The sequence below is a fragment of the Carya illinoinensis genome, chromosome 9 (assembly GCF_018687715.1).
Source record: "Carya illinoinensis cultivar Pawnee chromosome 9, C.illinoinensisPawnee_v1, whole genome shotgun sequence".
In the NCBI taxonomy this organism is placed as follows: domain Eukaryota; kingdom Viridiplantae; phylum Streptophyta; class Magnoliopsida; order Fagales; family Juglandaceae; genus Carya; species Carya illinoinensis.
The window spans coordinates 3,134,188-3,205,206 of record NC_056760.1 but is presented as its reverse complement, the minus strand read 5'-3'; the positions used below and the strand labels follow the sequence as shown (position 1 = coordinate 3,205,206).

General features: G+C 34.8%; 7 protein-coding genes and 1 long non-coding RNA gene across 21 annotated transcripts in view; 2 read left to right on the top strand and 6 right to left on the bottom strand.

Annotated features, from left to right (window-relative positions):
- Positions 1 to 592, bottom strand: part of LOC122275720 — a 2,220-nt gene extending 1,628 nt beyond the window's left edge. For 2 of the 4 annotated variants that reach the window (XM_043084922.1, XM_043084921.1), the window contains exons 1-2: positions 191 to 591; positions 1 to 39 (exon numbers count right to left, since the gene is read on the bottom strand). The exon at positions 1 to 39 is cut by the window's left edge and continues 57 nt beyond it. The gene's annotated coding sequence lies outside the window, so the exon portion shown is untranslated. Of the gene's footprint in view, positions 40 to 190 lie in introns of all 4 variants that reach the window. The other 2 variants (XM_043084923.1, XM_043084920.1) reach the window with 2 other exon arrangements.
- Positions 593 to 5,070: 4,478 nt separating this feature from the next.
- Positions 5,071 to 8,719, bottom strand: LOC122275464 (protein PHR1-LIKE 1-like). Of its 3 annotated transcripts, none has more exons than XM_043084533.1 (7): positions 7,740 to 8,714; positions 7,524 to 7,635; positions 7,358 to 7,434; positions 7,199 to 7,238; positions 6,201 to 6,255; positions 5,912 to 5,984; positions 5,071 to 5,692 (listed from the first exon to the last, which is right to left on the bottom strand). In XM_043084533.1, exons 1-7 carry the CDS (start codon positions 8,307 to 8,309, stop codon positions 5,492 to 5,494), a joined length of 1,128 nt encoding a protein of 375 aa, XP_042940467.1. In that variant the 5' UTR covers positions 8,310 to 8,714; the 3' UTR covers positions 5,071 to 5,491. The 3 variants fall into 3 exon arrangements, with proteins under 3 accessions (XP_042940467.1, XP_042940468.1, XP_042940469.1); XM_043084534.1 differs by having other exon boundaries at positions 5,912 to 5,981; XM_043084535.1 differs by having other exon boundaries at positions 5,553 to 5,692; positions 5,792 to 5,984; positions 7,740 to 8,719.
- Positions 8,720 to 10,300: 1,581 nt separating this feature from the next.
- On the bottom strand, positions 10,301 to 13,954 carry LOC122275024 (myb family transcription factor PHL5-like). Of its 3 annotated transcripts, XM_043083931.1 has the most exons (8): positions 13,840 to 13,954; positions 12,953 to 13,622; positions 12,611 to 12,827; positions 12,446 to 12,522; positions 12,304 to 12,349; positions 11,405 to 11,459; positions 11,220 to 11,289; positions 10,301 to 11,001 (listed from the first exon to the last, which is right to left on the bottom strand). In XM_043083931.1, exons 2-8 carry the CDS (start codon positions 13,544 to 13,546, stop codon positions 10,807 to 10,809), a joined length of 1,254 nt encoding a protein of 417 aa, XP_042939865.1. In that variant the 5' UTR covers positions 13,547 to 13,622; positions 13,840 to 13,954; the 3' UTR covers positions 10,301 to 10,806. The 3 variants fall into 3 exon arrangements, with proteins under 3 accessions (XP_042939865.1, XP_042939862.1, XP_042939864.1); XM_043083928.1 differs by lacking the exon at positions 13,840 to 13,954 and having other exon boundaries at positions 12,953 to 13,802; XM_043083930.1 differs by lacking the exon at positions 13,840 to 13,954 and having other exon boundaries at positions 12,310 to 12,349; positions 12,953 to 13,800.
- Positions 13,955 to 28,094: 14,140 nt separating this feature from the next.
- On the top strand, positions 28,095 to 29,162 carry LOC122276595. The gene has a single exon (XM_043086436.1). It carries the CDS (start codon positions 28,145 to 28,147, stop codon positions 28,709 to 28,711), a length of 567 nt encoding a protein of 188 aa, XP_042942370.1. The 5' UTR covers positions 28,095 to 28,144; the 3' UTR covers positions 28,712 to 29,162.
- A 4,333-nt stretch (positions 29,163 to 33,495) lies between these two features.
- On the bottom strand, positions 33,496 to 34,187 carry LOC122275927 (RING-H2 finger protein ATL33-like). The gene is made up of 2 exons (XM_043085272.1): positions 33,946 to 34,187; positions 33,496 to 33,829 (listed from the first exon to the last, which is right to left on the bottom strand). Exons 1-2 carry the CDS (start codon positions 34,185 to 34,187, stop codon positions 33,496 to 33,498), a joined length of 576 nt encoding a protein of 191 aa, XP_042941206.1.
- A 17,250-nt stretch (positions 34,188 to 51,437) lies between these two features.
- LOC122276015 (protein EMSY-LIKE 1-like) lies at positions 51,438 to 57,095 on the top strand. 4 transcript variants are annotated; one of them, XM_043085427.1, is made up of 10 exons: positions 51,441 to 51,774; positions 52,765 to 52,932; positions 53,021 to 53,130; positions 53,225 to 53,345; positions 53,536 to 53,763; positions 55,151 to 55,219; positions 55,546 to 55,791; positions 55,870 to 55,938; positions 56,039 to 56,102; positions 56,679 to 57,095. In XM_043085427.1, exons 2-10 carry the CDS (start codon positions 52,846 to 52,848, stop codon positions 56,720 to 56,722), a joined length of 1,038 nt encoding a protein of 345 aa, XP_042941361.1. In that variant the 5' UTR covers positions 51,441 to 51,774; positions 52,765 to 52,845; the 3' UTR covers positions 56,723 to 57,095. The 4 variants fall into 4 exon arrangements, with proteins under 4 accessions (XP_042941360.1, XP_042941361.1, XP_042941358.1 ...); XM_043085424.1 differs by having other exon boundaries at positions 52,730 to 52,932; XM_043085425.1 differs by having other exon boundaries at positions 51,443 to 51,774; positions 52,730 to 52,932; positions 56,682 to 57,095.
- Positions 57,084 to 60,825, bottom strand: LOC122276016. 4 transcript variants are annotated; one of them, XR_006228743.1, is made up of 5 exons: positions 59,671 to 60,815; positions 58,208 to 58,281; positions 57,941 to 58,057; positions 57,335 to 57,664; positions 57,084 to 57,200 (listed from the first exon to the last, which is right to left on the bottom strand). It is a non-coding gene; the product is annotated as an uncharacterized LOC122276016 (long non-coding RNA). The 4 variants fall into 4 exon arrangements; XR_006228742.1 differs by lacking the exon at positions 57,084 to 57,200 and having other exon boundaries at positions 57,256 to 57,664; positions 57,801 to 58,057; positions 59,671 to 60,825; XR_006228741.1 differs by lacking the exon at positions 57,084 to 57,200 and having other exon boundaries at positions 57,256 to 57,664; positions 57,932 to 58,057; positions 59,671 to 60,825.
- Positions 60,826 to 60,943: 118 nt separating this feature from the next.
- Positions 60,944 to 62,603, bottom strand: LOC122277293. Its single transcript, XM_043087244.1, has one exon. It carries the CDS (start codon positions 62,284 to 62,286, stop codon positions 61,270 to 61,272), a length of 1,017 nt encoding a protein of 338 aa, XP_042943178.1. The 5' UTR covers positions 62,287 to 62,603; the 3' UTR covers positions 60,944 to 61,269.
- Positions 62,604 to 71,019: the final 8,416 nt, after the last annotated feature.

Sequence of the window (71,019 nt, the reverse complement as noted above, 5' to 3'; positions counted from 1 at the left end):
AGAGTTCTTCAATTTCTCAGTTCTCAAAAAACGAGATATCTATGAAGAAAGAATAATAATTTATTTCCTTTTTCTACGAATTCTCGGCGGACCACACAAGGAATTTATCTTCTCAGAAAGCAGAAACTTGAGATAGAACATATGTTACTGGCTAGCAGAGAGAGAGAGAGAGAACAAAAATGAAGCTAACCTCATAAACACACATCGATGTTACGCGTGTAAAAAGAAAACCCCATTTCTCAGAATCTGTTTATGGTATAATCAGGAAGCCATTAAAATCGCGAGAAACAAACGGGTTTGTTCCTATGAACGGTTTCAGAGTGAAGTAACTGAGGCCAAAAAGCGGTGGAAGGCTGGAAGCTGTTGTCTGCACCAAAACTGTCAAAGACCCAGATCAGCAAAAGATGTGATTTTGGAAAAATGTTCGCGCAAAAGATTGAGGCTTGGAGAGGATGCTCATCTCCATACAAGGTTTGAAGAGGATGCTCATATCCATAATACAGGGTTTGAGAGCAGTAAGAAGAGAGGAAGGAAAATGGTCGACAAGTTAAAAACTTGAAAAAAGATTATTATTTCTATTTTTCTCGTTTCAAGGGTCGGGGTCCTTTGGGAAATTAGTAAAAATGGTGGCCGTCGTCGCGTGGAAATAAAGAGCAAGCGTATCTTTTTGCTCTCCAATTTTTATTTTACTTTTGTTTGAATACTCGAAATAAATTATAATTAAAATATTACGTCGTAAATTTCTTATGTTTTTATATTATAAATTTCTGCTACTGCTTAATATAACAGTTATATAATATTACTGGCGTATCATATATTAATTATAAAATAATATTAACTTAATTACTTATCGTATTAATCATAATTGTACAACTCTTGAAATTTTAAATGATTTGTAAATAAACATGTCAGGTGCTATTTGCAAGGGTAGATCATGGAGGGATGTCGCCTAGGTTTATTTATTTATTTATTAATTCCATATATATATATATATATTTATATGGTTTTTCTACTATTTATTTATTTAAAGAATGTCGTGCTAAAGGAACAGTGGTTGTCTGTTATCAATGGTCGGTGGCATACATTACATACATAAACTCTACATGAAAATATGCCCAAAAACCAAAAAAAAAAAGAAAAAGAAAAGGAAAAAGACAATTCCTGACTTGAAAGCTGTCTAAAGACTTTTGAAAGCAAATGAGGAGGAGGAACTTACGTGGAACTTTCACGAGGGGGAATCTTCTTTTAAAAGAGGAGTTTTGAAGGCAAATACACAATTACCCGTTAAGTTTAGCTGCTCATTATTTGTCGGTTTGGATTGGGAGGCTGTCAATCAAAATTTTTATATAAAATATAATAAATAATTTAATAATTTTTTAAAATAATAATTTTAAAAATAATATTTTATTTAATTCTTAACTTTTATTCCAACTTATTCCATTTTGACTCGCAATTCAAATATGATAGATATAACTCATATCTTTTTTATTTTCTTTTTATTCTGTAATCAGATATATTCTTATTAAAAATCTTATTTGGCCGACCCACATGCGTAAAATCAGATTTAAAATGGAAACACGAATCAGAAAATGTCCAGATATAAGTTTGCTTCTTATTACATTTTTTCTGTATATTATTAATCGATTGCGTTGAATTAGTCTTTAATTTAATTGAAAAGACTTCGATATTACGTTTATTTTGTGTAAGCATTGCTATGCAAATGATAATTACGGATAACTCAACCCATTTTTTCTTTATCTATAAGGATCTAAAACTACTTAACTAAACTTGAGTAACTTTTAAAAAAATATATAGATGAAATAGACCTTAGGGTATTTACTGAATTTATTACTACTCAAGAAATTCATACAAATAATCATAAATATTGTACCATCAATTTCATATATTTATCTTGCTTTCACTCGAAACATTTATTTAAATAAGAATTTGAGTGAAATATTTTCTTATCATCTGTGGCACGTCAAGACATTATTTTTAGAAAATAAAAATAGTTATTTTCATTTTTTTCTTTTCTTTTCAATCAAAAAAAAAAATCTTGATATCTCTTTATTTAACTTTACAAAATCACATCTTCGAGTTTTAAGGATAAAGTGTAGTTTAGATAGTGAGATGATATAAGATAATTTTAAATAAAAATTAAAAGTTGAAAAAAATATTATTATAATATTATTTTTTTAATAATAATATTATTATTTTAAAATTTAAAAAAATATAATTATTTATTATATTTCTAATTTTGGACATATCATGCAGTACAGCTTGCAGTTTAAATTCAAGATCTTAATTCCACCGAGTTTATTGGCTAATTGCTGTTCACTCAGTCCTTGAATCTTAGATCTAAATTCATGACTACAGCCATGTACCTCGTTGAAAGACGGATTAAATTCACACATGCAGCTTGACTTTAGACGTTCTCCATTCATAGATTCAGGAAAATGGTTTTTAGGATCAGTGTGCCACACCGGATCTTAGGCAGACCATTCACCGCTGTCATCCTTTTAACTTTCCTCATACGTCATAGTGATGATTTCTTATTTTCGTGCGACAAATTTACAGTAAATAGTCCAAGTTTTTCATTTTATATTAAAAATATTATTTTTCATCTTATATTTTATTTTTATTCATACTGATTTATGCGTAGTATCTTACATAATTTTAGAACTTAACTGTTTAAAAAAAAAAATTCTAAAAGTATGACATATCAATTAGATACGTTTAGTCTTTAGATGTTAAGAATATCTTAAATTATTTATAAATAACAATAAATAGTAATTGACTGTTTATAAATAGTAATAAAATATCTAAATTCTCAAACATATCCTTAATATGACGGTTGATAATATGGAAGTATTTATCTTTTTCATCAGATATATGACATGAAATCCCGACCCTCGCGATCCCCGCAACTTCGTGGGCAAAAGTATATATACCCGATTAACATGTTGCTTCCACTCACGTGGTTATTCATCCAACAGGTCCATTTTATCAAGCCTATTTGTAGGAGTAAGCTTGTCCATAGGCACTTCCTGAGATACCAGTGATATATGGAAACAAGCCCTCAATCATCTTGATTAATTCGTTTGATTACACTGATTAGATGAAATAAAATAAAATATTATTTTTATTTTAATATTTGAAAAAATTCAATTATTTATTATATTTTATATGAGATTTTGAGAAAATTATAATGATGGAATGATTTATATAACCAAACTGCCTAAATCATGAGTTGTATGTAGGGGTGAAGTAATTTCGGTCCAGATCGAAAAAATTGATAAGACCAGCTAGTTTAGTTTGGACTAGACCAAAACTGCAAGTGGTTGGTTTTGATCCGGTCTTAGAGTTTGTGATTTTTGGACAAATTGGATTACAACTAATTGAATTATATTTATTTATTTTTTAAATATTTATATATATATATAATATATTATTTTATATAATAATTATATTATTTAATTATGTAATTTTCATATAATTTATTATCATTGATCATATAAAATGTTAAATATATATGCTATCAATTAATAATATATCATAAATCATATGATAGTTTATATCATTATATAAATTACATTAATACATACTTTACTATTTACATTTAATTAAAGTAATACTAATTAAGTTTTTTTTAAATACTTAAGTTGTAAGTAAGCAATAATTAATAATTTATGTATAATAAAGTTATTTGATATTCATTAATCAAATATAAAATGTAGAACATTATTAATAATTATGCATACTAAAAAGTAAAATATAAGTTATTAAGTGTAATTATCAACATCATAAATATAATTATAGTGAAATATTTTTTTAATAAATTAGTTACATGTTATGTATTAATAATTTACTTAATTTTAATTTTAATAATTTTCTTTATTAGTTTATTTGCAAAAAAAAGAAAAATCGTAAAACGATTGAGCCGATACCGATCCGGTCCGTTAGGAGCTTAGGAGTGATCAGTCCAATCCAAAAAAAAAAATGATAGACCGAAAATTATTTCCCAGACCGGACCGATTTACATCCCTTTGGCCACAATAGATTTGGAAGTAGATCTATGCGAGGCCAGTCCGATGCTTCTGCAAGTCAGATCATTTGTTCTTTGAAAAAATATAATTATAAGTATAATTTTGTATTAATTTATACATTAATATGATGTGATTGGTAAAAAAATAAATTTTATTAAAAATAGTATTAATTTAAATTTTAAATATGAATGAATCAATATTAATATACAGATTAGTAAGTAACTATATTTGTATATAGCAAAACTCTTCTTCTTCTCTCACGTGGCTCGATTGGCATAACCTTCCGCCCCAAAATGAAAGTTAAGAGTTCAATACCCCCTCCCCCAAATGTATCCAAAAAAAAAACAAGAACTAATGTGCCGAACGCTAAGCTACGCAGCCCTTTTACCCCCCGAGGAAAAAAACAAGGAGCAGAAGAAGAGGAACGAGGAACGTGAACAAGAGAAAGCTTCTTACAAAAGAGCAAGCAGGCAATTGAGACATGGTTGTGTTTGGTCACTTGAAGTTTTCATCTTAAACTCAAAATTCTCATCTCATCATTACAACTTTTTCAAATTTCAATATAAAATATAATAAATAATTTAACTTTTTTTTAACTTTTTCAAATTCCAAAATAATAATAATATTAAAATATAATATTTTAATATTTTATCTTAAAATTTAAAATTTTCATCTGAAAATTCTTAGTGGCCAAGCAGAACCATATTATTCGAAGAAGATCTCCGCTTGTTGCTTGACCCTCTCCCTAAGCCCTATTATATGTTTCTTTTATCCATATCCTAATCCCAATCACCCCTCCCCCTCTATTTTACGCTTTCCCTGATAATTCCTGTAGTTTTTGTATTTCGGGTTTGTTTTCTAGTCCTGAAAAATGTAAAAGAAGATCGATTTCATGGTTCGGATTATTTGAATGATTCCATTGTGAAAGCAAGGTTGCATCCCCCCCTTCTTCTTTTCCTTCTTTTATTTTCTTGTTGCAAACTTTGCTTTCACAATTGTAGAATTTCAAATAATTGGAGAATTGTTGCCTTACCTTAAACGCAGGTATAGGCATATATTTATAATGATGAAAAATATATTCTGTTACAATTTGAATCATGGAATGATTAAAACAGAGGAATACATTTGAATTTAAAATAATCACATATCTAAACAAACGTATCAACAATCCAGGGAAATATTTGAACTGGTCTTCATGTAACTGCTTTGTGATCCGGTTGTTGCAGTGGATAAGGAGCTGCTGGTTGTTGCTGTGGATAAGTCTCTAACAACAATGGAACCATTCACAGCTTTATTCAATCACACAAAATAAGATGAAAGCATTGCAAGATAAATCATTGTGATTTGCATGTTTGGTACAAAACAATGATTAATCATCCGAGGTCTATGTCGCATTTCATCGAGGGCTACTTGGCTGCATGGGGCGGGGGGGCGCTCTGCACTATCTAGGAAGTGAAGTGAGTATCGCCAGAAACTTCTCCAATACTAAACTGAGCATCTTCAGGACTTGTATGTTGGCCATTTGGGGACAAAACTTGAGAGTTCCGAGTCTTGAACGGGCTCTTGTATCCTTTCTGGTGCTGGTCAAACATCATCTTGAGCTGCCTACTTTCTTCTTCAATCAGCGACTGTAAATTTTGCTGAAGCTGATCCGGAGAAGTAAACGACGGTAGATATATCATTTTAATGAGGAATGTTAAAGCCGGCTTAAAATCAAGAGGTTAATTAGGAAGTTAATTGGCTACTTTTATTAAAAGCAGAAGTTAAAATCTCGATTCAATTCATTGGAATTTGAACTTCGGAAACAAATTGATCATGAGAACCATCGAGGTGTAGAAACAATCATAAGGACGTGCTAGCTGCACCTCTAATTGTTCATGAAGATGCCTCTCAACATCAAGTTGCAGTTGTAATGCCTCCTTCATTTGCATGCTGCTGCTGGACACAGTGAAGTTCTTGAGTCAGAGATTAGTGCAGATAAACTAATTGAACTAAAGAGATAATAGGTGAATGCAGATATTTAACAAGACCAACTTCTTTGATGACATTAACATATCAAAATAATGATGGCTAGTGCAGTCTTGATTATCTATAGCAAGTTTGAATCTTATCTGGACTCTTGAGTATGGTTAACAAGTGCTTCAGGAACTTTACATTTGCATGGGGATATCAGGTATGCCCTTTGCACTGCTTTTTCTCTCAGATTTTTCTGGAATAGAAACAGATAGCTATAACAAAGCTTTCTGGTTAATTAGCTAAAACCAATTACTTCAAATATAAGGCATGCAACAAGTGTAGATGATAAATTTGAGAGAGAGAGAGAGAGAGAGAGAGAGAGAGAGAGAGAGAGAGAGAGCCGGCATGGTATAGCGCAAAGCTGAAGAACAGTTCTGGTGGTCACCTAAGAGAAATCTCATACTGAGTAGGAACTATTTAATTAACAATGTATATATGTTGTTTCATAGTCTGACATTCGTACCATGCAGGTCCGCTATGGTTTCTGTCGAAAACATATAAACCATGGAATCATTAAAGAGTTCTTTGGACAAACAACTACTACCAATGAAGTGCTTTAGTGGCTTTGTTCTTCTTTCAATTGCGCTCGGATTTCTAAAAATCTAGGCCTAATATTATTCAGCTTCGTCGGAATTAAAATTAAAACAAGCTACGTATGAATAGAATAAGTTTTGCATTCATTTGTCATGATCGGGATGAAAAATGAAAGCCTTTGGCTTCTGGCATAGATTGAAGTAAACCGGAAAATAGATGTCAAGACGAAAGTAATTATGATCCCGTTTCTCCCTTTGATACTTGCTGTCATGGTGGTGGCTTGACAGTCTTTCGCTTATTATCGTCCTAGGAAAATCTGTTTGTTCATCACAATCTTCCTTTCCTACTGAGTTAAAAGAAGGGAGTATAATGCATAAGTAGCATGTATTTTAGGCGAATTGAAACAGAGATGCAAGAAGCAATGACCGCTGGACCAGTGAAGTGTGATCGAATTGGGATATTAACACTCTGTAAACTTCCATGAAGACCTCATGATACGATTTTCTTAGGAAAACTGAAAATTATTCGTCCGGTAAGAATGAAACTTACAGACCATCGTTTCCCAAAAAAAAAAAATAAATAAATAAAGGAACAAGATATACCCTGTGAAGATTCCGGGATGTACTTTGCAGTTCGATAGTTCTGTAATACAAAAATGAAAGAGGTGGAAAAGAACAAATGATCAGATATAAGACTTGCAGAAGCATATCACGAACATAGATTCAAAATGATAGCAGACGTTCTCAAGGAAGAAGTTATACCTGTAAATGACTTTTCACTTGTAATATGGTTAATAGATTTGTGTCCATCAGCTTCAGTATTGCTTTAGGTGTTGCCTCTATAATTTTTGATTAATGAATGAATGAATAGTCAATAAATAACAGGTATATTTTCTAAATCGCGACAGGTGATATCAAAATTACTTACTCTCAGCGCCACCAAGGAGATTCACGCTCTGGACGAACTTCTCGTGAAGATCTTGAGTCCATCTGACTCGCTGTTTTTTTGAGGGAGATGGCGTGTATGAACTGTGACAAACCTGTTTGTAAATGAAAGTCAAAATCCAAACAATTCTCAGAACATAGACATGTAGTTATGCATATTAGGAAAGAAAAGAAAAAGGAATGAAAGGTAAGAGATCACATTAAGAGCCTGATTTGAATCAGAAGGAACCGGAAGTTCTCTCCTGACTAAGGTAATATTCTGATCAGCCAGCAGCATGTTCTTGTCATGGGAGGAAAGCTTGCTCATATTGTTGCATGGAATTTCATTTGATTTCTCTGAAGAAGAATTGGATTGATCTATGCCCAACTGAGATTTCCCAAGCGATTGCAAGGTGTCCCTGAAGTCAAAGTAGGAGCCAGCTCGCTCGGCAGTAAAAAAGTTATACCCGGAAGATTTACATAATACGATATGTAAATCAGAAGCGGGAAATTGTGAGCACGAAGCTGGAGAATTTCCGACTCGATGCTCATTTTGATCAAAACCCATGTAACTTTCGGTTGCATGAAGGGCTGATGGTGGTGATTCCGGAGGATGAGTAGAAATGATGCCAGATAATATAGCAGGCTCAAATTTATGCTGTTCTGATGATCTTCCCATCATGGCTGGAGGGCAGATTCCCAGGTTCAATGGAGATTCAGTGCAAAATAGTTGGGAAAAATCGTCATCCATGGTATTGTTGAGTTCGTAGTTGGAAACTACCATGTTCATTTATAGAACTAACAAAACATTACTTTTATAGTTACCCGCAGGAATGGGCAGCCAGGCCTCTAGCTGCTTTATCTTGGTTCAAGTAACACCTATATACTGTTTCTGAATATTGTCGCCACTCTTTTTAAATTCTTTAAGCGATGTTGTTTCAGCAATTACGAGAAAAAGACTCAAATTTTAATGAAAGGTAACTTTTTTTAAAAACAAAAAAAGTAAGTTTTCGTTGACATCTTCCTTGTCTAAAGAAAAGCAGAATCTATCAGGAGGCCCAAAAACAGTATAGTCATTGTGTTATCATAGTAAGTGTGGCAAAGAATACCATTAAAAGCACAGGGCCACTACCAGCTTGTTCTCTCTTGAGAATGTCTGTTTATTTAAGTGCCTTGATTTTTTTGTCCCTAAAATCAAGAGAGAAATAACTCAAATGCCATCACCTTGAAGATTTCTATATTCCGTATGCTGATAATATTGCCTTTTTTTAGTCCCTTGTACATTCATCATGGCACATTCACTGCATAAGTTGTACAACATGAATCGACAGTACAGTTTGTACTGTCGCTTTATGGTAGTACATGACACGACCAGAACAAGAAAATACTACTCCTAGTACAAGTTGACACCTAAAGCTGTACTGACATGATTAAGGAAAATGAAGTTTCAGACACTTGTAGCATGAAAAAAGTCAAAACCAAGTTGTAGGCTGCAAGACGATAACCATGAAAGAGAGAATAAGAGGGGAAAATGTCTAGCAATCTACAAGGTGAGATCTTCCCGAGTTTCTCTCTTTTAGGATATTACCCCCATTGAAACGAATGCATCATGGCTAGTCATTAGAAAGAAACTTGCAAGAGGATTTCGTGGTCTGTTGGTTTTGTTTTTCTTATGTATGATATGAGTGGTTGTTTCAGATGGGGAGGGTTTGTTTCTGGTTTTGGGGAATTAACCAAGGTTTTTGCATATTATTTTAGGGGGCAAGGTGGGTTTTCTCTGATTTCATGGATCCTCTGCCCCCCTCCCTCCATCCTTGATAAAAACCCACCTTTATGGGTCTTGAATATATTTTTTTTCCAATCAAGATCCCAATGTGTTGGTCAATTTTGCTTCCTTTTTTTCTTTTTTCTTTTTTGTTTGTTTTTTTTAATGTTTTTTGTGGTGCAGCTTTTCTTCTTCGGCCGGACATAATTAGAATTATAAAAGTTTTCACTGGTACAGTTAATATAAGAAAGATGAAAGGAGTTGATTGGAAACTTATTACTCATGGAATAAATCGAAAACAGGTTAAAGAATAAGATAGGTCAGAATCTCAGATACCTCCGCAAGCCTTCCTTACACTCTCAAACCCCTCTCTTTGATCCCAATACAATTTACATTCATATTAAAAGTGCTTTTCAGTAATGGTTTTGTTCCTTTGTTGTATATCTTTTCCTTTTTCCTCCAATGAATGATAATTTTACGGAACCAAACACTTCTATCGAGTGTTCTTAGAAAAACAATTAATAAATTTATGGCGACGAATGACGACATTCGTACTAATAATGAAAATGTGTAGGAATGACGACACTCTGAAGCAATAAAGAATGATAATATGATTGCATGTTTCTTGGTGTGCATGGTTTGGCTATTTCAAAAAAAGAAAAGAAGAAGAAGAAGAAGAAGACGACTAGTATGAGGGTTGTCTTTTTCTAGCCTTTTTCAAACAAAACTTTCTTGTTTGTTTACATAATCTTGATGAGGCCTGTAAAACATTGTCTTAAATTCACTTTAAAACCTCCAGAATAACTACATTCACTAGCTAGTTTACAGAGGTTTGATGATCGTATAGATTGGTACCCAAGGGATAAAAATTTATTCAAGAAGGAGTTGATCTAATCTTTCGTTATCCCAAAAATATGTTGGAACTTTTATAATTAAAAACATAGATCCATTTGTTCTTAATTTTACCATTAATCAGTACTGTTAGGAACAAAAAAGAAGGGGGAGGCAGGGCCAACTGTTACAAAAGAAAACTTGCTACATAATGAGCTCAAAGGAATTACATAGTTTTTAGATCCAATTCCAAATGGGTTCCCTCTACTAACTTTCGACCAACATAAAAGTACATTAACAGACATGTTACAAGACAACATTATTCGTTCCCTAACACAAAAGCTCTAAATGAGCATTACAAGAAGAAAGCTTTTCACCCAGTATATGCCCAAGTGATGCATGATGTATACAGAGCATTGCTTTTCTGAAGGGCATTATGCATGAGTAGACTCAGTTGTATGCACGTTGTGTTAAGTATTCGCTGAGTTCACTTTGTAGGATAACGCAAACACACTGCTCTTCTTGATTAGGCTGCTGCATCTATTGTAGGAAACAAGCTTTGCAGGAACCTCATGACTGCCTAGTTGATGATTTTCAACATGCAAAAGATCAAACCTTTCTAAGGACCCCACGGACTGCTTAAGACCTGAACTGTGTATGTGCAGAAGATCGTATGGTTTGCTTTGAGGAGCTAACTTATCTTCGATGGGAAGTGGGAATTTAAAGAACTTTCAGAAATCGAAACCTGAACATCGGATGATTGAGCAAAGGAAGTATCAGAGTTGTGAATCTGGAAGAGGCTACTATTTGTTTTCTGTTGCTGATCAAACATCATTCTAAGCTGCCTCCCTTGTTCTTCAATTCGTAGCTGTAAATGTCGCTGAACCTGGCACAGAAAAGTGAGCAAGTGAAGTCTAATAGCTCGGTAATTAAATATACCTGCAAACCCCATGATAAATGGGTTGCAAACCCGAGTGTCAAATGCAAGTGCTTCATGTAAGGTACAGACTTGCAGTGCATCTCCTAGTATTTTTATCATTGAAATTTTCTAATTAACTGGCACAATCATCATTCTTGAAGATTGTTAAGAGCCCATGAACGCACCTCTAATTGTTCATGAAGACGCCTCTGGACATCTAACTGCAAGTGCAGTGCTTCTCTGATCTGCAAGTCTCTGCCAGTAAAAAGTTCACATGCTGCGTCAGACTTAAGAGTTCTATATACACGGCAATAAAGAAGAAGAGGTAAATAGAATGCCCATAAGATATCAATAAATTCATGAACTTTACGTTTTATCATCAAGCCGGGGTACATTGCCCATACTATTTCTTTTCTCCGACTTTCCTGCAACAGGAAAGGGCTAACTCCGATCAGATTTATCACTTAAGGCCTTGTTTGTTTAGCCAAAACCAAAAATCTCATCTCATCTCATCTCAACTCATCATTACACCTTTTTCAAATCCCAATACAAAATATAATAAACAATCTAACTTTTTCAAATCCCAATACAAAATTAATATTCAAAAATTATATTATAACAATATTTTATCTATTACTATTTAAAACATCTCATCTCATCTCATCTCATCTGTGTAACCAAACGGGGCCTTAAACCGGCTAAAATGTTCAATGTAACTTTATTGAGAGAAGGCACAGCAGATTGATGGAAGTCAGCAGAGCCAAACAAACATAAGTTGGTGGATTCTAAATGTGTTTTCAGTTTGCTTGAATGATGTTGGTCTGTTCTTTTGAGGGAATTGGCCATGCTAACATGAAACTTGTGAAGCCGAATCATCCTTATTTTATGATGGCTAGTGCAACGCTAATTGTTGTGAAGAAAAAAAGAGGGGGAAGAACTACCACTAGAAGGGTATATCATTATAACTATAAGAGTTGCTCTCTAAGGTGATTTTTTTTCTCTCTCTCTAAGGTGATTTGAATAAAAAGAATGACTAGAAATACCATGGTGGTTGTGATCTAATAACAGATATCATCATAGCTAAAAAGAAAGTAATCTCCATATAGAAATTAGAATTCATGACAGAGTAAAGTGAGACTCTTTCCTTTGCTTTTGAACTCTCACACAAAACGCAAAGATATATTATACAGGGTCCAGCCGGCGATGAGCAAAGGAATCAAGCGTAATAAATCACTTGAGAAAAGAAGAAAAAAATAGAATTGTAACAACCATTACCTCCTGTCGACTCTGGCATGTATTTTGCATTTCGGTACTTCTACAGGGGATAAAGAAAAATAATGAGTCTTTTTCGGGAAGTACATTAAAACAAGATTACGAGCTTCCACAGCACTTTTAAGGAAAGTTTTAATACCTGCAGATGACTTTTCACGTGAAAAATGGTCAATCCATCTGAGCCCATCAGATTCAGTATTGCCTTTGGGGTTGCCCCTATTGTCAATCATTAGAGAACTCGTTAGAATCATGAAATTTTTTCCCTTATTTTAATGATGCTTTTCTCAATTATCAGACTACTTACTTTCAGCACCACCCAGGTAATTAACACACCCAACGAACTTCTCGTGAAGATCTTGAGTCCACCTTATTCTTGTTTTATTTGAGAGTACTACGCCGGGTGAGGCAGTGTTGCCAGAAGTAACAGAGATATTTTCGGGGGAGTGTCTTGGAGACTGCTTCTCTTGCTGGGAGGAGAAGCTCAGCTGTGGGAACAAGCAATTATAGGAATTATAATTACCCTGCAAAATTATATAGCCATAATTAGGATGATTTCTATACATTAGGAAAGATGCCAAACTTGAAATATTGCGTCTACACGTAAAAGAATTGCAAGTGTATGAGTTCGAAATTGGGAAGTACGTACCATATGGTCCCGATTTCGTTTCAAAGGAAGCAAGAGGTTCTTCCCACCGCAGGTGGTGTCATCACCAAGAAACTTTTTTTGTTCATGTGGAAGAAGCTTACATCCTGGCGAATTGATGCTTGAGGATCCATTGTATTGATTACCAGAAAACTGAGATTTCACCATTGCCTGCAAGGTGTTTCTCATATCAAAGTTGGAATCAGCTTGACATGCTGAATCAATGGAGAAGTCTTCCCCAGAAGATGGAAAAGAAGGGAACTGTGAATCATAAGTCCTTGGAAATCGGGAGCACAGAGAGGGATCACCAACTTGACGATCATACTGTGGAAATCCCATGCAGCGTTCGGTTGCATAAAAAGCAGAAGCTGGGGATTCAAAACGGCTCATAATGGTGCTGGATGATCTAGCAGGCCTAATATATTGCTGTTGGGATCCTCCCCCCATGGTCTGTGGCTGAGCACAAGTTCCCAAGTGCCAAGGCTGCTTGAATCCAAATAGTTGGGAAGAAAGACTAGCAAATTCAGAGTTACAATCGGTGATTACTCCGGAGTTCTGACTAATTGGTTCTTGGCAATCTATTTTATTTGCGTTCATCTGCAGAAGACCAACACTGCACAACCCAGTTATCCCAACAAGAATAGCAAGCAGGGCTGATTTCTGCCTAGATATCCTGGCTACCATCCAAAACTAATCAGTTTTCATTCTTTTTATATAAAGCAAAAGCCACACGCAAAATATACGCAAAATGGAAAAAAAGAAGATGCAGATGAGATGGATAAACAACAACGGTGTTGAATTCGGATGTACAGCATGAAATTCTGTCTTATATTCTGAAAAACTTGAGGTATAAGATATGAATATGATTTGTATAAAAGCAGTAGCAAGACCTTTATTTATTCCCATAATGGATAGGAATGATCATCAACAACGATCAACTGACATACACAAAGCCCCAAAAGTTATAAAGATACAAATGATCTCCAAGACAAACAAATAAGCCAACAGAAGTTTGTCCTTACATATATATATTCGATTAGAATGTTAACTGTGTCTCAATCGCCAAAGGAAAAAGAAGACATAAATGACATATCTAAAAATATTAAAAGGCTTTATATAATAATATATGGGTCTCGAAAAGTTAAAATATGCTGTTGATAATTTATCATCAAAATTTTTGGAGAATATTTTTATGAGCATCTGTAGCTTAATAATTTAATGGCATAAATTCGCTATACATATACATATATATATATATATATGCCATTGTTCCCATATATATTGGATACGGATGAAGTCAAATTAGCCACCGAAGAAGACGGTACGAAACAAAAGAACCATCAGATTGTATTTGCATATTAAAGTTGGTAATAAATCTATAACTATTTTACAACTCTACATGAAATAGGGGATAGTTTTGTAATATTAAAATTTATTTTTAATAGAATGACATGATTTCATTAGTTGTTTGAGGATGAGTTGTAAAAGAATTGTAGATATATCATTACTTTACTAATAATGTACCAGTAAATACATTCGACTTATAAATAAGATTTTTCTTTGCTAGCAAATATTAAGGTTGAGATCACTTCATTATTTTTTAATATTTTATCATTACTTTTTATCCACTTTTTACCATTATTCTTTTTTTTATTACTATTATTCATTATTATTTAATATTTTATTATTAAATTTTCATAATTTTTTAATATTATTTATAAATCGTCTGAGATCATCTCACTGCTTAAATGTAGTCTAAATGATTGCCAACATTTGAGTTCATTTACTCGATCCATTAAACTTGGAAACTCTGTATTTGAAATTTCCAAGCTGTCACTTCTTCCTTAATCAGCTTCTCCAATTTTGTCCTCCAAGTCCTATATTGAGTTACTCGAAATTAATTACTAATATGAATATCAAAACAAAATTACATTTCCTTTTCAATTAATCGAATCGTTTTTTTTTATCCAAATTAAATCAAATCCTGAATAATTAATGCAAACAAAAAACAGCCAAGACAAAACAGATAAGACCCAAAAAAAAAAAAAAAAAAAGCCAACAACAACAAGAACAACAACAACAAATAGACTAAAAAAGAAAGCTACAATAGAATAAAAGGTTGCCCGGCATTTGCTGTCATTTGAGGTTGCGAACAAATTATTAGCATTTGGTAAAAAGCCTCCACCAAGGAGAGGAGCCTCCTCAAGGAGAGGGAGAAGGAGGAGGGTCTCTTTGTTCTTCCTCTCATTCACAACTCATTTCTCCATTTATCCACTCTATCTATTAAGATAGTTCTCTCTCTCTCTCTCTCTCTCTCTCTCTCTCTCTCTCTCTCTCTCTCTCAAGTTAAAAAAGATAGATCATAGAGTTTTCAATCAACTCTTAAGAGATACGTACAACACAAGAAGGCTCCCAGGTTGCAAATAATTTGAAGGATAGTAAGAGTTTTACAAAAATCACAGCACATAGTTCTCACACGCTCCTCACAACTACGCGTGGTCCTCATGTGCCCTTCTGACAACTTTTCTCACCACACGTGCCACTATCAAATCTTTTAAATCTGACTTTTATAATTGAAAAGAGACAATTGCGGTCCAAATTATAATTCATAATTTTTCACATCTATTTTACTACTTGTTTCTTAGAAGTTTATCTGTATAGAATATCAACAGAAGTAAAGATTAGATCAGTTGCAAAAATAAATAGTATATTGGTGGAGCTCCAAATGCATTAATTGGTTTATGATATAATGATTGATATGGTAATATATTTGCATATATCCAGATATAGATGTAAGCTTTTTTTTTAAATAAATGATGATAATTTTCTTTTAAAAAAATAATTAACATTTGATAGGGTAATAAGAAAAGATATTTATTTACATGGAATCTTTGAACGGCCCGTACGTACTTACTCTTCTAGGCCGTGAGATTAATACTATCAAATCATCAACGGTAACATAAAAATCCATAAAAGTATTATGGGTATTTATTACTAATTTACATTTTGATCTTTGTCGTATTATTATTTTTATTATTATTATAATATATATTCTTGTGCTTGCCTAAATCATATCTGTCAGATCGAGTAGTACTGCGTACTGCTTAAAAAAATAAAAAAGTTAGTACTACGTACTACTCCTCGAATCTTTTTTCCAGCCCAATCTTTATTTTTTAATCTCGGCCGAAGGAATGCTGTGGCTTAGTGTTTTAGGCGGAAGGCTTGATTCCTCGGTTTGTTGGAAACTCTCCGATTGAAAATTGTACGTAAATATGTAACCTCCTACTCATCAAGAGAAGCTGTTCAAATGGCTACATTAGTCTCTCAATAGTCAATGATAACTACTGAAAATTTCCACAAGTTTGTCTACAAATATGGCTATGTTAAGTAGACTTTTCCTATAAAATTAGATATTTTACAATAATGTAAACTATCTTCAATGAGGTAAGTGATCAAGGTAGAGGGCTATGGACAAACATAGAGAGAGTGGACATGAGAAGATTTTAAGTATTTGTAATCTTATACAAACATATTGAATTTTAGCTCCAATAAACGTAGACAAATTGTTAAACTATTTAAATATCGTTTTGTATGTTTTTTGATAGTTTTGAGGGGTAGCAATCGGTATCAAAACTTTTGTTATTCCTCACGTCAAGATGAATCCATTGCCGCAAACCGAATCGAAAACGGAGATTGGAAGAGCCCACATGTGCCCCGAGAAGACAGAGTGTGAATCCACGTGCCTCACTCGCATTTGGAGGTTGATGAAGAGTGAAAGACACGCTCTCACGCACCTCCACGCACCCTAGGAAACCTCTGCGCATGTACTACTCGCTCCTCACGTGCCCCCCACACGCCCTGCCTCAGCTCATGTATCCCACATGCCAGACAATCAGGATTATCCGTTGTCAAACTCATTGGTTTTGGGCTTGGTGTCAGCCAGTTGGAATCTAATGTCGCCAGACTCAATTCTTTTGGACTTGATTTAAGCCAATTGGGATCGTGAAGTTTGACGAGCAAACCTCATATCATTGGACGATACTCGTTAACTTGTTATATCGGCAGGTTTTGGGAGTCATACAACTTACGGAGCACACTGTTATCAAGAGTAGAACCGTAACGATTTCATTGTGGCTTTCTTTGAAAAGTCAGTTGTAAATAACAAAGTATTGATGAAAAAATTGTTCAACTTCAAAAAAAGTAGAATGTACTTTTGTTACCCAATAATATTTGGTATTATAGTCAAAAAGTTGGAAGGTCATGAGAATGACTATGAGTAATTCTGTAAAGAAGTCGAAATTGAGGTTTCATAATATAAGAGATCTTATCCTAATATGAGCTCAATGATAATAGAAATCTCGTGTGGAACAAAAGGGTAAAAGCTCGTTTGATTTGAATTTCCAATAGCTATCCTTAATTATTAAGAGGCTGCTATAGTCATTTAGGACTAGTGGGAAGCTTCTCTTGGTGAGTGGGAGGTTGCATGTTCACATGCAATTTACACTTAGGGGGTTTGCAACAATCACCTCCTCTGCCCAAGTGTGCCAAATTAGGATGCTACAAACTGTTGCATCTTTCAAATGATTTCTCCCCTTTATTGGAATGCTTGTTAGCCATTAGAGATTTTAGATGGTGCATGTGCATAGCCACCTTTTTAATTCTGTATTCACACTTAAGTGGCTTTTAATGAAAGTAGCCAATTAACTTTCTAATTTGTTGAAAAAACCACCTAAGTGTGAATGCAGAAATTAAAAATGCTGCTATGCACATGCACCGTCTAAAATCTCTTATGACTAACAATCATTCTAATAAAGAGGTGAAATCATTTGAAGGATGCAACAGTTTGTAGCATCTTAATTTGGCGCACTTGAGTGGAGGAGGTGATTCTTGGAAACCCTCAAGTGTGAATTGCATGTGAATATGCAACCTCACACTCACCAAGAAAAGCTTCTCATTAGTCATAGATGGCTGCAACAACACTTCAATAGTTAAGGATAGCTATTGGAAATTCTCACAAGTTTGTCAACAAAGGTAGCTATGTTAGATAGTATTTTTCTAATAAATAATATATTTTACAATAGTGTAAACTATACTCACTAAGGTGAGCGATCAAAGTAGAAGGCTGTGGGCAAAAATAAAGAGAGTGGATGTGAGAAAACTTTGAGTGTTTGTAATCTCATACAAACATTTTAAATTTTGACTCTAGTAAACATAGGTAAATTATTGAACTATTTAAATATCGTCTTATATATTTTTGGACAATTTCAAGGACAAACGCGGTTAATGGTTAATTTTCAGCCCATTGTTTTAACGGTTTGTTCATCATGAATTCAAATTAATTGTTCGTATGTGGGTGGCGTTAATTATGTAAAAGAACGTCCACCATTTACAATTTATTTAAAAAAAATCCTCCTAACACTCCACACTCCACATTTTTTTTTAATTTTTATTATTTTATCTTTTATCAAATATTTAATATATAAATAATGAATAAAAGAATTAAATTAATTTAAAAAGAATAAATTCAAAAAAAATATTAAAAAAATTGAAAAAAATTGGAATGTGAAGTGTTGGGAGGTTGTGTAGCATTCCTTTTTATTTATTATTTGTTTTTTCTCAGGGAAAATTAATGCATCATGCATGCAGTACTATGCTATGATGCCGATCGATGATCTCTTATTAGCTTTAATTATATTTCGTAATTAATCTGATCTAAACCTGGCTTAAACTCTATTTTAGCTTCTACGGTACGTACGTGTACCAATTGAAAAAGTTCGAAGAATTTGTTAGCTTGAAATCAGTACTACGTAAGAAGTCGTACTCAAATACATGACAGTTTAGTCCATATAAAAGAAGACAAATTAATGACAGTTTGCAATTCATTCCTTTGGTTGGTGTTTAGCCTAAAGGTTGCTGCGCGCATGGTTGTCGAGATCATGCCTTGACAAGGACAATGCCTTGCTAGCTCTAGAGTGGAAAATAATTGACCCCACATGCATTTTAGAGTAATTTTTTTTTCCCTTTTCGGCCTAATTACCCTATTTCATTTGAGATTATTATAAGTAATTAGTATTCATAGAGAACCCTATTCTATGTCCCAATCAGCTGAGTTTTCAAAGGTACGGATGAGTTGTTCCTAATTTCCCACTTGTAATTGCGCCTTTTAATTTTTCTCCTATAGATGTACATAACTTAATTTATCAGGCTTTCACATAAATGCAATTCAAAGGGAATTCAATGCTTTGTATAGCGAATGTTAGAAGTTCTCTCATACATGAAGTGTGACTTTTTATAATGAAAAATTCTACATAAAAGTCTTACACTATACACATCACTTAATTAACATGTAATTTGTCATTTTTTTCATTCTATCGTAATGTTTAAATACATGTATATTTAGATAAAATAATAAAAATAACAAATCACATATTAATTAGATAGAAGAGTGTGTAGTATAAGAATTCTTTGGAGCAATATTTCTCTAGACATCTTGATCTACAACATGATGAACTTAATATTATCCATGTAAGCCCTATACAATAATTTAATGTTTATATCTATCTCTCTTTATATAATTAAATATAAGATCACCATCTAATTTCATTAAAAAAAAAAAAATGGAGAGGATCTCATTGTAATTTTATGGTGGACCTAGCTAGCTAGCTAGCTATTTGAAGGGGTTTATTACTAGAGAGGATGGTTTGTCATATTCCATATGGTGCACTTCGTGCAAAACCCCAAATTGGGTTTGCTGGATTTGTCGACATATCATCATACGTACGTACGCGGCTTAGCTTAGCTAGTTTGTATGTAGGCAGTTGAATTTATTGTAGCTGGTAAGGTTGGAATTAATTATAAGTAGCTAGTATTGGCCTAATCAAAAACCACCATCGATATATATCAAGTGAGGGATGATCTGTTTCGACAAAAGCAATAAATAAAAATCTCAAAAACAAAACAAAACGATTAGACAGTACGGCCTCATCATTGGCACAAACAACCATGCTTTGTAAATTTCCCTTTCCCGGCCTAACCCTCTGGTTATTGGTGGATCTTTCTTTCGGCTGGAATGAATTAAGGTCATTTTGGTTTTTCAGTAGATATATATATATATATATATATATATACACGGATATGAAAAATATAAAAGTTACGATTTTTTTTTATAAATTAAGAGTACTAGTAAAGAAAGAATATACATACATATATATATGGGCAAAAAAAAACTAGAAATAAAGATTAACTACCAATTGTATGTATGTATATGTATGTATGGAGGAATTTAATTTGCTCTTTTTCGATATTCTTTTTTTTTTAAGGAAAATCATCATTATTCATTCATTAGAAAAACTTATATCCATAATCTGATATATTCTTATATGTTTCTATATCAAACATGACATCATAAACTAAAATAATGCATTTCAAATTTCATCAATATACTATTTCTTTTTGTAACTAGTCTAATCTTCACTATTGCTCATACTCCCTACAGATAAACATTGAAGAGACAAACATACATAAGTACATTATTTACCTAAATCAAGACTCAACCTCACTCTTAATATAAAGAAATGACTTAATCTCTACAGACAAAAGTCAGATAGACAAACTTTTTTATTTTAATAAATAATAAGGAAACAAAAAATGAAAGTAGTAAGATAGATACAAAAAAAGATGAATTACAGTTTGGACTAACTTCGGTAGACTTTAGAATCTATGATGACTCATGAAGGCAACACACTTGTCTTTTTTTAGCCACAAATGTCACATCTAAAGATCTCGTTGTGGCAAATTAGGTGATCTGGAGTGTGTGTCAAAAAGAGTTGTTCGAAGGGGTGGCGCATGAGGACTATGCGTAGATGTGGGTGGGGCGTCAGAATTACGAGCGTTATTTTTGCAAAACCACCACTTTCTTTGGAACGATTTCCGATCTGTGAATCTACTTATGCCGTATATATCTCTAGGGAGTTGAAAGCTGTAGATCTATCTTTTTCAACCTTGAAGAAAGCAAGATAAAACTAAGTAAAAGAAACTTTTGATACACAAGGTGGTTAAATGGAGGAATGAGGGAAGGAAAAGCAGGGGGAGGAAGCCTTCCTCCTGCAGCGAAAATCAAATCTAAAATTCTTGATTTTTTACTAGCGAGGGTGGGGGAGGGGGAAGGAGGCGCCTAGCGTTTCTAAATTCACAATATTTCAATATTCTAAGCTTGAGGAAGATAATGAAACGGAAAGAATTAAATAAAGCAAGAAACCAAAGGGGAGAGGAAGAATAAAAAATAATGCTATTCATTATTCATTTTATTATAATCATCTCATCATTCTATTATATTATATTAAATAATTGTAAATTATTTATTATATTTGACTTGTGAATTTATTATTTAATGTTATATTAAGAGATATTGAAAGGGTGATGATAGAAATGATGACAAATAAATTTTTCCAAACCAAAAAGCATGTGGCTGTCCTAATCCAAATTAATTAAATTTGTTAGAGCAATTTCCTCAGTCGTCGCTATATGCATCAATCATTAAGTGACTGTACCCATTGTCTATCCCCACAAGCAGTACCTCAGATTATTCCTACCATATATATTATATATTCTCCATATATAGCATTATTTCATCAATATTGGCATTTCTGATCGAGCTAACTCATATGGACATCATGAACAGAACAATTCTCCTAAAAAGAAGAGGCTTCAGGGTAATCCCAATCACTTTTTTATGTCCTCTACTTGATGGTTGATGGGAGTCTTGTGTGTTCATAAGACTAAACATTCCAAGCATGTGCCATTTATATATGACTACGTAAGGAATAATTCCAAAGTACATATGATGGGACTATTGCTTGGCTGCCATATTCACAGCTGGAAAAATATAGTTGCAAGCATAATTGTACACTAATCTGTACACCAATGTGATGTGATTGGTCAAAAAAATAAATTTTATTAAAAACAGTGTTAATTTAAATTTTAAGTATGGATGAATCAGTATTGGTACACAGATTAGTACTCGACTGTGCTTATATATAGCAAAACTCTTCACAACCCTATCTTGATGTGCTTTATCCATTTAAAAGTTACATGAGTAGTTATTTTTGTATTTTTTTTTTTTTGTGTATTTTATGATGTGATTAATTATGTGTTAAAAAAATTAATACAACCAATTATATTAATAGAATGTATAAAAAAATATGTAGAAATGATTGTAAGTAGTATTACTCTTATTTATTATTGAGTCATCCAGCGAGTCAAACTGGATTTAGAGAATATTGATATGCGGTTTCTACATTCCAAAACGTGGGTTTAAATTGGTACTTATTCTCAATATTCCTTTATATTTCAGTACTTAAATATGCACCTTAATTTACATATATATTAATGGTCATGTACGCAATTCATGTCTATGTCAAAGGGCTCGACATTGTAAATTTTGTTTTGTTTTTAACAAACGATATAAGTGTACTAGTCTCTTTCATGCATCCCATATTCGTTATGGGTCAATAAATTTTTAAATTCATAAGAAAGAAACTTTTCTCTACATTTTCTTGCGACATTTTTTTGACTTGGAAAAATCTCCTTTATTCACACTTTGCATGCATCTAAAGCCCCATCCAGTGAGGTTTTGCTCGATTAGTTGGAGGCAATAACAAACCCAGTCCAAAACATAAAAAACAGTTCACAATGCTCATATATGAAAAATGGGCCTTAAAAAGCCCAAATTCTGATTCATGGACTATTGACTCAATCATTGAGTTAGGCCTATTTTAATTATACAAATCATCTTATCTCATCATTATAATTTTTTTAAATTTACATATAAAATATAATAAATAATTTAATTTTTTTAAATCTAAAAAAAAATTATATTAAAAAAAGTATATTCTAATAATTTTTAAAAATTTTTATTTACAAAAACATAAACGGTAAGAGAAATGCATGAAGATTGAACGATATGTACATTTAATATGCAATAAACTTCAATGAAGATTTTCTTTATGAGAATTACATCATTTGAAAATTCTACAAGGACAACATGAACGCTGTAAATTAAGATCAAGATAATATGTCTATCTAGCTCTGAATAAATTAATTCAATAACTTGTGTTGAATAAATTGAATTAGTTGCTAGCTATATATTTCCATGGATGAGAGAGAGTTAATTACAGGCTGTATCTGGTAATTGAAGCTTTTTTATTTGGTCAGGTATTAGCTAAGCTAGTACTATATATATATATAGTTGACTTAGTGACGACGGAGCTAGCGGATTAGTTGATCAGGATGAGCAATTTGTTCGAAATTACTCTATCATGATTATTATTCATTTTTCTAATTAATCAATCATTGACTACACACACACACACACATATATATATATATATATATAAATATTTGGTATATATTGGGAACATAACTTGTCATGAGTAGAACCATCATACCTGCTTTGTTTACAATTAAGTCAAGGCCGCAGCTAGCTAGCTGCAAATACTTGGTAATTTCCTATATATAATTTTTCATATATATAATCTCTCTTATTTTTCCTCCGTTATATATGTATATATATATATATATATATATATATAATTTCCTTTTTTGTTTTGGTCTTTGGCATGAAGTGCGTGTGACCATCATGCAGTACTGTCATCTGCTCATCTTTCAATATATATATCGACAGCACATGATTTTTAACATTGTTTTCCCTGCATGAATGCAAAATACAGGCAGAGACCATAGCAAGCAGTACTAGTACTAATCCTGACGAGGACAATATATATATATATGGGCACTTAATTATTAATTTAGGCATATATCTATATATATATGGATGGAATTCTAACATATATATATATATATATATATATAGCTAATTGGGAACCTCCATATATAATTTAAGCAGCCTCCTGATTTTCACAAACTACGGCCATGTGCTTTCAACTGATGCATGGTTTCATTTGAAGAATCATTACATGTACAGTATTTTTATATGAAAAATTTCAACTGATGCATGGTTTCATTTGAAGAATCATTACATGTACAGTATTTTTATATGAAAAATTTTATACACCATACTATTATTCTACTAAGTAAGATGTGACATATTTAGCATAATTAAATAATCATTTATTGCATACTTATTTATCATGAAATTGTGATAAATGCACCACATCGTATATAGTAAGATGCAAGTGAGATGGTGATGTGGAGTATAGCATTATTTATTTTTGCTTCTTTGGCCAGAATGGTGTCAAGAGATCATCAAGTTTTCATTTGAAATTTTGAAGTTGGCCATATATGTACACGTAATTAGAGTGTTCGGACTAGAAAGTTTTCTAAGACCAAGTCTACTGATCATGTCGTAATGCCCCTGACAATGGGAATTTTCTAAACTGCAAATTGTTTGTCATCCTTTACGTTTGACTTAATTTCATTAATACCCAAAAAAGATATTTTGTTTATAGGCATAAAAAAAACTTAATTTCTTTAAGCTTGGGGGAATGACTTCATCGGGACAGCATAATTAATAAAACCACAACTTCCTTAGTCTGAGAAATGAGAACATTTCTTCAAGAGAGAGAGAGATCAGAGAGAGAGGTGAGAACATGTTTTTGGGTAGTCTGTACGCGCGTAATATATATTATCTGGGTACCCATCTAATGATAATATTTTAATTTGCTGTTCTAAATTAATTAATGCTGTTGGCTTGCTGGCTCACCAAATATACCCTCATATATGCTGATACAACGGAAATGATCATCACTCCAACCACATGTATTTTATTTATATGCATAAGATCGACTACGTACACGTACCGAATCCCGCAGATGAAAATGATGTCCGATTTGGATTGTGTCATGCATGATTTCTTCTTTCACTTTCCCATGTGAAATTGGTATATATTGATGATTATGGTGATCTTTTTCTATCTCAAGTAAAATTTTCCGGAACACATAAAAAGGGTGAACATGAAATCATGAGTAGTACTCCATATATATCTTGCATTGCAATGAATTAGAAAAAGCTTGCATCTTCAATGTACGTATCATGACTCACTAGCAGAACTAGAAAAAGTTTTGGCCTTGTTTGGCTGTCCGATCGATCGAGCTGTACATATTGTAACCAATTCCTTTGAGTGCACGTATGATGATCATGTGTTAATGGTCGTAATTAATTCTTTACTAAAAAGGCTTAATAAATTCCAAAAAAAAAAAAAATACATGCTTTTGGGTGAATTAATTCGGGTGGAACAAAAAATATATATAGATCCCGATAATATTCCAGCATTTGAGCTCAAGAAACGGGAATTAGGAAAGTGCCACCCTAATAAATATATATAGAGAGTTTCGAAAAAGAAATCGAACATGGAAAAGATAAAAAGAGTCTATGATAACTGGACCGTGCAGTACCCTGCATATATGGAGCATATGTATCTGAAACATTCTGATTCAAAAGAAAAGAAAAAAAAAAAATCACAATTAATAGAAAAGAAAAGAAAAAATGTACACCAAGGTTAATTTATATACACATCATGATATTAGTAGTACTGTATATATGTTTACATAATTAATACCCGTTGATCTAATGCTAATTAATTATTAATGTCTGTTTCAGTACTCCCCTAGCTAGCTAACTTGTTTAAACTTGAAGTAATCTTCAAGCTGCTGCATACAATTTAAAAGTGAAACAAGAATATCATGGAAATTGTGTTGATAATTTTAAAATAGTTTACGGGACCCCCCATGCAGGTTGAATAATCAAGGTCCATGATCTACTACCGATAGCTAGAATATTCTGCTGTTCTATTGGCATTTTTTTTTAAACATTCATACATAAATGTCTGGGCCAAAGAAAATGATCAAATTGTAAGCTTTCTATGGAAGTGTGTGCCTAGCAACTACCTACATATTTCTTATAATATATATATAACAAATTATAAGTATTACAGCACAAATTACTGGTTTTTCTCGAGTAGTAGGGAAGTTTGGTGGTATCTATCAATCTGTTTTTATAACATTATATATTGGCGGTTTGTAGGCCATCGATATATATATATATATATGCACTACAAGATCAGGAGTCTTAGAAAGACTTGTCTAAATATATATATATATATTCAAATCAATTAAAGAGGACTTTAGAATTGCTCAAAGTCGAGGCATTGATCAATTACAATATGGTACTTTCCCTCATGACTAAAGTGACAAATGATTCTGAGGGAATATATTAAAGGGCCGAATTCCAATCTTCCAATATTGTGATTGAATGTATCTTTAATTTTGGTACAGACTAAAGTTGGCTAAGGGAAGTTTTACTAACTGTTTCCACTGCATTCGCTTTATGTCCCTCTTCCCCCCCTTTTTTTTAATGGTCGGTAGATTCTCTCCACATGAATTACCAACTCATCGATCTTAATGCGAATTCTAGCTGATGATCGATCGAGGAGATCATCGATCATCACCACGAAACAAAGTTCGCTTTTATTACAAATAAAGCAGCTTAATTAATTAATAAAGACTCGTGATTGACCCCAATTAAGGAGCACATTCAAGTCATTTAATTCCAGTGCCAATCTTGAAGGTGAAAACCCGGCCATCTAGATTAATGTGGACACCAACGACCATAACTCATAGGACCAGCAAAACGTTTGGAATTTTCTCAGAAAACGACGTACCATTTAAGCTTAAGCTGTCAGTAGTCAGTTATTTATGTTTTTGTATGGTTATTGACGTCTTCATCGATCTTTGTTTATTTTTCATGATTCGAATTGTCAATGCATGCGCGGTTTTTGACCAACGAAAAGTCGTCTACACCACACCCTCCATTTTAGTTTCTTTTTTCTTATTCTTCTTCTTATCTTGTACGTATTACGTTTCTTCCTTATCGCCTTTGGTTTTTCATACATCTACGTACGTTCAAGCAGTCAATTGTGCTCTACTAAAGTACTCTGCATTAATTCAGAAACCTGTCCTACTTGGAATTAATCTAGAGTACTACTTGACTGATTTTTTTTTTAAGCAGAGTCGTCTGAACTATGGTTTCTCAAACAAATCAAAGCCATTTGGGTACTTGAAAATATTGGCAGATTCATGGTCATGTATTCATATTTTTTTTTTTTTTTTGAGATAAGTCATGTACGTACGTAGCAGCTAGCTGGCAGATTCTGACGAAACTTCTGGGGCATAATTTTAATTGGACTGTGTCTGATCCGAGTACATTAAAGATATGTTTAACAAAATGCCTGGTTATAAATTAATGCGATTTTGTAGGTAGTGCATGCATCATGCCCGTCGAGCAGATATTAATTAGCTTATAATTACGAGGCCATATATTATTAATGATTAGATCATATCCTAGTTGTAGTATATATTATATGAATATCACCGTGATCAATTTGAAAGTCCTTGGGCTTGTAAATTTTCATCTCATCTTATTTCTAAATATAATTTAAATACAAAATTTTCAAACTAATCATTATAATTTATTCAAACTTTTAAATAAAAAATAAAAAAAAAACAATTCTAACTTTTTAAAATCTCCAAACAAAAAAAAAATATTATAAACTATATTCTAACAATATTTTAACTTTATAATATTTGTTATATAATTTTTTCTCTCTTATTTTTCAAAATTTAAACTATTTTTTGATGAGATGAATTGAGATAAAAATTGAAAATAAAATAAAATGTTATTAAAATTTATTTTTTTAATATTATTTTTATTTTAAGATTAAAAAAATTAAATTATTTATTTTATTTTATATAAAAGTTTTAAAAAATTACAATAATTAGATAAGATTATATATATTTAAAATTATCGGTTGATTCATTTCCACTAATTTAAAATGTATTGGCTTCCGACATCATCCACACTTATGTCATAATGTCATGGTGGAATTTCCATCGTACTTTACGTCTTATTCCAAAAACAGCCTTCATTTTAAACTAAATTACAGGGCTGCCACGAAATTCAACTAAGATAAGCAGGTCTCATCACATTTACAAGTCATCGTAAGTTCCAAATCCAGAGACTTAGGAAAAAAAAGGTAAGGGGACCCATAATCCATAAAATATTGTTGGTTCGACCTCAAATAACCCAAAAGTCTAGGGGCGAATTGGTAATCGAAGCTGTTTATAAATCCACAAAGGCCCAAAGGCATCGTCCCGCACATAGACGGAGTACTCTCACACAAAGATGGGTGGCCCTCTTCCAGTTTTCTCATTGAAATCGCCATCTTCTACCTTAAGCTTCACGAAGATCAAAACCCTGATCCACACCCTCATATTTTCACACGTGTGCCGCATCATTCGAGCTTTATCCAAAGCCAAAACCATCGTCATCGAGATTGTTAAGGAAATCGGCCAGCCCATCCAATTCACATACCCGACCAACAAGAACAAGAACAAGAAATTATTCTTCGGGTCATTTAGGCTGCACTATAACTGGTGCTCTTCGCATGTGGTTCCTGTACCAGCGCCTGTTTTAAACGGAATTCCCGATACCCATTTGTACTATGATTCGACGTGGAATTCCGTTCTTTCAACGGAGCAAGGTGAGGTCGACGGCGGGGAGGCTCAGCTTTCCGGGTACCTCCAATGGCTTGACGAAAAGGTTCAAGATGATTCTACCGGTGACAAGGATATCATTAACGACGTCGATCAGCTAGCCGAGATGTTCATAGCAAACTGCCACGAGAAGTTTAGGCTGGAGAAGGTGGAATCATACAGGAGATTCCAAGAAATGATGGCCAGAAGCATGTGATCATCATCATCCATAACATCAATGCTAAATAGTATATAGCATCTGATTCCAAGAGTCGCGCTAGCTGGCTTAGCTAGAAACATGTCAGATATGGTGTGATCTGTAGTTGTACTTTTCTACTTTCCCATTCTTTTATGTTAAATTTGTAGGGGTGGGAAAGTACAGCGCATGATTAGAGGGATTCAGGTTTAAAGCTAGGTTTTAATTTCTCCTTTTCGTACGTCCTTCTTAACTTCTTTTACTTGGTTACTTGGTTTTATGTGTTTCTTTCGAACTGATGATGGGGCCTGGAGAATTGTACATGAATGAATGATGGGTGTACTGGGAATTTGTGCAATTCTGCTACTGAATTTTATATGATTGTGCTGGACACGATCGACTTGCAAGGCTGGATTAGCGAAGTCCTTTCAAGCGAAATTTCCCAGGAAATTATTTATCATGTATTGTTCGCTGTCGAGCAACAGTGTATGTATCCAATTAAACTGCATTAATATCTACTTACTATAGTTACAAATGTAGTACACACGGCCGACACAATCAATGTCAAGCTGGAAAGAGTCATGGGCTAGCTAGCTGAAGGGTAGCAGCATTAATGATCATAGTTTTCGCATTTTTACTATAATTGTTATATATAACCATTTCAAGCTGGGAGATTGTCATAAAACTGTCGGCTAGTTGGATCAAAATGTCATTTTAAGTCAGAGGATTGATTAGAGAAAACAAAGTACCATATATATATATATCATGATATATGTCTTTTAATTAGTCAGCTTTCTGTGCATATATAATAAATTGGATCCCCCAATATTAATGTTCGGTCCCGTACTTATTATATTCGTCATTTCTTCTCGGCCAATATAATTGAAGTTTCTAAAGTTACGGAATCTTGGTTTCAAGATATATATGCATGAGCTCATAGCTGATCATATACATCTTTAGCACATGTCACCTTTGTGAACTTATATACATAATTTGCCAAAGCAAGCTGCTCGTTATAAGTCTGGTGATTATTTGATCGGTGTCCTAAGCCTGGAAGCGACCGAGCGTCGACTGCGTCAATATATACGCAGCTCCTCTCTCTCTCATTGTTAGTTGGAAAATACAGCTTGGATCCAAATTTGGAGTAGGTCCGGGGTCTCTCTCGCTGCTGTCATATAGTGGTAGCAGCGTGGAGCCCAACTTGATAAGTCATCGACTCATCTTTGAACTTAAAGCCATTTCATACTGCAGGGACAAACTTGAAATTTTAAGTTAGGGGACCAACTATTGAGATTTTTAATAAAATAACAAAAAATCCCTTAGCTTTTGTTTTTTAGGGTTAGCTAGGGTGACTGCAACCATGGTCCACCCTCTTGGCCTCTTTACCTGGCATCCTCCTTATATATATGCCATAAGTTTAAAATAGGGAAGTGATCATGATTTAGAAGGCCAGGAAGTTCAGAAGATTTGAAGGGCGAACGCAAAGGCGCCCGGCCAGTACTAAAACTTCATCTCGATCGGTGTTGACAGCCATAAACTCTTGTGAAATGATTTGAGGTTCATTTCAAGAACTCCATGCAATTTTTCAATCATTACCATATATAATCGATCATTATTTTTAACTATAATAAGTTCACGGGATCCAAGCCTTTTCAAGCAAATTAGAGCAGCTTATATCCTGACCCACTTGATCCGTATAAGTACTGTCATGGTACGCAGAATTAGCTGTGGCAAATAAGATAGTTACAAGTAAACCGGCATCAATTGGCCTAGAGAGTCAATAGAATATTGTTCTTATTTTGAATTCCGAGACAAGCTGAAAGTGACTTTTAAAAGCTTATTTTTCGACCATGACATTGACCTCCACATGATATACATCACCTTAATTACCTCCCAATTATATTTTGAAACAACATAATTAATTTCTCCAATCTATTTCACGAAATCACAGCAAAGTGGGGCATATTCTTCCCCAACCTTCCACGCAAAACACGTACGCTTCTGGAATTGCATAAAAAAGGACCAAGACGTTATGGGGTATCTATTATATATAGAGTGTAGTCCAATTAATTTATAAAAAGATAAATATTGATGAACTATCATGCCAACTACAACCACATGCACTTGACGGATTCGTAGATTTAAATGATGGCAACTCTCAACGCACATAATCGCACAAAGGCATACTTTTGCCGTATCCGGATATTCATCAATTATTTAGTACTGACTACGCTCCCAGGTCAGCAAGCTGCGCAGGCCGGCTAGGGTGATCACTTAAGGATTTGACTTTTCTTTGTGCGCATGCTTAGCTACCTTCTTTTATTGGTTGTGGAATATATTTTCCTGAGGACCTGGCATTACTTGCACTTAAAAATTCAAATTTCAATCCCTGTAATGAGCTGTAAATCATTTACTAGTTCTCTCCATGCATTGAAATTGACAGTTGATGCCGTTTCGGGACCTTTCCCTTTCCATTTCACCTTATAATATAATAAAGTACTGAATGTGAAAGATTTTGCTCCTGGTCTGTATAATGTACTTAGAGAAAAATCAAGCTTATCTGATCTTCATGAGGTAGATTGCCGCCATGTGGTAATACTTGAGAAGAATTTGTATCAAGATGGCGATTGATTGATAACCTAAGATATATTACGTACGTAGCTAGCTAAGTGTTGCTCGATTAAGATGTAAACTAGCTACCTAGGCCGGCTCGGACTAATTAGGTTGGAAATTTTGAAGAATCTGTAGATTATATAGTACTCGATCTTGAAAGAGTAGATCAAGGATGATCTATGAGGCACGTAAAAAGGTGGAGGGTACTTAAAGCATCATGCATCAATTGATGCTTCTTTTTTCTTTTTATGTGTTTCTTTATTCCAAAATTTCTTTAGCTGCTTTTTATTTCAGAGAGAAAGAGACGAAAATAGCTTTAGCAGAGCAATTTATTGGTTCCTTTGGTCTCCTTGTTTCCTTATATATAGACAGAGTGCCTTTAATTTACGTACGTGAAAGTGGATATAATATATATACCGGCAGGAACTTGATGCTGGGATTTTATTCTCGTTTTGGGATATAAGCAGCTTCCATGGCGGGCTACCTCTTACTGTACTCTTTCTACGGCTAGCTGATTGTCATTTCAAACTCAGTCGTTTTATTTTAATATTTAAAAAAATTAAATTATTTATTATATTTTATATAAAAATTTAAAAAAATTAGAATGACAAAATAAATTTAAACGAGTTAAAACCATCTAACCACTGACCTAACCTAATACAATCTGAGTCATTATTTCTCGGCCGGCCTTTACACTATAACTGGTCTACATATTCAGCCCATCGGTTTTCCTTTCAAGCATATTGTGCATGTATAGCAGAACCGTCCACAGGCCCACAGTCTCACCATTAGAAGGCAATAGGCTTCTTTCACCAAAATATGGGCTTTGTCACTGCAATAATGAATCCAGTCTATTTCAGCCATTGGCCCATAACATACCGTTTCCTTTTCGGTTCCGTAGGTGATTATGAATTATCCCGCCCCCCCCCCCCCCTCCTCTCTCTCTCTCTCTCAAGTCTCAGGTCTCTTCTTCTTCTTCTTCTTTTCTTTTTATTTTTTATTTTTTATTTTTTATTTTCCCTTCTTTCTTCTCTTTTTGAGCCTGCGAATTTTTCACATCCAGTCATTGCGCGTATAAGTGTGAAATAAAAATAATTTATACGAGTCTTAACTAGACAAATTTCAAGCAGACTTGTGTAAAAAAGTAAACCATATTTCAAAAAATATATAAAATATTATTTTTTTAATGGAATTCACTTTTTTACAATGTAAGACTTATATATTATGAGCTTGTAACTAATATTATTCTAAGGTTACGTTTGGATAGTAAGGTGATCTCAGATAATCATTGAATAATATAAAAAAATAATAATAAAATAGTAAATAATAGTAAAAAATAATAACAAATAGATAAAAAATAAAGATAAAATATTAAATAGTAATATGATCACTCCGTTACCTAAACACAACCTAAATGAAACACAAGGAAAATTATAATATTCCAATTATTTTACAACTCTACGTGAATTTCATTTTTAATATTATAATTTTATTATTTTACAAAACGTCATGAAATGGATGATAGTTTTGTAATATTAAATTCATTTTTAATAAAATAGCATAATTTTATTAGTTGTTTGAAAAATAGTTGTAAAGGAGTTAATAGATATATCAATACTCTTTAAGGATAATTATTGTTTTATAAGAGAAAAGAAAAATAATTCGCTTACAACTATTTTATAACTTTACTCTAGATAAAATAAAGGGTAACTTTGTAATATTTAAATTTATTTTGTATGGAGTGGTATGATTATATTGGTTTATTAAAAATAAATTTTAAAATATTTATATAGAAATTGTAAATATATCATTATCGGAAAAGAAAATGTGCACACTGTCATTGCTTAATTGGTAGTTTAGGAGATATGGTAAACATTAGGGCTGTTCATCCGAGTTCCGACCTGGGAACTCGGGTACACTCAAACCGGAACCCTGATTTGAAATCTGGGCCGAAAACCGGACCGGATTAGCCTGGGTCAGATCCGGGCCGGAACCCGGATGAACCCGGGTTTTGTAAAACCCGGATTCCGGGTTCTGGATTGAACCCGATTTTTTTTTTCCCTCGCTTTAAAAGCATAATTTTTTTTTAATAAAAACCTATATTATATTAAACCGAAAGCAGATCAAAAAGCAGATCAGAACCATCTGCTATCAATGAAACCGAAAGCAGATCAGAATCTGGGTAAATACTGTCAAACCAAGGCAGAGGCATCCAGCAAACCTTGCTGATTATCTTCATCTCTGGCCGAGGCTGTGACTTTAGGACGCTTAACGGCGATAGAAGCACGACAAACTGGACAATTAGAATGAGAACTGAGCCACAAATCAATGCAAGGAGCATGGAAAGAGTGTTTGCAGACACTTAGCTGCTTCACTTCTTTGCCATCGGCAAAGACCGACAAACACACTGGACACTCACCTTCAATGTCTTTGACATGGGTTTCCTTCTCAAACTTCACATCCGAAACCACCTCTCTGCTGCTGATATTCCCATCGTTGTCGCTGGAGAGTCTCCCGAAGAAGCTCCTGTGGCGTCGTTGAAAATGGTTGGGAGGGCACTTCACGGCGAAGAAGAAGGTGTAGACCACAGAGAGAGAGCAGAGCAGAGATAAGAGATAAGAGCATTCCTGTCTGAGAGAAACCGTGGGGTTGGGGCCTTGGGGGGATTCGATAAAAATGCGTCAGGCTTCATAGCCCACTCCGGCGCCGACTTTGTCCCTCGAATCCCTTTTACCCATACCGAGGACCTCGAAGAAAGAGATGAGTTTTGCGGCCTGCAAGATGATGCAGTGGCCGATGGGGATTCGATAAAAATGTGTTGGGCTTCATTGCCCACTCTGGCGCCGACTTCATCCCTCAAATCCCTTCGACTGGAGAAGGCCATGTTTATTTGACTGATGAGAGAGAGAGAGAGAGAGAGAGAGAGAGAGAGAGAGAGAGAGAGAGAGAGAGAGAGAGAGAGAGAGTGACGCCCCCAAATTCCGTTTGGGATCGGACGGACATTTGAAGCGTCGAGACATGCAACACAAGGTTACCTGCCCCCGTTCATGACATATAAGATGCAATAATCCTAACATGCATCTAACATTATACAATATTCGCAGCGGATAATTTTTTTCTTTAGCAATACTATGCACCAAACTGAAAATATCTCAATACTTAAAACATACTTCATAAATAAAGATACATTGAATAACTAAGATCACAACACTATTCCAAAATAGTTATGATCCAAAAGTACTGGAGATGCAACTCCATCGTACAAGTAGTAATTTAACTACTATATTAACATTAACGACGCACCGTCGTTCAGTCGACTGTGTCTAGTTGGTCAGCTCCTAATCTTCCTTCAAGTCCTGTAACAAGATCTACCATTCGGGGGGAATGGTAGTTGGGACTACCACAGTGAGATTTGATTACAAATCTCAGCAAGTTAACAAAAAACTTCCATACAGACTAATGATGCATGTATGACAGTAAAAGCATAAATGCATAATCAAATTCATAAGTAATTAAAGCATAACTTAGCGTACAACATAGCATAATTGACATAGCTTAAATTGAATCATGAACTGAACTTGACTTAGCATGAACTTGCTCTGAAACTTGAATTAACATGAAAAATACATACTCCACAGTTGTTGTGGCCCCATGTATTCTACGTGTAAATACATACTCCACAGTTGTTGTGGCCCCATGTATTCTACACAAACTTGACTTAACATTAAAAATACATACTTCACAGTTGTTGTGGCCCCATGTATTCTACACAAACTTGACTTAACATGAAAAATACATACTCCACAGTTGTTGTGGCCCCATGTATTTTACGCATCACAATTGTAGTTAAATACATACTCCACAGTTGTTGTGGCCCCATGTATTCTACGTGTAAATACATACTCCACAGTTGTTGTGGCCCCATGTATTCTACACAAACTTGACTTAACATTAAAAATACATACTCCACAGTTGTTGTGGCCCCATGTATTCTACACAAACTTGACTTAACATGAAAAATACATACTCCACAGTTATTGTGGCCCCATGTATTTTACGCATCATAATGTACTCAAGATGAAATGTGACTGGAATACGAAAGGACTGAAGTCCTGACGTAACATAACGTGACTTGAACATAACTTAGAATACATGACCAACTTGAGATAGAAACATTTCGTAACATGGCATAACATATAATAGACAACATATTTAACATGACATACTTGCAACAGTGAATATTACATGACTTGACTTACATGTAATAGATGGCATACTTAGCATGACGTACTTATCATGTACAGTAATACATAACAGAATATATTGTATAACAAATAAAAATTGATGACAGAATAAATTCTGTATAATAGACAATTACATGATAACTTGGCATGGCATGACATATATGATAACACACATACATACACTGTAATTCTTTTACTTAGCACACATACACAGTAGACTGCTAGTAAGTTAAAAGCTAACTTACCTCGATCTCCGCGTTTCCTATAAAACTTCAAGTGCGATCACGAGGAACTGAAATTAGTGATTCTAAAAGTTAGAACTAAATCACTAATAATTTGAAATATGGAAAATACTAACTTAAAGAGTAAAATTTTCATTTTACTTTCTACATGTGGGAAAATGACCGTTTTACCTATAACTTAAGGATTTTGCATACTAACTCCAAAAGTTTCCAAAATTTACATTCCTCATGTAAATCTTGTCCTAAACTTAAATATCAACTCAGAAAAATTTAAAACAAAACACAACTATGGAAAACACACTATGGTCGAAACATCCATAGGCCATTTCCCTTTATTTTTGTTGCAATTCCTTCCAACTTCAAAACTCATGCTTAAACCAAAATTTTGCAACAAACATCTTCCAATCCTAAGTTCAAAACCATACTTAAAACATCCATTTAGAAAAAGCTAATAATCAACACCAAACTTTTTTGTAAAAAGATCCAAGCACTTGAATCACAAGTTTGGACCTTAAATCAAAACATCTCCAAGAATTTCAAAAATCAAATCTTACTTCTAACATATTCATAATATCATCCTAATATCAACCATGCTTTAAATCATCAAACTAAAGTCACCAAAATCACAAAATAATATTTGGAGTTTTTGGTTTTACACTTAGTCCAAAAATATAAACTTTTCCCTCAACTAGTTTTGATAAATCTCTTGATCTATGACTTATAAATATATGATCTTCAAACCAAACCATCACATGGTTTAAAAAGATGTCCTAAAACATATATAAGCTTCTAATTCAAGATCATATGGTTAGAAATTAACCAAAACATAAATTTAACCAAGAATATCCACACTTTGACTTATTTGAATATCTCTTTGCATAAAATTTCATATCTTTGAAACTAACATCAAATATCTTCAAAATAATAATATAACATGTATATAAGATGTTTAGGATCCTCCAATAAAATTATCAAAGTCATTAGAATAGGTTTAGACCACCAAAGAGTTAAACTTTCTCAAAACAGAAAATGTTTTTCCTCTTCCAGTTTCTAAGTTTCTAAATCTAAGAACATCTTTCATCAAAACCTTTAATCATGCAAAAATCCTCAACCAATAGTCACATATACATGTTAACAATACTCCATAAAAAATTTCGGACCAATATCTATCCATTAGCTTGGTCAAAAACTCCAAACTAGAACATACTCTCCAGATTCACGCCCAGAATGACCTTTCCATGGTTAAAAATATTTTTGACTGACCAAATGATCATGGAATGATACGAAAAATACATCTACGGAAACTAGACTCAAAGAGGAACAACTTATATGAAGGAGACTTTATGATAAAACACTTACAAAAGCTTCGAAATGGGTGTGCAAAAGAACTCGTAAAAGCTGTCCGAGAGAGAGTGTTTGGTATTCTTTCAATGGAAAGCATAAATGAAGATAATTTCGTGGGGAGGGGTGGCTGGAGATACTTGTGGATAAGATATGGAAGAGATGAGGCTGGAGTGAGAGTTAAGTGTAGGACTCTCTTACCCGAAGTGAGAGTTAAGTGTAGGACTCTCTTACCGGAGTGAGAGTGGAGTGTAGGACTCTCTTACCTAATAATATCTACAAAAATCAACTCAAGATATTTTTACCCAATAATATCCACGAAATTAGCTTAAAATATTTTCTAAATGTGGAGTAGACTTGGAAGAGTAAGGTGGTTAAAATCTTTCCATGTGTATTTTAAATCTATGTTCTTAAGATATTTTCCAAATGTGTATTTTGCTTAGGTGTCATGATCTCACACCTTGATTTCCTTCACAATTCCATCTAATGGTTTCTCTTTGTGCTAAGTATCTAATACTATTTATTATGTGTGGTTAAGATCTTGCCAAGTATCCAAATAAAATTTCGCTAACCTAATTTGGACATTTCATACTGTGATTTTGAAAACACTGGGTTTAGTACGTTTACCGAGATTACTATTCACTCCAAAAATAAACGTAATAAACTTAGTACTGAAAAATCCTAAATATTCAATTAAGCCTAGTGGTGTAGACTATAATGTATTCTGACACTTCTAACTATCTCAAATAATTAAAATCGCATTTCTGGCACCATAGTGAGTGATAACACTAACTATGTTGACAGGCTAAAACCTATGCGATTAGTCGATTCGTGTAAACTTACGGAAATTTTCACGAGGTTCTTAAGGTCAAAAGAAATTCCACAATTGAATTTCTAGCGGGTTGTTACAGAGAGGGCCGGGGATATTAGTGGGGGAAAAAGAAAATTAATGAAGGAAACCGGGTACCGGATTTTAAATCCGTACCCGGACCGCATAGATCTGGGTTTCGGCCCGGATTTAATCCGGACCAAAACCTGGAACCAAAACTTTACCGGATTCCAAACCGGTCTGGATTTTATCCGGCCCGTATGAAGAGTCCTAGTAAACATTACAGAATTGAAAGTTTCGGAAACCATTTTTTTCTATTTTCAATGACACTAAGCGATCTCTCTCAAGTCTGAAGAAAATAATGGTTTTTACGGGCCTTTCGGCAGATAGGCTCCAAAACAAAGTCCTTCCACCCAAATAAAACATGAGCTAGGGGCCTCTAACTAGATCAGGCAGGCCCTTGAACTCGTGCAGTTTCGGCAAGAACCCAGAAACAATCTCTTGCACTCAACTGGCCAGGTGTAAAATAATGCTATTCGTACCCAGTTATTACTTATTATTGTTATTATTATTTTCGTGTTTCAGCACTTGAGGGTTAGAATAATTAACTAATTTTGGGCTGGAACGATCGAGGAACTTTGTACCTAAAAGGACCCATGATCACCAACATTACAACAAGCTACATGACAAGCCAACGTGCAGCCAGTTTACGCCTCTCTACTTTCCATCTGTATTATGTCTTTAGCACCGAAAGCTATTTATCTCTTCCCTTTAATTTTCAGCATCGGACAACATGCATGCATATATAGCCCAATAATTGCATTATTAAATTATATTAAGCCTTACCCAACTGGATCGTGTGTTGCTACCTGCACCCACACTGATCATGTCTTACAAATCTTCGACCATCCTTGAGCCAATTTAAGGTTAAATATCAAGTAATTGACGCTAAATTAGTATAGTCTCGACTTCAATTAACCAACAGCAGATTCACTTTATGTGCACGCAACCTTAATTTACCAGTCCAGCTTCAAAAAAATCCTCATGTTTACAAGGAAAAAAATATATTTTTCACGGTTTTATATATGTTTCTGATCTAGCCTTGGCCAAATTTGAAGTGATCAGTGACCCTTTACGGATTAAGACATTGGCAAGAAATTAAGTGGTGGAAAAGAAAATGGTTCTTCAAATCAAATAGCAGTACTACGTACGAATCATATCCAAATTGGAATAGTTGAAAGCTTCTGGCTTTTCTTTTTATCTTTTATATATAGTCAATAACAAAACGCAGAATAAATGAAGTTAATCGAGATTGAAAACGTCATTCGATTGAATTGCAACAAAATTGAATCTTTGGCATTTGCTTAATTGGTCAAAATTCTGCTCTCAACTCCATCGATCCATTACACGTACGTACAAGAAATATTCCAAAATCATGTCTAGTCTGCTAGCTGTAGTACTTATGTACACTTTACCTACATTCAATTCATAAGGCCTCCTGTATTAATGGGCTGAAACTTATACAATACATAACAAGCACAATATATATATATATATAAGAACTAGCTAGGTAGGTACGAAGTTCAACGCTAGCTAAAAGGGGTAATAATATAAATAGAAACTGAAGATCATGTGGACTGAGGAAAGTACTGCTAGCTCTTGCATAGACTCTTGAGGTACTTCCCTCATGATCATCATACGCCTCCAACGCAAACTACTTATTCTGTGTAGGATTTGGGACGCTTGGCGGCGCTTTCCTCAACCTTGGCTCCACAGCTTTCTTGGGCTCTTTCATAGCTCCATTGATTTTGTTTTGACTTGTTGATATAGAAGCCGTAGAAACTAGCAGTTTCCTTGAATATTGGATTGATCTTTCTGATCTTGGGAGGCTTTCATGGCATTGGCACAGCGAAGAGCACATAAGGATTTCGATTAGAAGCAAAGCGAAAAGAGCAGCCTGCAAAGGTCTGCAACAGATCTTCATGAGGCTGGCAGCTCAAATACTCATGAGAATAAGATCTTGTAACATTGATGGCTTAAAATGTACATGGAAGAGACTAAGATCAGAGGAAGTGGGTTAATATATATATATATATAGATATTATATATATATATATATATATTATATTAAGTGGGCGTTAAGTACTATGGGCCTACTCCACGTGGTCTGTGAAAAACTTTAGCCATGTGTATACTAAATAAAAATTTCATCGAGCGAAACGTTGGTTTTATTTTCAGGCAGATCGAGGATCATGCATGGCTGTGTTGGGTTTTCTAGAAGTTATAAAAAAGAATAATATCAAAGACGCGGCTTGAGTTATATTAATTTACTATCTGGCATGTTTGATTTACAAGTGAGTCAGTAAACTGATTGATCTTTTTGGAATAACTTACTGGCCCGGTCAATGAGAGTAGCTAGCTAGAGACAACAAAACAAATTAGTTCTAAAAACCGTTCACTTCAAGCCAAGGCCGATCATTCTATGATTGAATGAACAAAAACAAAATCATGTTGGAAATACGAATCTACTCGAGAATAATAGATCACTAGCACAGAGCCGGTCGAAAAAATCTCCAAGATTATATTCCTTAGCAGCTACAGTTAATTGTGATTATTATTATTAATGTAGTGGTTTAATGAATACCTTTATCCAATTGTTTACTATGTTGGAACTTGGAAGCCGCGGAACATGTGATGCTGATTTGACTATTACTACGGTTTCCGACTTGGATTATTGAAACTCGCAATCAGAGATTAAACTATCTCAATTAGTCATGTGGTTAAGCACATGAAACTGAATCGAGCATAATAATTACATATATTTCCTTCATGCATGGCTCTAGTACTACTTCATGTAATTCAGCCTGCCTTTTCACTTTTTTACAGAAAGTTTTTGGCTTTTCTGCCCTTCTTTTGGTCCCTTTTAACTTGCTTTCCGCTGAGCTCAATTATGCCAAAAGTTCTGATCGCTCAGCATCCTGCTGCGTACTGCAGTGTGAGTCAGTTGAAACCCTAGAATTTATTATTAATTAAGAAGATCCCACCATAGCATCAGCATGCATGTGGAGTCTTTGACCCAACTAGACTTTATTAGCTGGCTCGTCAGCTGCTTCTAAATTAGTTTTCAAAATCCACATATCAGTGGGTTCCTTTAACAGAAAGTTGAAGTTGGATTCTAGGTTACGGAAGAGAAATACAGCAAAGAGAAAAGTGCTCTGTATATTGAAGTTCTCAAGTTACAAGTAAAGTAAAAGTAGTTTCCTGTACATAAAATATCTAACTTATATACTTGGCTAGAGACTGTGTAACAGCCCGCTAGAAATTCAATTGTGAAATTTCTATTAACTTTAGGAACCTCGTGAAAATCTCATAAGTTTTCACGAATCCATTAATCGTATAGGTTTTTGTTAAACTATATAGTTAGTGTTATTATTTACTATGGTATCATAAGTGTATTTTTGATTATTGGAGATAGTTAGAAGTGTCAAAATGTATTATGGTTTGTGCCATTAGACTCGGAGGATTATTTAAAGTCTTATGGCGCAATAACTTTTTTTCACATTTTCGGACAAAACGTCTGTTCAAAACTGTAGATATTATTGGATAAAAAGAAATATCTTGAGGTAATTTTCGTGAATATTATTGGGTAAAAATATTTTGAGTTGATAGATATTATTAGATAAAAATATCTTAAGTTGATTTTTTTAGATATTATTGGATAGAATATTATAAGATAATCATTTATAGATTTTTTTTTTGGGTAGGAGAAAACTACACTCAACTCTCAACTCCAGCCTCATCTCTTCCATATCTCATCCATAATTATCTCCAGCCACCTCTCCCCACGAAATTATCTTCATTTACACTTTCCATTGAAAGAATATCAAACACTCTCTCTCGGACAGCTTTTAGGAGGTATTTTGCACGCCAATTTCGAAGCTGTTGTAAGTGTTTTATCATGAAGTCTCCTTCATATAAGTTGTTCCTTTTTTAATCTAGTTTACATGGATATCTTATTTGCCCCATTTGAAGATCATTTGGTCAGTCAAATATTGTGTAAACTATAGAAACGTCATTCTGGGAGATAAACTGGAGAATATGTTATAGTTTGGAGTTTTTGACCAAGCTAATGGATAGATATTGGTCTGAAATTTTTATGGAGTATTGTTAACATGTATATATGACTATTGGTTGAGGATTTTTGCATGATTCAAGGTTTTGATGAAAGATTTTCTTAGATTTAGAAACTTAGAAACTGGAAGAGGAAAAACAATTTCTGTTTTGAGAAAGTTTAACTCTTTGGTGGTCTAAACCTATTCTAATGACTTTGATAATTTTATTGGAGGATCCTAAGCATCTTATATACATGTTATATTATTATTTTGAAGATATTTGATGTTAGTTTCAAAGATATGAAATTTTATGTAAAGAGATATTCAGATAAGCCAAAGTGTGGATGTTCTTGGCTAAATTTATGTTTTGGTTAATTTTTAAACATGTGATCTTGAATTAGAAGCTTGTATATGTTTTAGGACATCTTTTTAAACCATGTAATGGTTTGGTTTGAAGATCATATATTTATAAGTCATAGATCAAGAGATTTATCAAAACTAGTTGAGGAAAAAGCTCATGTTTTTGGACTAAGTGTAAAACCAAAAACTCCAAATGTTATTTTGTGATTTTGGTGACTTTAGTTTGATGATTTAAAGCATGGTTGATGTTAGGATGATATTATGAATATGTTAGAAGTAAGATTTGATTTTTGAAATTCTTGGAGATGTTTTGATTTAAGGTCAAAACTTGTGATTCAAATGCTTGGATCTTTTTACAAAAAAGTTTGGTGTTGATTATTAGATTTTTCTAAATGGATGTTTTAAGTATGGTTTTGAACTTAGGATTGGAAGATGTTTGTTGCAAAATTTTGGTTTAAGCATGAGTTTTGAAGTTGGAAGGAATTGCAACAAAAATAAAGGGAAATGGCCTATGGATGTTTCGACCATAGTGTGTTCTTCATGGTTGTGTTTTGTTTTAAATTTTTATGAGTTGATATTTAAGTTTAGGACAAAATTTACATGAGGAATGTAAATTTTGGAAACTTTTGAAGTTAGTATGCAAAATCCTTAAGTTATGGGTAAAACGGTCAATTTCCCACATGTAGAGAGTAAAATGAAAATTTTACTCTTTAAGTTAATATTTTTCCATATTTCAAATTATTAGTGATTTAGTTCTAATTTTTAGAATCACTAATTACAGTTCCTCGTGATCGCACTTGAAGTTTTATAAGAAACGCGGAGATCGAGGTAAGTTAGCTTTTAACTTACTAGCAATCTACTGTGTATGTGTGCTAAGTAAAAGAATTACAGTGTATGTATGTATGTTATCATATATGTCATACCATGCCAAGTTATCATGTAATTGTCTATTATACAGAATTTATTCTGTCATCAATTTTTATCTGTTACACAATATATTCTGTCATGTATTACTATACATTACAAATATGTCATGTTAAATATGTTGTCTGTTATATGTTATGCCATGTTACGAAATGTTACTATCTCAAGTTGGTTATGTATTTAACTACAATTGTGATGCGTAAAATACATGGGGCCACAACAACTGTGGAGTATGTATTTTTCTTGTTAAGTCAAGTTTATGTAGAATACATGGGGCCACAACAACTGTGGAGTATGTATTTAACTGCATAGTGATGTATAGAATACATGGGGCCACAACAACTGTGGAGTATGTATTTACACATAGAATACATGGGGCCACAACAACTGTGGAGTATGTATTTTTAATGTTAAGTCAAGTTTGTGTAGAATACATGGGGCCACAACAACTGTGGAGTATGTATTTACACGTAGAATACATGGGGCCACAACAACTGTGGAGTATGTATTTTTCATGTTAAATTCAAGTTTCAGAGCAAGTTCATGCTAAGTCAAGTTTCAGATCAAGTTCATGTCAAGTCAAGTTCAGTTCATGATTCAATTTAAGCTATGTCAATTATGCTATGTTGTACGCTAAGTTATGCTTTAATTACTTATGATTTTGATTATGCATTTATGCTTTTACTGTCATACATGCATCATTAGTCTGTATGGAAGTTTTTTGTTAACTTGCTGAGATTTGTAATCAAATCTCACTGTGGTAGTCCCAACTACCATTCCCCCCGAATGGTAGATCTTGTTACAGGACCTGAAGGAGGATCAGGAGCTGACCAACTAGACACAGTCGACTGAACGACGGTGCGTCGTTAATGTTAATATAGTAGTTAAATTACTACTTGTACGATGGAGTTGCATCTCCAGTACTTTTGGATCATAACTATTTTGGAATAGTGCTGTGATCTTAGTTATTCAATGGATCTTTATGTATGAAGTATGTTTTAAGTATTGGGATATTTTCAGTTTGGTGCATAGTATTGCTAAAAAAAAAAATTATCCGCTGCGAATATTGCATAATGTTAGATGCATGTTAGGATTATTGCATCTTATATGTCATGAACGGGGGCAGGTAACCTTGTGTTACATGTCTCGACGCTTCAAATGTCCGTCCGATCCCAAACGGAATTTGGGGGCGTCACAGACTGTACACGTGTATATTACATAAATATTAAGACTCCCCCTCAAGCTGGACTATACAAACTTAGGAGTCCAAGCTTGCTAACAAGAAAATTAAATCTGTCATGAGTAAGAGATTTAGTAAAAATGTCAGCTAACTGAAACTGTGTAGATACATGCAAAGTTTTGATAAAACCAGCTTGAAGCATGTCTCGAACTAGGTGGCAATCTATCTCAATATGCTTTGTTCGCTCATGAAAAACAGGGTTTTCAGCAATGTGCAAAGCAGCCTTATTATCACAATATAACATAGCAGGAGACTTTACTGAAATTGGAAAGGCTTGAAGTAAAGCTGTAAGCCATTTGAGTTCACAAGAAGTAGCAGCCATTGAACGATACTCGGCTTCAGCAGATGAACGAGAGACTGTCACTTGCTTCTTTGATTTCCAAGCAATAAGGGAATCACCAATGAAAATATAAAAACCAGTAACTGATCTTCTAGTATCAGGGCAACTAGCCCAATCTGAATCACAAAAGGCTTTTAACTGAAGAGAAGATGAGCTGGAAAAGAAAAGACCTTGTCCAGGGTTCAGCTTCACATATCTCAGTACCCGAGTTGCTACATCAAGATGAGATTGACATGGCTTGTCCAAAAACTGACTTAATGTATTTACAGCATAGGAAAGATCTGGCCGAGTTATTGTCAAGTAAAGAAGACGACCAATAAGCCTTCTATATGAACTAGGATCAGCCAACACATTATTATCTTCCTTGGACAGCTTGCAAGTTTGATCCATAGGAGACTGAGCAGGTTTAGCAGCCAATAAACCTGAATCTGAGAGAAGTTCCAAAGCATATTTACGCTGACAAACAGATATACCAGTGGAACTTCTAGCAACTTCAAGTCCTAGAAAATATTTAAGATTTCCTAAATCCTTAAGCTTGAACTTAGAATCAAGGAAGGAGTTGAGGGCAGAAACTGAAGAGGAGTCATTGCTAGCAACAACAATATCATCCACATAGACCAAGAGAGCCATAAAGGAAGAACCCGAGATCATAGTGAAGAGAGAATAATCTGACTTTGATTGAACAAATCCATAAGCAATTAAAGTAGTGGAAAATTTGGAAAACCACTGCCTAGAAGCTTGTTTTAACCCATATAGGGACTTATTAAGCTTGCAAACCCGGGCATCATTGGGTTTGGCAAAACCAGGGGGCATCACCATATATACTTCTTCATGTAATTCTCCATGAAGAAATGCATTATTAACATCAAGCTGCTGCAAACACCAATTTTGAGAGGCAGCAAGAGCAAGTAAACATCTAACAGTAGTGAGTTTTGCCACAGGGGAAAAAGTATCAAAATAATCAATCCCCTCTTGTTGAGTGTAACCCTTGGCTACTAATCTAGCCTTGTATCTCTCCAAAGTACCATCTGACCTAAGTTTGCACTTATAGACCCACTTACAACCGATAGGATGTTTTCCAGGAGGAAGTGTAGTTAAAGTCCAAGTGTTATTTGCTTCAAGAGCAGAAATCTCAGCTTGCATAGCTTCTTTCCAATGAGGAATTTTAATGGCTTGAGAAAATGATTTAGGCTCAGAATGAGATGAAGTAGCTAAAGTAAGAGCTAAGTGAGATGGAGAAAGTTTAGAATAAGAGATACAAGAAGAAAGAGGATATTTAATACCTTTTTGTGCAGAAACAGTACCATCATCCAGGGAAGATTGATGAAGTGGATGCTGAAATGAAGCCAAGTTACAATGGTAATCTTGCAAGTAATGTGGTTGCTTATGAGACCTTGATGACCTTCGAAGAGTATGGGATGGGGCTGGAATTTGAGGATCTGAGGAATTATTTTGATGGGAATTAAAATCTGTAGATTGAGTAAAATCTGTAGAAACAGATAGAGGAAGGGAAAATGGAATTGGAAGAACAGGATTAGGTATGGAAGGTGTAGAAGGAGCAGAAATAAATGAGAAATCTGAAGTAGTGGATTTAAAAGGAAATGTGGTTTCATGAAAAATCACATCTCTGGAAATATGGACAGTACGATGAAGAAGGCTATAAACTTTATAACCTTTTACACCAATGGGATAACCAATAAAGATGCAAGGCTGAGCTCTAGCATCAAACTTGGTTTTATGAGTAAGAACTGAAGCATAGCAGAGGCAACCAAATGTTTTCAAGTATTGATAACTTGGTTTAACAGAGAATAAAATTTCATGAGGAGATTTGTGATTTGGTAACAAAGGTGTAGGGAGGATATTAATAAGATGGACTGCAGTTAGTATACTGTCACTCCAGAATTTTAATGGTAAAGAAGATTGAAACATGATAGCTAGAGCAATATTAAGAATATGCTGATGTTTTCTCTCTACAACAGCATTTTGTTGAGGAGAATAAGGACAACTCTTTTGATGTAAAAAACCATGAGTACTAAAGAATTGTTTCATGTCAAACTCGGGTCCATTGTCAGATCTAAGGACCTTGATGGTGCATTGATATTGAGTTTGAACAAATTGGAAGAAGGATTGAATGTAATTTCTAGCTTCTGACTTAGACTTCATGAGATAAACCCATGTACATCGACTAAAATCATCCACTAGAGTGAGGAAATAACTGAAACCATTATATGAAGTTATTGAATAAGGTCCCCAAATATCACAATGCACCAAATCGAATATAGAGGAAGATGTTGAACTACTAATAGGAAAAGGTAATCTTTTCTGTTTTGCAAGAGGACAGATTTTACAAGAAGAGTGACTTGAAACTGAAATGAAAGATTCCTTGGACAATGCCTTAGGAAACTCATGAAGTAAAAATTTCATTCGAGAATGAGATACATGTCCTAGTCTACGATGCCATATTTCAAAGGCATTATTATTGACAGTAGAACTGAAATTACAAGAAGAAAAACAAATTGAAGAATCATCAATAGTCTTTTGTGAACCTTGCAGTAAATGATAAAGGCCTCGAGTTTCTTTACCCACTCCAATCGTCTTCCAGCTGGAGAGGTCCTGTAGAAAACAAAAACGAGGAAGAAATATGAGACAACAAGGGATTTGAGAAACTAATTTGCTTACTGAAATGAGATTACAATGAAAGGAAGGAACATAGAGAACATCTTTAAGTAATAAAGATGTAGAGAGTTGAACATTACCAATATGAGTGACTGGAACAAACTTACCATTTGGCAAATGAACTGAAATATTAATGGAAGAAGGAACAGAAGTAAACAAATGAAGGGAGCTGATCATATGATCAGTTGCACCCGTGTCAAAAATCCAGGAATGAATAGAAGATTCCTTAGAAAAATCTTTATTCACAGAATAGACAGATGAATAGGAAAGAAGAGAAGAATTTTTACCTGAAAATGATGGAACATTGGAACTTGAAGGATTGTCAGATGATGAAACAATACCTACATGATTAGCAGATGGTTGATTTTGTGGATTAAAGGATGAATTATGAGAAAGAGATTGAGATTGAAGCATGGAGATAAGCTGTTGACACTGCTCCTGAGAAAAAGGTATGACTGGACCAGAACTAGGTGTAAGAGCATCAGTGCAAACTTGATTGGCTGAAGGAGGTCCAGATGCTTGTTTGTTCTTGGTGAATTTGAAGCCAGGTGGAAAGCCATGAATCCGATAACATTTCTCAACTGTGTGACCTTGAATCCCACAGTGGCTGCAATAAGGCTTATCCTTGCGTGAATTGTACTGTTTTCCAATGAACTTGTGTTGAAATTTAACCGGCTGACACTGAGTAACCATAGCAACAGGTTCAGATGCAAAATTGCTAGGAAGAGATTGGCTGATCTGACGTTGTCTTTCTTCTTGAAGGACAAGTGAGAAAACTTTGTTGATAGGGGGGAGAGGATCAGATAACAAGATCTGACCTCGAATATGAGCAAAAGAGTCATTAAGACCCATTAGAAATTGTAAAACATATTCTTGATGATGAAACTCCACTACAGTTTTCATAGCACCACAAGAACAGGTCGATAATGGACGATAATTCTGCATTTCATCCCATAGTGCCTTCAAATGAGTAAAATACACACTGACGGACAACTGTTCTTGACTCAGACTAGAAATAGCCTTTCGGAGTTGAAAAATACGAGGGCCATTGCTATTAGAAAAACGTTCTTGAAGATCTTTCCATACATCAGCAGCAGATTCAATGAAAATAACACTAGCAGCAATATCTTTGTTTAGAGAATTCAAGATCCACGAAAGGACCATTGTATTACAACGAATCCAAGAATTGAAGAGAGGATTATCCTCAAAAGGTTTCAGCAAAGTACCATTGACAAAACCAAATTTATTTTTAGCAATCAAAGCCATAGTCATTGATCGATTCCATGTATGATAATTTTCATCAGAAAGGGGTTAAGAAACGAGTTGAGCACCTAGAGTATCACCATTGTGTAAAAAGTAGGAACTGGAGGCATCTTGATCTGGAGGAAGAGGCGGAGCGGAAGATCCAGAATTCTCTCCTGATACCATAACAGAAAGTTGAAGTTGGATTCTAGGTTACAGAAGAGAAATACAGCAGAGAGAAAAGTGCTATGTATATTGAAGTTCTCAAGTTACAAGTAAAGTAAAAGTAGTTTCCTGTACATAAAATATCTAACTTATATACTTGGCTAGAGACTGTACACGTGTACATTACATAAATATTAAGATCCTTGACAATATTATAATATATATAACCCTAATGGCATTTTCCTTGAAGATCTATACATTTTTTTCACAGGCAGGATTGAACGATGGGATCATGGGTTACGGGTATGAATATGGAATTCAACAACTTCATCAAAATTAATTTGTTGCAACCCTCCTGCAGGACCAGACCCAATCAGTCGGCCAGTACTTTGTATAAACTTCAACGAGGAATGTATTAGGAGAATATATATTTCGTAAAAAAGAAAAATATGTATATATTAATTACTGTACTGACATTTATGGTGAAACTATCTATCAACACTACACGATACCATAAAAATGTGAATATAATATATAGCATAAGTACTCAACCAAAAATACCATGATGCTTTAGAATTTTGAGTTACTTATCATGCATGGGTGTACTGTATGCAAAATCGAAAGAATGACGTGAGAATAATGAGAGCAATAACAAGAACATTGAAATCGAACTTTCTTAATTGCCAAGCCATTTTAAACCATGCACGCATACCTCTCTTTCTATACGCCTCCCGGCCCGGCCCCAAACCTTCCTGAACAAATCCATCGTGTGTCTTTGCTATTTAAGTTTGGACACTTATAAAATGCATTCATACAGCTTGATGAAATCGATCTGTATGTGCTTGATCTAAGATGTATGGCCAAAAAAAAAAAAAAAGGGGAGTTGGATTAAATATTAGGACTACAAAAAGAACTATAAAACAAAAAAGCTTACATATATTAATTACGTAGTGCTACTTCAAATTGTAAATATTTGAGTAATGCTAGAAACACTAAAAATACAATTTTTTTTCTAAAAATAGCTAATATTTTGCGAATGATTTTTGTCACGTACAAGTAAAGTCATGTATTAATTTATATACTAATACTGATTTCTTCATATTCAAAATTTAAATTAGAATTATTTTTTATAAAATCTACTTTTTGACCAATCATATTAAATTAATATAAATATTAATGAATGGTACTTGTTAGATTTTTCATTTGTAAATAGACATGTCATATCTATAAATTACCCTCCAATTTTTTTTTCCCCTCTTCTCCTTATTCCAAGTAGAGCCCTTCATAATTTAGGCCGTTGAAGGTCCATTTGTAATAATAGATCCAGGCCCATCGATGTTTCTGTTTCTGTCTTCCTCGAGCTAAGAGGAAACCCCATAATGTCAAAATCTCCTTGGGCCGAATCTCCATTGAAACACTTGATATCGATATGAATGGTGTCCATTACTCATTAGTATAGGCAGCAACCCAACAATCTCATTATCAGATGTCTTGTTTTCTTTCCTTCATGACAGGTATACAGCAGCATACAATCTGTTTTTCCATGCTGAAGGCAACCCTCGCATTAATTGTCTCTCTTTTTCAATTTTTCTTTAAGAACTACGAAAGTGTGATGGCATGGTAGTAAGCAGACCCTTTCTCAGCTCAACAAGTCAATGGCTTGCAGAGTTGCACCTGTTGTTTAGAATGGGGTTTAGGTACGTTGAACTTGGACCACACGAAATTAACGGGCAAACGGATGAAATATGTTTAATCCTGAAAGTGATAAAGTTGTAGTTATGTCAAAGAATCCCATTCTTCCAAGTGGATCGGGAATTGATGACGTGTTTCACGTTGACACTTAATTAGTTGTATTAAATGATAAATGTTACAAGAAAATCTTAAACCACATATATCTACATAATTAACATGTGATTTTTTATTTTTATTTTTATATATTAATATTTAAATTAAATAATAAAAGTAACAAATAACTTGTTAGTTAGATAGAAGTGTGTGCTGTAATGTTTTCATTTACAATTTCTTAAATTCAATATATCACTAATTGATATTCATGATTTCTCTACTAATGTGAATTACTAATTTCTCTATCTATTGCGAGGTGCTAATGAAGTAATACGTAGTTTACTAGTTTTTAAAAAAAAAAAAAAATTATAATTTTTGAATTTTTAATCAAGTAACGTTATTCTTATTTGATGTGATACATTTAAATATATTATTTATAAATTTTAACGATTATTTTATAAATTTTATTGCACTATGTGTGCGCTACCCTGTTTAATGAACACGGTGGCGGGTGGCGGACGTATGCGTGGTCCCAACTTCCTATGTAATGTATGTTGAATAAGACGCTGTTTTTCCAAATTTCCAATTAGGGCGGAACTGGATGATCCGACTATATATATATCTATATATACACGTTGTATGTAAATATATATCATCTATATATTGGAAGCATTGTTTTCGAGTCCTACTTCCCTCTCTCTCTCCGTAGCTCCGTTCGAGCCCTATTTCCTCCCTATCCCTCTCGCTAACTGATTTTTCTATTCGACCCCTCCCTACAAATTCTCTTTCTTCTCTCTGTCTCTCTCACGTAACCAAGCGCCTGAAAATTTCATCGACCTTCGCTCTCCGCATCGGCGTCATTAATCTTCCTCAAGAACCCCGCCACCCGCTACTTTGATTTCTTGCCCATTTTCCGACCCCTATTTAAAGTTCCCCTCGTGTCATGGACTACGATATTTCCGATAGCAGCGGTGAGTGAGTTAATCTTTACCTTGTTATAGAAAACGGTGGAATTTCTGGTGATTCGCTTTGTAGTTTACGCCTTTACGGTCCAATTTTCGGTGATTTGGTTTGTAGTGAGGTCTTGTTTATGGAAGAGCGAAGGAATTAGGGTTTAGGGCTTTAATTTGGGATTTATCCTTTTTTTGTGAAGGGTTCGAGTTTGGGTACTTGGTTAGGGCTATAGTCTGTTCCTGCTTTTTATTTATTGAGAGGAGATATTGACCATAGCGTGGAAGTAGATATGGTTTCGAGTTGCTTTGCTTGGACTTTTTTAGTTGTATACGCATGCTAGTGCTTCTTTATGGCGTGGAACTCGGGTGGAAAACTTGGAATTTTTTTTCCTCATTTGAAGTTTTATGTATATGGGTTTAGACGGCAAAAAATTGTTCAGGGTGTCCTCCATATTACTACATGTACCACATATTTTTTTTGTATTCATGTTTGCCGACCATATCTAGCCAATTACGGAAGAAGTCTCAAGTCACGAATCTTTCAAGATTTAAACTTTATATATGTGTTTTTTCGCTTGCCTCTGTGCTCTGTCCTGTGATATGCCTAACCAAATGATTGAGAAATTAATGCAGAGTATGTGCGCAAGAGTCTCATGCGATGTGAAACTAGGAAAAATAACACTTACTAGAAATTGGAAAATATTCAAAACGATGAAATTTAACAGGATTATACATTGTATGAGGAAATTTGGGACAGAACTTACAAGCCATAGACCAAAATGTCACTATACTTTGTACCTAGAAAGAAGTTTCTTAGGTGCTCTATACCATGCATGATGCCAACAAGGCAACCAGTGTGTGTGTATGCGCTTCAATGCGCACGTGTCAGTGTGTGCAAGCACGTGTGAGATTAATTTTCCCGGAATATTTTATTCTTTTGAAATATCGTATGTTCCCAATGCAAAACATTCAGATACAGATGATGATCTTCCTCCATCTCACCAAAAGAGAGTTCCAAGGAGGAGTCATGTTACAGGAAATGGAAGGTCTGCTGTAGGTCCTGTCCCATACCTTAGGATACACAGTGACATGGAGGCTGAAATACATCACCTTGAGCAAGAAGCATATTATTCAGTCCTGCGTGCTTTTAAAGCTCAGTCAAATGCCATCACTTGGGTATTACTTTTTCTTCCTTCAGATGTCTTTATTAGTTTTGATGTCTGCCAAAAAATTTTGATTGCTCCATTATATGTGTATCCATCAGGAGAAGGAAGAAATGATAACTGAACTTAGGAAAGAATTGAGAGTATCAGATGACGAACACAGGGAGCTTCTGAGCAAGGTTAATGCTGATGACATCATTTGTAAGATAAGGTTTGGCTGTTTGATGAAATCATTGCAATTGGGAATAATGTTGTAAAGGTATCGCTTTTGCGATTTAATGTGTTCTGTTGGACAATGATATCAGGGAGTGGAGACAGTCAGGTGGGAAGCAACCTCCCAGGCTCAACACTTCTCAGCTTGTTCATGATCTTGCACCCAGTCCTACTGTTTCAGCATCCCGTAAAAAACAGAAGACGACACAATCGGTACCTTCTCTATCATTTGCTGCCATTCCTGGCTTTGATTGATCCATCTTTGGCTGCAAAGCAAGGAGCTGCTTTGGATCCAGTGCTAAAAAGCCTAATCATAGGCATTTTATGTGGTATATGTGCAAATAAATATTTTAGCTTGACCTGAACTTTGTTTTGTTCTTAATGTTCCATTTTTCTTTGGCAGGTTCAGTCAATGCCTGGTTTGCCCTCATTGAAGTCAATGCAGTACCCTTCATCAGCTCCTGCTGGAAGTAGACATTTCACAAATCGCAGTTCTTCCGGAGCTCTGGTCGCAAATGAATCTGCTGAAGCTGCAACGCCTGATACATTAGTTGGAAGAAAAGTGTGGACAAGATGGCCTGATGACAACAACTTCTATGAGGCTGTCATAACAGATTACAATGCTGCTGAGGTACGCTCAAAGTTTTGAAATTTATCTCATAGCAAGGCAATTATAAGAAGTTATAATGGTCGATAAAAAATTATAAGAAGTTATAATGGTTACATTGTAATTGAATATATAATATGAGCAAATTTGTTTTGACACATGGAAGGATGTTCAGTCTATTGGTCAGAACTCTATCTCAAGGCTAGTTCCATGACTTGTTTAAAACTTGATAAGCTTATTCCCCTGTTTTTCTGGGATTTGTGTTCTTGGAGGAGCAGGTGCACCATAAGAAATTGGATTGAAGAGAGAAGAGGGAGACAACCTTACGTGAAAGCAGGCTAAGAGCAATAATTTTTTACTAGCAATAGGACCTCATGGAATCATCTATCCTAGTTTACGGTCCACGACAATAACCAGTCATCTTTTGTAGATTTATTAATTTGTGCTACCCAAACCTTAAGATAGGTGTTCTTGCCCACCCGCGGGTAGCCCAAGTGGTAAGGGTGAACTTGTGTGCGTGAGCTCTATGTCACAAGTTCAATTCCCTCTGGGATCAAATAGCAATTTAAGTGGGAGGTCATGGTGGTGGGTTGTTGTGCGAGTCTTCCCGGGGGTTTAGGTTCCATGGGTGAGTCCTAAGGGCATAGTACATGAACATGTGTTGGTTGCCAACCTTGCTAATAAGGATTTGCCATATTATTTTTTGAAAAAAGAAAAAGAATTTTTCCCTTAGCGAGATATGTACATCCTGTGAAATAAGTTTGACCTCCTCAAGAAGCTTAGAGAGGAGGCACACTCACATTGGGTTGTCGGAAGCTATTGCACCCTCCTTCAGCATAATCTGTCTCCATCTACCAATCAAAACTTAGAAACCATCCTCAATGTGGTGCTTGCCTAGAGACTCCTTCCCAAAGGGATAATGAGAATCTAGCAGCTGGCCACCATAAAAAAGAAGCTTAGTAGTATGACTGCCATAAAGCATTCTTAAACATTGATGATTCTTCTTTTTCTGGGAGTAACACATTTATGTTCAGGTTTTGCATTTGATTGTTTTATCTATTTTTGCCTATTCTATCTACACTATTTTACATGTTGTTTGTGATGAAATGTGAACTTTTATCTTCTAACTTCCCTGTGGTTACCTGCTTGTTAAATACCAACAAGTATTGTAAATAATGTTAAGGTTATGTCCTGTCCAAAACTAATGTGAAGTGTATTTCAGCCCTTCCCCGCTCTTGCTATTTTTTAACATTTTATACGTGACCACAGAACAATTAATTTGACTGCCTAATACTTCAAAGCTAGAACCCATTTCATGGGAAAGGCTAGCATGTTAAAATTGATTGTCATTTTAAATGTTTCTTATTTGGCAAATCTCGAGCCATGCTGACTAGATTTTTATAAATAACAGGGCCGGCATGCTTTGGTATATGATATGAATACGGCCAGTGAGACCTGGGAATGGGTTGATCTCAAAGAAGTAAGTCCAATGCAACAAACCACCCCCCCCCCCCCCCCCCCCCCCCAAAAAAAAAAACCAATCTTTTCTCTCTTCCCCTCCCTCCCTGGTTCAACAACAGTACAGTAAGTTGTACCATCTCTGGTTGACAATTTTAGGTCTTTAACAATTTAATTCCCACTTTGATGGCTGTCTTCCCATTCTTTATTAGGCTTATCTTTTCCTTCCTTTGTTTTGGCGGTTAAGCCACTCCTCTGTTTGTCTGCACCTTAAATTTCATCCTTTAATTTTTATCTTTATTTGAATGCATTCCATTCTCTAAATTACTGATAGCCTGCTAATTACAGATCTCTCCTGAGGATATCCGATGGGAAGGTGAGGATCCAGGCATCCTGCATCGAGGGGGTCACAGTGGGCAACCCCGTGGGGTTAAGAAACCCTTTAGCCGTGCTGGTGTTATTCCAGGTGCTGGAAGGGGAAGGGGATCAATAAAGGGCCAATCTAGGAAAGAATTTCCCCCATCACAAAATGGCATTGGAAAGAAAGTTTCTGATGATTTAGAATTGCTTAACACTGATACATTGGTAAAGGAGGTATGTATGACGGAACTTAGCCAATTAATTTAATACTTTGTTCGTCTATCAACATCCTTATTATTTTATATCTAACAGGTGGAGAGAGTTTTCAGTGCTAGTCATCCAGATCCTTCTGAACTTGAGAAGGCAAAGAAAATGCTTAAAGTAAGATAAGTGATGCATCCAGCTACCTTTCCTCACTTTTCTAGTTTTCTATTCCCTTGTCATTTGCAACATTTGATTGTTATATCCCTCATGTGTACAGGAGCACGAACAGGCACTTGTTGATGCAATTGCTAGGCTCGCATATGCATCTGATGGTGAAAGTGGTAATAAATGCGTGTGTACATAATAGTAGGCTTTGCATTTTTCCTTTTCTCAAGCCAAGCGCGATCTTGTACCTGTATAAATTATATTGAGGGGCGATTTCTATTAGCATAATTGATAATTCTTTTAAAACAAAAAAAAAAAAAAGGCCTACATGAAAAATTTTAGGTGCTTTTGGGCCCCCTGAAAGAGGGCTATACCTCTTAGGATCCAAATTTTTCATCATTAAAATGCTGTAAGCTGATCACGTGTTTTGCCATCAAACTTTTGTATTTACCGGATGTCACAAGAACTGAGAAAAGATTACCCAAATCTTTTGTATCTACTATCATTGAGTCGGAAAACCGTGTTTGACTGTCGCTAATATTTTGTAGCCCCATCCGGCTATCCCTCTCTATTGAATGCATTATTGCTTTTCTTTTTCTTTATGCCAATTTTTAAAAGATGGACCTTGTTCACCGTAATGAAGAAATTTGTTAAATGTGATTATGAATTTAAATATGGGAGTTCAAACTCGATATAATACTTTTTTTCATTTTAATTTTTTTTTTTTTTTTTTGGGTATCTTTGGTTCGTAGCAGATGGAGAGCAGCCACACTTGAACGGGCTATCTGTAGGATGATGAGGAGAAATCAAGCATTATGCTGGAACCTATCCGGGATACCAACTCCACAACTGGGGGTATGAAGTTTCTTCAAGGTAAATGATCCGATGTGGTGGAGATTCGGTTGCAGCAGACGATGAGCAAGTTGGTGATTTAGGCAGTGTCTGATTCATTTTATTTTATGGATTTGGACCCACTAGGAAAAACGGTTACTTGCTTCGGTCTTTTGGTATCTTAGCTACTTCAAAAGAAGGGATATCTTTGCATTGATGTGCTAAAATTCCTACCTGCCTGGAATCCGTGTAACATTATATTATGGCGGTGAACATGTAAGTAAAAAAGACTAAGATTTTGTTGGTATGATGACTGCCTTTTGATGTTGTTGGTTGCACTTCCATTGCCACCCTTTTCAAATATCCTTATATATATATATATGTGTGTGTGTGTGTGGCCTTTGTGGGTTCTAGCTATGTACTTTTGAACCACAACTCCAGCCCTGCCAACCAAAGCAGATATAAACAAAATCATAAATTCAACATTGCGCACAGGCGAGCAACTCAATGATCACTTTCCGTTTTCAGATTTCACTTGAAATTCGAAATTTAAGAAATAATCGTTACGGGTTAATACCTTAGTCCTATCGCCGCTTTCATTGAGCCAACACCATCTGAGCATCATAAACAAGAACGAGAGATCCTCCTTTCCAAAATGGCTTACAGTGGCAATCAGACAGGTTCCCTTGCGGCCTGCACTAAACTGCTTGCTTGTTCTCCAATCGTTTGACGCATGTGATAACATTCCAGGTGTCCATAACAAACGCTTTGGTTTTTTATCATTCGTAAGGTTGAATTTTGGTATCTCCCAAACAGAGTTAAGGTGACAGGGTTCCCCAATCCTAAATATAAGAACTAGCTCTCTTTTTGACATGCTGGCTGCTCCTAACTTTGGATATCGCAGCACCTGCGCCAAGAAAACGAATTGATAAAGACATTATTTTTGGTTTGGGGAAATGAACTTCTAAGATAGTTGTCAAATGGCAAATAGAATAAGGGGGAGGATGATGGAGATCGAGAACTTGAGGAGGAAAATTACTCACATCTTGCTCTTGATCAGTTTCAATACTGTCACTTCTTCAGAGTACATATAAAGGGCGTTCTTTATTCAGAAAAACAAACTAACGGCGATACACATTTTCACATCAAAGCAAGTAAGCATTGAGTCAAGTACCTCACTAACCTAAAGCACAGGTCAACTTTCCTCTCCCATAACCATAACCACATCCACATCCACATCGCTGCCATTCCCATCCATCCAAACTGTCCAACGCTGCACCACAATCCATGCCACCCAATCCTGTACACCATTATCAACCTAAACAAATTACCATCAATCATCAAGCACCACTGTAAAATGCAATAAAACATCAAACCCAACCAGAAGGAAGGCCTATAGGCACAAAAAAGATAATTTGAAGAAGAAATGAAAAAGGGAGGAAATTTGAACCATTGATGAGCCAAATTATTCTCCGTGTTTCAAAGTGTTCTGAGAACATTGGCTGCATGCGCCATAATGGTATTCTGGGTGGAAAAAAAAAAAAAAAAAACAGAAGCATTTTCAGAAAACGAAATCAGGATGTTTTCAGAATGAATTTTGTGGTACCCCTTCCCCTCTCCTTTTGTCTCTATACATTAAACAAGTGAAATGTTAATGGAGAATTATCAATACTAGATGTTATGAACTAAATTATAGTTGTATGCAAAGATCATTACAGACTGTCTAACATATGACTAAATGAGGGCGTGTGTACATGCAAGAAGGATAGATAATACCACTTTCTCACAACCAACAAAACATAAGATTTCTAGCTTTACAAGAGCAAAACCTTTGCAATTCCCTTATTTAGAAAGATTCTTTTGATGCAGCCTCTAGCAGTGTTACTTCCATTAAGTATTCCTTGACTACATTCCCTAAAATGCACCTAGAAAAAGGCCAAACAATAGTCTTCAACTAGTTAAACAAGGATAGATAACCTCTATTCTAACTCCTAACAAATCATGCCGTATATTCTAAGGATCTCACTCTTGTTTGAACCAATTTTGGTTTGCAAGCTGGTAATATGAAGTTTTCAACGAATTGCAAGTACCACATAGTAAATTAAGCATCCTTCACAATATGATGAAAATTGAATGGCTTCCTAATGCCAACATCAAACACTAGAGATTTCCCATCCCATTTCAAGAAAAGGAAAAAGGAGATGGACGATTTCCAAATTTGCTCTCCCTTAAGCCTATAAAATACCAAGAAAGACTATGAAGTATAATGAAGGCATAATGGAAAACAATGATAATCTTCTACTTTCATCAATATCAAACGCCCATCACCCAGAATATCATTCATCAGTGCAAAAAGTTCTCGTTCCTATGATCATAAAGACCCACGATCTATTCTCAATAAATTATCTAGGAAGTAATATAGATGCGATCCAGTTCTCTTGTGGACTTGGCCAAAGAATTTGACGGTCAAATTGAAAACGGAAGGATATGAAGCCAACAATTAAGATAGCAAACCCAATATTTCATACGTCTCATTATTGATGTGCACCTCATCCATTTTCCCATCGAATAAATAGAACACTATAATCGAGCACACAATCAACGATTACAAATAAAATGGGTAAACAACATCTTAAAAGCGTCACCACCGAATCAAGTTAGAGAAATAAAAGATTTCAGTAACTGCAGCGAAGCCGACGAATCAACGATCCTTAATCAAGATTTTAAACCAATATATATATATATATATATATCACAAACCAACTCGAAAGCATCTACAGTGCGCAACCCAATTATAGATGAAAGACAATCAATCAGAACCAATATTAGAGAGAGAGAGAGAGAGATAACAAAAATCCAACTATCAAAGCACAGAAATGCCAAATGGACACAATGAAAAAACAGAGGACCCACCAACAAAATTCGATTAGCGGACAGATAAAGAGAGACCCAGTTGAAGACAGCGGCAAAGTCGAGGATTTCAGAGAAACCGGTGAGAGAAGGGCACCCCAACCCATGGAGCTGGCCATACCTCTCATGTCGAGGGCACCGCTCCAAAGCCTCTGCGTGGTGGTTTAAGCGCTATCCCTCCCCCAAAGGGCGAAGGCCATGACAACCTCCCAGTACCGTGTACGAGAGGGCTAGCAATATCAAGATATCGCTTTGGAATGGTGCATTGGGTGCTTGAAGATCTGTGGGCGGAGGATAACGCCATCGTGGCTTGTAACCGTGAGTGAATCAATTGAATTCTTCCTGGTCACGCAGAGGGAGGGAGGGAGAGAGAGAGAGAGAGAGAGAGAGAGGTGCGCGAAAGGAGCTAATGTGCAGCAAAGCCGAGGCAGGGCGATAAAGGGGTCATTGGTATGACGAGGTGAATGACTCTCAGAATTTAGGTCCGATCATTTCTACATTTCAACCAAGAATTGGAATCAAGTCTTTGCCTGTGTCATCAAGTTAATCCTAAGATATTATTCTCTTTTTTTTTTTCCTTTTTCTTTTTTACATTTTGTGGGTGTTAGCGTAAAAAGTAAATTAATGAGATTCCTTGAAATGGGAGTTTCAATGATGTATTGTATAGAGTGATTTTTTTTTTTATTCAAGAGAGTAGAGGGTTTTAAATCCATTTTTTTTTTTTCTAAATAACCAAATCATATGTCATCAATCTTTCATGTATAGTCTGAATCTTTGATAGTCACAGAGGCGTTTTCCTCATAATCAAGTAAATTTGTTTCCTTTACACTGTTATGAAAAAAAAACCTTTGAAGTTGTCGGAGCGGGTATATTTGCGTGGAATGAATTGATCGATTGGGCATTTTTTAACACCAAGTGAAGTGGGTAGGCGTGAAAGAAAAATCTCTAGTCCAATAATGCCTTCAAAAATGAAAAGTCCTTTAAGTCCAATAATGCAAGAGCAAAAACAGGCAGTCAAATCCTTGTCTATATAAAACCTTTCCCTTAAAACTTGCAACCTTGAAATGGTTGGCATATGATATGCTGGACCGCATAGGCATAGGCTGAAGCCTAACCATATTCACACTCTCCATGCATTTTTTTTTTTTTTTTTTTATTCTGGAAGTCCAGAATACCCCCCGCCCCCCCCCCCCCCCCCCCCCTCTTCTCTCTCTCTCTCCGCCTTTCCTTTCCTTGCTAGGAAAGTCTAGCACCCTGAATTTAGGAAAGAAGCATGTTAGAAAAGAGCTTCGAGTAATTATTATCTTATCTTGTACTCGAATTATATAACATATAAATGTTCCACGACTACATGGCCTGCCCAAACCCCGAACAAAACAAAATTTACATACATATGTAATGTTTCTCACATGTGACATGACTCTAACCAAACCAACAATGAACAAACACTACCAAATTAACAATATTCCAAATTCCCTCCCAACCAAATGTCACAAAATTTATAATACTATGTAGTCTACCAGCATCTTTAGGGCCATACCTACAAAATTACTTAACCCCACACGTCGACCATCTTTCCAACCGTTTCGGACGGACTTTTATTCAAGCCCCGGTGGCTCCCATCAACGCCTTCTTCAGCTCCTCCTTCTCATTGTTTCGCCTATCGGATTTACTTCCATTTCTTTCCATGTCTCGGTTTTTCCCCGAGTACGACTCTCCAACAGTCGGTACCGATTTCGTACTGGCGGCGAATTCTCGCCGGAGTTCCTCCACGGCTTTTTTCAACGACCCGTTCTCGGCTTGCAACACCTCCAGTTGCCGCTTCACTGTAAAACAGGCCTCCGCCACGTCAGCGTTCGCAGGTAGGGTCAAATCCGGGCTGGACTTGGCAGCTATCTTCTTCGAATCCCCGCCGTCCACGTGTTCGATCCCGATCTTGTTCATCACCAGGAAGGGGATCTTCTGGAACGTGATCCCTGCCGTTGGATTACTACCCGCACTCTTCAGCTCCGCAGGAACCCTAACTCCCCACCGGAAATTCACGATAGCGCGCCCTTTTACAGGCAAGGTCGTCTTCGCTGCCACCTCCATGCCAGATAACAGGTTGCCGATCGTTCCGGAAGGCGAATCGGAAGTCAGAGCCGTTATTTTCTTGCCGTAGGACGCCCCGTTCATTGCCGGGCCCTCCACTCCCTCGATCGACGCATTGTCCTCTGAAGCGACGCCGTTAGGAGACGTAATCGTCCTGTCGAACACCGAGGACTGCGACTTCTTAATCGAGAAATCCCCAAACTGAGGCTTGAAGTGGAGCATAAAGCTAGGGTTCCCGCGCCCCAGCAAATTGAACTCGGCGCTCATAAGCATCGGGCTGGAGATCGGTGAGCCGTACGACCCGATTCCGGTCTTAACAACGAGGGAGAACGGGTTCCACGTCTCGTTGGGGCGGTACGAGATCTTAAGCGAGGGTCCGGATTCGAAGAAAGTACCGAGATTGAGAGTGAGTTCCTTCGACTCGCCGGCGACGATTCCTGACTGAAACGGCAATCCCAAGATGCTGAGTGGGACTTTGGCCCTGAGAAGTGGCTTCTGGTCGTCCCGGAACTTGAGGGAAGCTTTCATTTTGCTCAAAACCCTAACCGTGACTGCTTTGATTTGTTCAGGGAGAAGAGCGAGTGAAGTGGGTAAGGTTTATAGGGTTTTTTTAAATTGCTCCGGATGAATGGAGCTGTATTTGATTTTTGAATTGACAAGATTAATGCGAAATATAGCGGGGATTCCGCCAAAATTTGGCTGGATTTGGGGTTTCAGTTGCGGTGTCGGCCTGTCGGGAGAGGACTATTGATTGGGCACTTCCCTTCTTAGGGTGTGTCCGTCAAAGTTTACCCTTAGGTTTCTCCAAAATAACGACACCATTATGGCCTTTGAGGTCGTTCCGTTTCGTGTAATTTCGTGGAACATGGGGGCTTGTGTTTCTCCGGGATGGGGATTACAATTTTCGAACACTGGTGGCAAATCGAAAGCCTTGAGTTTTTCAGAATTTTAATGGGAAATGATTTATTAGTCTTGTGCAGTATTTTAAAGAAAAAATTATTTTTTATTAAATAATTATAATTTTATTAAAAAAATTGTATGAAACCCGCACAATTATATACAACATTACTTCCGAAATGTCGTCAAAAATTAAAAATAATAATAATTTTTATAGGCAAATTGCATGCACTGCAAAACTTGCACCAACTAAATTATATATATAAAATAATGTACATACAATATTTTTTACAATCTCTTAAACGATTATATTTTAAATGATAAGTATTTTTGTAAAATATTTTATAAAAGAGTAATATGATATATGTAACATCATTGTTACAACACTTTATAACTATGTTTTAAAATGAAAATATTTATGTAAAATGATATTATTTTTATAAGTTACTTTACAAAAATAACCCTTATTTAAAACATAACAAAAAGTTTGTTTATAGGTGCAGAAGAGGGAATGGCCGGTGCACGCCAACCACAGCGTAGAAGAGGGAAGGCCAAGTGCACACCAACCACAGTGGCAAAACTCGACACGTCGTTTTGTGTTTCTTAAGTGTGCGGAACAGAAACGAAAGGGGAAGAAACAGCGCGTTAATTGGTTGTACCTAGGGGTGAGTTCGGTCCGGTCCGGAGAGGTTTTGTGGACCGGACCGGACCTATTTGGTCCAGGATTTTCCCACCCTGGACCGGACCGAACTCCATCAGGACCGGTCCGGTCCGGTCCTATTCGGTCCGGTCCGGTCCGGTCGGTCCATTCGGTCCAAGGTTGACTTTTTTTTTTTTTTTTTTTTTTATCTAATGACATTTTTTTTAATATTTATGTAATTATATTGTAATATATTTAAAATATATACATATAGTATTATATATATATTAGTAATATGCTAATACTATTAGTCTATTAGTAATAATACTATAACTAATAAATATATGTAATAATAACTATACTATAACTAATAACTATATGTAATAATAGTAATAGTAATAACTATATATTTATATAATATGCTAATATTTAATGACATTTTTTTTAATATTTATGTAATTATATTGTAATATATTTAATATATATACATATAGTATACTATTATATATATTAGTAATATGCTAATACTATTATATAAATAATATATATAAATAATATTTATTTATTTTTATTTCTATTCGGTCCGATCCGGTCCGGTCCGGGGTGAAAAACTCCCGGACCGAATCTTTTCGGTCCTTTAAAAATGAGACCGGACCGGACCGGACCCAATTCGGTCCGGTCCGGTCCGGTCCAAACAGTGCCGGTCCGGTCGGTTTTGCCGGTCCGGACCGGCCGATGCTCACCCCTAGTTGTACCCCAAAGGTAATCTCAAACTCTTCAATTGAAAATGAGAAACAAACGCACAATTTCCTTTAGACGCAACTCAAAATTTTCAAATAAAAAGAAGATGTTTTGAAGAGGAAAATAAAAGATCAAATTCACCGATACAATGAGATTACCCGTGGCTAAGATCGGAATTTATCTACATAAAAATAACTGCAAGAGGTCATCGAATCAAAACCAGAGATTAAAGAGAGAGAGATGTATATTCTGAGTGATGCTACTGCATTTTCTTCTTTTTCTTTGAAAGATTCATATGCAATTGCGTTTTCTTTCTTCAAAGTTGGAATGAGGATTCTTCTTCTTGTTGTGTTTTTTTTTTTTAGTTTTTTTAATTATATAATCTCTTACCTGGAAAATACCATATCATCAAAATTCGCATACAGGCCCGTATGTAGTAGTATTGAAAACATAATTGTACAAAAAGTTGTAAAATGTGTTGTATGTCTATCATTCTCCTTTATAAAAATAGGATAATGCTATGGTGCTACCCAGTTTTGATCGTTGGGTGCTAACTAGCACAAAGTTACTTTTTTATTTTTATATTCTCTACTTTTTTTATATTTTTTAACATAGTTAAATATTTAAAACAATATCAGTATACTAAAAACTACTTTCTTTATCATTAAGTATTTTTAAAAATAAATAAATACATGAATGGTCAAAATAAGGGGACATACTCAAGTTTCATACTAGTATTTTTCATAAATAAATAAAAAAATTCAATTTACATAAATACTCTCGTCTTAAAATATAGTTGTATAAAAGTTGTAAAAAATGTTGTCAATGTATTATTACTATATATATACATAAGAAGTGAAAATTATAATTTTTTAATTATTTTACAACCATTTTACAACTCCACATTAAATTGATGGTACTTTTACAATTATTTATTATGTTAATTATTAGTTTATACGTATGATTAATCTTAAAACGGAACACCATATTAGACCCATATCAAAATATTTCACTTCTTCAATCGAAATGCAATTTTTTTTATTTTTTTAAGAAACAATGTCACCATTTACTCATTTATTAAAATAAATTTATATCCATAACCCAATACATACGGAGATATTTTCATATCAATCATTTAGATCTCTACCAGTATCACTAGAATTCACTGTTGCTAATACTTTTTACAGACAAACGTCCAAGAGATAGCACCTTCCTAAACAAAGATTCAATCTTTACGGATAAATAGTTCAAGAGACGAACTTATTTTTTTTATTATATAATAAAAAATTAAAAATTAAAAATGATGGATTATAATTTTGACTAATTCATATAGACTTTGACGGTATGGCAACTTTAAGATTTCGTTTGCATTTTATTATTCTCAAAAAAATCTGATTATAAACGATTTTGTAAATCAATATACACATATATCTAACGTGATTGATACGAAAGTTAAATTTTAATAAAAATAATATTAATTTAAATTTTGAATATAAAGACAATAATATTAATACATAAATCGATACGCATATTCGTTTATACATAGCAAAACTCTTATTTTTCTATCTACGCAGGAGTAAGGGGTAAACAAATCACAATCGTGACAAGTATAAAAGCCCAATAAATCTTAACATTATATCGATACACAAGTGATCAGACCTTACAGCAAATGACAATGAAATACGATGATCTATTTGTTAAAACGAACTATAGTAGTAACGTGGAAAATCTAAGGGGAATTGAGTAGAGATTGAAAATTAAGGCACAGTTTCGATTTAGAGATGAGATGAAATAGTTTTAGATTAGTTGAATAAAATATTGTTATTATTATTTTGGTATTTGAAAAAGTTGAATTATTTATTATATTTTATGTGAAAATTCGTAAAATTTTTAATGATAAAATAAAATAAGATAAGCTGAGAAGATTTATGAATCTAAAAGGCTATGTAAAAAATGGTATAATATTTATTTTACAATATCAAATAAAGATTAGAACAAGGGATGTTGATAATTTTAAATTTCTTATTAGACTTATTATATAAAAATCGACACATAAATTTATCACAACATCCATTACATTAACCTTAAAAAAAAACATTCATTACTTTCAACGGGAAATTCATACAAACTGCAACAAATACCTCGTCGTCAGCCCACCCCAAAATTAGGCTATGCATTTTTTTATAGATTTCAATAGGAACAATATTTCAAATTTTGGATTTTTGGGTATCCGACTATATTTTTTAGAGTTTTGCTATATAGAGGTTGTTGTAATATTAACACATCACTTATAGTTAGACTTATTATATTTTAAAAAAATAAAAACATACTTATTTTTTAATATAGGTGATATCACCCATGTGGCAGGTGTGTAAAAAATAAAGCTTATAGATAGATTTTATTTATTTATTTATTTCTATTTTTTTAACTTAAAAGATACCTAGAATTAGGCCTGTGCATAAATGGCTTGGGTCCGACCCACTCGAATAACTCGACCCACACAACCCGTCAAAGACGGGTTTATCAGGTCAACAATTACATAGCGGGTTGAGTTAGATGCAACCCGTCGAACCTGTGCAAACCGAGATTCCTCTGCCTCGTCTTCTCCCACTGCGAAACCCTAGCCATTGTCACTGTTCTCCGTCGCGTTCTCCCTTGACGTTCCACACTCTGAGTCTTTCTTCCCACGAGAAAAAATCCTAATCTCTCTCTCTCTCTCTCTCTCTCTCTCTCTCTCTCTCTCTCTCTCTCTCTCTCCCATGAGAGAAGCCTCAAGCAAATGTGTCCTCCATAGAACCTGATCCATGGGTGACATCGTACCAAGCTTTGCACCCTTATTCTAGATCTTAATAATGCTCGTAAGGCTTGATAGGAAAATCACAGACATAGTACCAGCTACGGTTTTCTTTGTAGGAGGACCTTTCCCCATCTTCAGCTGATCCAAAGTCTTTATGACAAGATCTCTCAATGGTCCAATTTTGACCAATAGAAGGAATGCCACAACAGCTTCGGCGAACAAAACCAAGAACAACAACTGAATCATTTCTCTTCTTAAACACAGATATACAAACCTTGCTTGTTCTTTGAAAAGGAGTAAGGTTTTCCTCCGATGCCAATTTACAGAAACCCACTCCAATAGACCAGTTTTATACTTTAAAGAAACGAAGCTTCAAAGATCTCTAGACTTGTCCAGAAATAGAAAGGAAAAAACGAGGCCCATTTCTGATTTCTATTCCAATAAGAATAACACCATATTTGATCTTAACAAAAAGTTGAACCGCTAACACAAAGCCTAAACTTTCCTTACAGGGAAATAAATGAAACCCACCATGCAAAACCTGGTTTCCTTACAAGGGAGAACCCGAATAATCTGCTCTCTTGAACAGGCTTCAGCCAAATTTTCTGCTCTCATCGGTATATTTGCTATTATTGGTAAAGTTTCTGGTGTTGTGCGTGAGCCGAAAGGCTGTAGAATTTGGCTCTCCGAGTGTTCCATGGTTTATTCTTCCATTGTTGTTGGTGTTAGTGGTGATGGGGTGTCGATGCTTAGAGAATAAAAAAGGGAAAAGGAAAGTGGTAAAACCGTGAAATGCAGTGTTCGGTTCTGGAAGGCGGTGACCCGGCCCGCAACATGTTTGGTCGGATCGGTTCATTTTCATCTCAGCTGGTTGCCAAGTCAGATTGGGTCGGCTCCAAATGTGACTACGGTGCATCAGGTTGCAGGCCTGCCTAGAACAAATGACCACTAAATCTTTCCATAAAAAATGTCTTGAACTAGTAATAAAAAAAAAAGATATAAAAATTGCAGCATATTATTACTGTAGATTTTGTTATCATCTCTAAATATATTATTACTTTTGGATCTTTTAACTATGTATATGGGATATGTCACAACAAAGGATAAATGGATCGCTTTTTAACCCTTTCATCGAATTTAGATGATCATAGACTAAGAGGATAGAGTTTATATCAAATATATGCATTCTGATTGGTATAGCTCGAGTATTGGCAATGGTCTATGCATCTTCATATTCATCTTTATATTTATATAATATCCCTCTAAATTAGTCTACATTAGATTATGCATTTTCAAAATTTTGAAGAATTATGAATAGTGTTTATTAAAGTTTGAAGAATCACAATTCACTCTTCAAATATTATTTTATTATTTTTTCTTTCTCATATCCATTAAAATCAATTTTGTAAAATTTATATTAAGATGATTTTAATATATTAAATTTATATTAAGTTGATGATATAAAGTGTTTTTTTAGTATATATTAATATTTATTGATAAAAGTGGTCATTTTGATATATAAAATTAATAATATTTAGATATATGAAATTTGTATTTTTGAGCACATTATGTTAATTGTAAAATATAAGAAAATAATAATTTTAAGAAAAAAATAAAAAAATAATATTTTTTTATTATTTAGTTAAAAAATGCATAATTCAATGTGAGAGTTTTTCTTTATATGCAAAATCAATTTTCAAAAATTGTGATTTTGAAGATGCATATAGAGAAACCAATACTAGTGCTCTTAGAGTATTGGCATTGGCTTCATAAAAAACCAATGCATTTTTATAATTTGATGAATATAAATAAAACTGACCTGCATTGGATTCGGTAAAGGTAATTCGCTCAAGTTTTGAGCTACAGTAATTCGGAGACTTCCTTCATATTTGAAAGACTACTGTTTTACATTCATCCTTCTATTTTATTGTAATTTTAATACATAGCCGGTTTATTTTCTCTCTCTCTCTCTCTCCTTTCCCTCCCGCGTCTTTCTCCCCCCCTTCTCTCTTTCTCTCGTTTTCGTCCGAGCTCAGAAAATCAAAAGGGACTCTTCTCCTCCACGCAAAATCAAAGCAAATCCATGGTTTCTCTCCAATAATCAGGTGCGATCTTCTTCTCCATTTTCTTCCCATATTTTTTGCTCTCTCCCTTTCTCTATTTCTCTCTGTAACGGTATTTCCTCACCGATTCTTCCCCTTCTCTTTTCTTCATGTAGAAGCAGAGTGATTTACTGGTTGCTTCCTTCAGCACTTGGCGCAACTTTCTGCTCCCTTCAGGTTCGTCTCCTCTCCAAATTTCTGCAACCCTAGGTCTATTTTTTTTTTTTTTGTTCGTTTATTTGTTTTGTTTTGTTTTAAGAGTGGTGGCGATTGAGAGTGAAGAAGAGGAGAGGAGAAAAAGGGAGCGGCGGGTGAGTAGGATTTTGGGGTTGAGGTGGAGCGGAGGGTGGTTTTTGTGGTGGTGGGTCTGGGAGAGGATGGGTTGGGGATAACGGGGTGTTAGAGAGTGGGTCATGATGCAGTGAACATGTTCACTTTTCAGCGTATGGATCAGAGAGAGAGGGTGAGGTTGAGAGAGGAGGCGAGAATAGGATAGACCCTGTTTGGAGGAAAAGAAAGGAAAAAGGGGCTACGAATTTATATGTGGATATGTATGTTTGAACGTACGAATTTATATGTGGATATGTATGTATTTTTCCATATCATTAAATGGTATGTGGTGGCCACTCTGACTTTTAATCTTGAGCAAAGTACTTCTGTTCTTCATGCCATGTTATATCCCTAGTGAATCATGCAAGCAATTATTCATGCCTAGCTAGTGAGGAGTAGCAAGATTATTGGTGTTACACAGGTCAGCTTGGAGCGAAAATTTTCTGGCTTGAGTAAATTTTTCTGGCTCAGAATATGATATAAATGAACTGTGCAGAATAGTCTCCTTAAGGCAAAAATATGCCCTGTTTCTTTTCTTGCCCATGTTTTATTCGACACTACATACGACTGTGTGAGGTTGATTGGATATTAGATTTATTTGGTCACATAGTAGATGCTGACTTTGCTTAACTAGAAAATTGTTTGGTCACATGGTAGATGCTGACCATGCTTAAAAACAACCTTCAAGAGTAAAACATCATTTGTGTCAAAGGGAAAACAAAAATTTTGTTAAACAAAGGAACATGTGGAGCATGTCAAAGGTAACTGAATTGTATGGTTACGAAGATTGCAGCTGCCTCCAAAATAAACTGCTTCTATTTCAATCTTTTTATATATAGTTAAATATTTCCTAAGCTACAAGCTAAAATCTGAATCTATTTACACCAAACCTGCTGGATCCAGAACAAAGCACAAGATATGGTGTTCAAAATAAGAACTTTCTGTCTCTTCACAAAAGGTTTACCATGCCAACTTAGGAAATCAATAACTGCAAAGGAGTAACTTGAAAATGGACAGAAAGCAAAAGGATTGATCTTTTCTTTTCTTTTTCTTTTTTCCAAGTAGAAGAGCTGCTACATATATAAAGCATTTTAACCAGGTCACAGACTAATACTAATTTCATTATACCAACACAAGAAGTATTTATTTCCTCTCTATTTTGGGTCACGGGCAGGGCTAGTCAGTTTGCTTTGCTTACTACACTTTACTTTGCTTTTTTCCAATGCATATGACTGACTTTAGTTTTATTTATTTTGTGATTTTCTAAGGTGCACTCAGTCTTGCTTTTGGCTCTAGCAACCAACACAGATTCTGGTATTGCATTTTCTGGATCCATAAGGTCTGAAAACCAACTCATGTTTGCTTATAACCAACTCATCTGAAAACCAACTCATGTTTGCTTAAATGGTAAACCTGTTTTGTAGTTTAAAAAATAAAAATGTTATAGTTGGTTTAGAAAATTTTACAATAACTTCAGAAGATAAAATGTACTTCAAAGATTGCTATTTATGTAGAATTTCAGATTTAAGTAGAATTTCAATGAGGTATTCTGTTTTTATTAGTCAAAAATCTCTATGAGGTGGTACTGTTTTTGTGTCTTAGTAGCAGATTTAAGACAAATTTCAGACTTAAATTCTCAAAAGTGTTCTGTTTTTTTTATTTCAATCTTTTTGTGTCATACTAGCAGATTTTTTCGTGTCAATTGTAGTCATATACTGCTATATATGCTGATGTTAAAAGCTTGAAATGTACTG

What these genes read in the sequence shown, in the direction of transcription:
- LOC122275927 (XM_043085272.1), bottom strand. Translation starts at nt 34,187, where the DNA reads ATGGCCTTCTCCAGTCGAAGGGATTTGAGGGATGAAGTCGGCGCCAGA. An exon ending in CCCAAGGCCCCAACCCCACG is followed by an intron (nt 33,830 to 33,945) that starts GTTTCTCTCAGA and finishes ACGACGCCACAG; the next exon opens with GAGCTTCTTCGGGAGACTCT.
- LOC122276595 (XM_043086436.1), top strand. Translation starts at nt 28,145, where the DNA reads ATGGGTGGCCCTCTTCCAGTTTTCTCATTGAAATCGCCATCTTCTACC.
- LOC122277293 (XM_043087244.1), bottom strand. Translation starts at nt 62,286, where the DNA reads ATGAAAGCTTCCCTCAAGTTCCGGGACGACCAGAAGCCACTTCTCAGG.
- LOC122276015 (XM_043085424.1), top strand. Translation starts at nt 51,747, where the DNA reads ATGGACTACGATATTTCCGATAGCAGCG. An exon ending in CGATATTTCCGATAGCAGCG is followed by an intron (nt 51,775 to 52,729) that starts GTGAGTGAGTTA and finishes CAAAACATTCAG; the next exon opens with ATACAGATGATGATCTTCCT. An exon ending in AATGGGTTGATCTCAAAGAA is followed by an intron (nt 55,220 to 55,545) that starts GTAAGTCCAATG and finishes TGCTAATTACAG; the next exon opens with ATCTCTCCTGAGGATATCCG.
- LOC122275024 (XM_043083928.1), bottom strand. Translation starts at nt 13,633, where the DNA reads ATGGTAGCCAGGATATCTAGGCAGAAATCAGCCCTGCTTGCTATTCTT. An exon ending in CCCCGGCTTGATGATAAAAC is followed by an intron (nt 11,290 to 11,404) that starts GTAAAGTTCATG and finishes TTTTACTGGCAG; the next exon opens with AGACTTGCAGATCAGAGAAG. An exon ending in GTCTTCATGAACAATTAGAG is followed by an intron (nt 11,002 to 11,219) that starts GTGCGTTCATGG and finishes TTTCTGTGCCAG; the next exon opens with GTTCAGCGACATTTACAGCT.
- LOC122275464 (XM_043084533.1), bottom strand. Translation starts at nt 8,309, where the DNA reads ATGAACATGGTAGTTTCCAACTACGAACTCAACAATACCATGGATGAC. An exon ending in ATTCAAATCAGGCTCTTAAT is followed by an intron (nt 7,636 to 7,739) that starts GTGATCTCTTAC and finishes ATTTACAAACAG; the next exon opens with GTTTGTCACAGTTCATACAC. An exon ending in ATCTTCATGAACAATTAGAG is followed by an intron (nt 5,693 to 5,911) that starts GTGCAGCTAGCA and finishes TCTCCGGATCAG; the next exon opens with CTTCAGCAAAATTTACAGTC.